The following is a 51,324-nucleotide window of genomic DNA, read 5'->3' on the forward strand; positions in this document are numbered from 1 at the left end:
TTATTTGAAGGAAGAGAGGAAGGAGAAAATGCTTCGTTCATGCTCTTTCAGTGACAGAACATGCGCATGTCAAATTCCTTTAAATCTCCATGCTGATTATGTTCACAAAGAGAGATCATTGTGATGAATTATATTAGCTTCCTAAATCGACAATCTTTGCTCTAAAATGACCTGAGTTTCCCCACCATCATCACCACCACCTAAAAATAAAAATCTGTAATGGTTTCCAACCCACGTATATCATTTCTCGTTCCTTTTCTCCTCCTCTGCCCCGTCTGAAAATTAAGCCACTAGCTGACTGTCCAGACAGTTTCCCCAGTGCTTGGAGTTGTCATTCTGTGCATACAACCTCAGAATCAGGTGTTACAGGAAGAGCACTTTGGTGTCCCTTTTGTCCTGTCTCCTTCTCTTCCATTACTGGCTGCACACATTAATCCCCACAAGGATGCCATGGCAACTGAGCAGACGCCTTTCGGGTGCCCTGGTAGTGAGGCTCGGCCCGGGGTGTGCGAGATTGTTTAGGAAGTGATGGGGCCGGTGCTGCTATTTTGGGTGACAGGGTCAGCCGGGGCCTCGCCTAGCTCAGCAGCAGAACAATGCTGACTGACAAAGCAGCCATTAATCTGCTTGATGGCTTGCTCTGCCCAGCTAGACTGGGGGTCGTGGCCATGGTTACCGAGACTATGGGGCTCTTATTTCTCACTGGGCTCTCGACAGTGCGGGGAAGGGGCAGACAGAAAACCCACCCCCAAATAATTCTTAAAGCAGATTGTTGAGGAAGCGATGAAATGAGGGCTTGCTTTTTGCCTCTGGCTACTATCGGACTGGGTGGTACCAGATTGTGATAAACTGGGTGGTCTTTTGAGGGAGACTGACTGAAGGACCACAGTAGGCAGGGATACAGTGGTACCTCAGGTTACAGACGCTTCAGGTTTACAGACACTTCAGGTTACAGAATCTGCTAACCCAGAAATAGTACCTCGGCTTAAGAACTTTGCTTCAGGATGAGAACAGAAATCGCGCGGCGGCAGCAGGAGGCCCCATTAGCTAAAGTGGTACCTCAGGTTAAGAACAGTTTCAGGTTATGAACGGACTTCCAGAACGAATTAAGTTCTTAACCCGAGGTACCACTGTATAGCCATGGGTTCGGGGTCTTGGTCCCCTTCCTGGACTTTTCTGTTTCTGGATTTTAAAATTTATTCTTAATCATTCTCATAAAAAAATAATATCTCCCAGCATCTCATCTCACTGGATTGTGAAATGCCAAACTAAATGCCTCATACTTTGACAACCTTGAACACTTAATGCAGGAACACAGAGCCCTGAGTGATGCCATATTGCTCCTGTTTTGGGTAAGAAGTCAAAGACGAAGAGTATATGATCAGTAAATCGCCAATATTATGACATTTTTAGCCTGCCATATCAAGGAGCGCACAATTCCATGGGATGACCAACAGACCACCTTTCATCTTGTGCAAGCGCTCTGAAGGTGGTTGCTGTAGGAAAACAGAGCACTTGACTAGATTTACAGCAAATTATTTTCTGTCTCCTTATTATGCCTTGTGCATTGCTCAAGGAGCTGCAGGAGAGAAAACTGAATGGACAAGGAAGTGGCAAAATGCCCAGGACATAAGCGGCATATGAGTCACTTCCATTGCACCCATATTTTGCTACAGCATAGCATGCCAATGTTAGCAGAGTGCTATTAACAAAGGCAGAAGCCAAGCTCATGGGGAGGGGGGCGAGGATGCAGTGGAAAATATACATCTGGCCTGTGTTTGGAAATGCCTTTGGAAATGCCTCCAAATTTCTCGAATCTCATTGTACTGATGGAGCACCAGTTGGCACTGCTTTCAAATAAACTACTATAGCTGTACCACAATAATAATAATAATAATAATAATAATAATAATAATAATAATAATATATATATATATATATATATATATATATATATATATATACCCCGCCCATCTGGCTGGGCCTCCCCAGCCACTCTGGGCGGCTTCCATAGAAACCAAAAATACAGTAAAATATCACACGTTAAAAACTTCCCTGAACAGGGCTGCCTTAAGATGTCTTCTGAATGTCAAGTAGTTGTAGCTTTGACATCTGCTGGAAGGGCGTTCCACAGGGTGGGCGCCACTACCGAGAAGGCCCTCTGCCTGGTTCCCTGTAGCTTTGCTTCTCGCAATGAGGGAACCGCCAGAAGGCCCTCAGCGCTGAACCTCAGCGTCCGGGCAGAATGATGGAGGTGGAGACGCTCCTTCAGGTATACTGGACCGAGGCCGAGCACAACCTAAGGAACGTCCTTTGATGTTTTGGGAAGAGGAGGCACAAACCACCAAAGCAGGATGTGTGCTTATGTGTGTGCATTTATGACACTGCTCACTCAGAATTTTGATACTGTGGATCGGGCCATGGCTATCCCAAAAGAACAGTGTTTTGCAGTTGCTTCTTGCGCTGAGTAAGGAAATACATTTGCTCTTGCCCTACAGCAAGCAAGCACCAAAGTGATGGAGGGAGAAAGAGAGCGCATCTGTGGAAAAATGAAGGCCAGAAGGTCAGTTCAGTGCCTGCCTATAAGATTGATTCAGTTGGCAGGCAATAGAGACTGTACCTTTTATGTGGTGGCCCCCAGAGAATGGAACGCCTGCTCCACAGAAGGGTAGATGGACCTCAACTCTTAATTTATTTTTATTTAGCTATTACATTTATATACTACCTTTATCTTCCAAGGATTTCAGGATGATGTACATGGTTCTCCTCTTTCTCATTTCATCCTAACAACCCTATGAGGTAGGACATGCTAAGAGGTGATGACTGGCCCAAGGATTCCCCAGGGATCTTCATGACCCAGTGGGGATTTGAATCCTGGTCTCCAAAGTCCCAGTATGACACTCTAACCACAATGCCGTGACCTCGCTTCATTTATATGAATAAAACAACAAAAAAAGAAAACCAACACGTTATGGAAGTCTCCGTCCTAACTAACAGGTAGCCTCTCTCTTTAAATACTGTACTTCTGTTGCTGTTTAAATCTATCAGTTTTGTTTTGAATTATACTGCATTTTTATATGACAGCTAAAAAAAGAGGGACGTGGGTGGCGCTGTGGGTTAAACCACAGAGCCTAGGACTTGCTGATCAGAAGGTCGGCGGTTCAAATCCCCGCAACGGGGTGAGCTCCCGTTGCTCAGTCCCTGCTCCTGCCAACCTAGCAGTTCGAAAGCACATCAAAGTGCAAGTAGATGAATAGGTACCGCTCCGGCGGGAAGGTTGTTTCCATGCGCTGCTCTGGTTCACCAGAAGCGGCTTAGTCATGCTGGCCACATGATCCGGAAGCTGTACGCCAGCTCCCTCGGCCAATAAAGCAAGATGAGCGCCGCAACCCCAGAGCCGGCCACGACTGGAACTTATGGTCAGGGGTCCCTTTACCTTTATACCTAAAAAAAGAAATCAATGGTGCATAAACACCGGACATTGAAGGCACGTGACTCCCCACCCCAAAGAATTCTGGGAAGTAGATTTTGCTAAGGATGCTGGGAATTGCAGCTTGGTGAGGGGTAAACTACAGTTCCCAGGATTCTTCAGAGGAAGCCATGTGCTTTAAATATATAGTATGTACAGTTCAAGAAAGAGGCAGCCGGAGAAGGATTGTGTGGTCACAGCTGCCGGCATAGAAATCACAGATGGGATGGCAGCAAGAGTCACAGAAGAGAAAATTAGGCACCCAGAGAAGCGTTTCTCTGAACACTGGCCTCAAATAGGCAAGGTTGTGACCATTCAGAATACAAAAGGTGGTTCACTAAATATATATAATTTCCGGGGTGGGGGGGCAGGTTATCTCACAGAGAAAAGGGAAATAAGGCAGCCTAGATTCAAGCCCAGAGTTCATCCCGGGACAGGAGATTTGGGTATCCAAATCACTTGCTTGTGGTTGAAGGGGTGAGCAAAGAATAAATGAGAGGGGGAAGGATAGACTAAAAACAGGAAAGGCCACAGGAGGGATGTGAAAACTGGTGTATCTGATGTAGATGGCATTCTGGATTTCCACTCAAACCAGCCCAACAGGTAAGTAACGCAATCAATGAAGCAATGGTAGCACCTTTGAGACATACCATCTTCTCGCAGAGGGCCTGACGGAGACTGAGGCTTCTCTTGACGGACAGCTCAGAAAGACTTAATGCAAAAAGGTGCCCCCTTCTGCCCCCACTAATAAAAATAGCCCGGACTGTGTGACTCACAACTACAATTTCATCCCAGATGTTTGAGCCCCCACAATTGAGGAGCACCGCCCTCCCTCTCCACCCCCGCCGGATTATGCCATTTCATCCCTTTAAGAGGATTGCTGCAGAGCCGGTGTCAGGAAGCCTCGCAACATACATGATTTCACGGCCGCCTCCTGCAAAGGCTCATTAGGCCCTGGCCCCAGCTGAGCGGGAGGGCGGAAGCCTCCTGTGGGGATGTGTCACTCATTGACCAATGCATCTTTAAACTGGGGGTGGGATGGGGAGAGACAGCATAGCCCAGAGCATGTATTTTGCAAGAGAAGGTTTCCAGGTTCGTTCTGCAAGAGCTCCAGCTACAAAGGAACAGGTTGTCGCAAGTGATTTATTATGTTATTTATAAATCCTCAATGCAAAATTTCAGGGTGGCTACAAGTCAAGAGCAGATGAAAACAGTAATCTTAAAGCAGAAGATTCCAGTATACCTGAAGGAGCGTCTCCACCCCATCGTCCAGCCCGGACACTGAGGTCCAGCTCTGAGGGCCTTCTGGTGGTTCCCTCACTGTGAGAGAAGCCAAGTTACAGGGAACCAGGCAGAGGGCCTTCTCGGTAGTGGCACCTGCCCTGTGGAACGCCCTCCCATCGGATGTCAAGGAAATAAACCATTTGACTTTTAGAAGACATCCCTGTTTAGGGAAATTTTTAATGTTTGATGTTCTATCATGTTTTTCATATTCTGTTGGGAGCCGCCAAGTGGCTGGGGGAAACCCAGCCAGATAGGCACGGTATGAATAAATACATAAACAAAAACAACAACAACGATGATGATGATGATTAAAGTGTGCCATTAAGTTACCAGAAAGCTAGGCACAGTGGCTATGTTCCACCTCTGCAGCATGCCCGTTTCTGGATATCACAAGCAGGGAAGAGGGCTGCTGTGCTCAGGTCCTGCCTTGAAGATTTCCCATAGGCATATGGATGACCTCTGTGAGAGTAGGATGCTTGGCCAGATGATCCAGTAGGTTCTTCTTATGCCATTTAAGATACCTACAAGGTGGGTTCAACAGACACTCATACAGATGACCTTTTGACTAGCAAGCCCAAGAGGCTCAGTAGTTGAGACCACAGCACCACCCACGGTTCAAATCCCCACAACAGAGTGAGCTCCTGTTGCTCTGTCCCAGCTTCTGTCAATCTTAGCGGTTCAAAAGCACACCAGTGCAAGTAGATAAATAGGTACCGCTGTGGCGAGGAAGTTAACAGCGTTTCCGTCCCCTCTGGCTTCCGTCACGGTATTCCGTTGTGCCAGAAGTGGTTTAGTCATACTGGCCACATGATCTGGAAAGTTGTCTGTGGACAAATGCCAGCTCCCTCAGCCTGAAAGCAAGATGAGTGTTGCAACTCCATAGTCGTCTTTGATGGACTTAACGTTCAAGGGGTCCTTTACCTTTTATACAGATGAATGCTGGGTGCAATGGGCTTGCCGAGTCAGTAGAAGTATAACATGGTTGTTAATGTAGGAGAAAGACCAGGGAGATTCAGGGTCAAAGCTCCACTCATCTACAGAACTCATCACGTGACCATAGACTAATCACTACTTTTCAGGGTTGCGTGAGGACAAAATGAGATGGGGACCATGTAAATCACCTTGAATTTTTGGAGGAAAGGTGGGATAAATAAACAAACTAACAGAAATGCAAAAATAAATAAAATACCGAGGCACCTAAAAATAAAGTATGCTTTTCAGGTTCATAACTGGTTTTTACTCCTACAGTATGCAATGATGGACTACCGTTAATTAAGTTTGCAATCCTATTCTGGGAGTGAGTCCCCAATGTACTCAGCAGGAGTTACTTCTGAAGAGACATGGTTAGAATTGCACTGTAGTTACCGTATTTTTTGCTCTATAAGATGCGCCAGACCACAAGGCGCACCTAGTTTTTGGAGGAGGAAAACAAGGAAAAAAATATTCTGAATCTCAGAAGCCAGAACAGCAAGAGGGATCGCTGCACAGCGAAAGCAGTGGTCCCTCTTGCTGTTCTGGCTTCTGGGATAGCTGCGCAGCCTGCATTCACTCCATAGGACACACACATATTTTCCCTTACTTTTTAGGAGGGGAACTGTGAGTCTTATAGAGCAAAAAATACGGTAAGTCCTTCATTGGTCAACAGCCCTCAAAATAAGCCCACGTTTCCAGGTCAGAAGACATCCACTGTAAATGCAGGCTAGATACTACAGTGCAAGGAAAACAATGGGCAGTTGTCAGGATTGGGCCATGCAGTGTAATGCCTACTTGCCCCTGAGCTGCCTCCACTCTAGGGGACCTGGAACAAGTAAGAGATTACTGCTCTCCCTCGGGGAAACATTACTAAATCTTTCCAAATAGCATTAAATATGCTTCAGAAGCAAGGGGGAAAAGCTTGTATGGAGATGCACATCCCAAACCAGCTATATTTTAAGACAAATGATTCCTCAGCTGGTGGCAGAGGGTCCCAGGGGAGACAAGCTAAAGGAATGGGGTAGAGTGGAAATGAATTTGAGGTCCAGACTGCAATCCGATTATCCATCTCGTGTCTCTGCCACTGTTCCCACTGTGACTGCCTGACCCGGTTAACTCGATCCTGCATCACAGCTGCTACCATCCCCATGCACAACCTTTTTTCTTTGTAACCAACTGGTCCACTCTCTGAAGGAAAAAATATTGTATTCCGGCTATCAGCAAGAGGTCTTGTGTATGATCAACATGCCAGAAGGCAAACAGCTTCCCCAATTCTATGTTATGAGGTTGAGGGAAGTCCAGGCAGTCTTTGGGGGCAAAGAATAAGAGGAACATATAAGCAGACAACACTCACAGAGGATTTGCTTTAGGCAACTTGGTACAGTGGACCCTCGGGTTACAGACGCTTCAGGTTACAGACTCCGCTAACCCAGAAATAGTACCTCGGGTTAAGAACTTTGCTTCAGGATGAGAACAGAAATCGTGTTGCAGTGGCACAACAGCAGCGGGAGGCCCCATTAGCTAAAGTGGTACCTCAGGTCAAGAACGGATCTCCAGAACAAATTAAGTTCTTATCCCAAGGTACCACTGTACTCTGGACTGCAACTTCTGTCAGCCCCATCATGCCATAGCTAATGGTCAGCAGTGATGGAAGCTGTAGTCCAAATATCTGAAGGGACAGCAGGTTGCGGAAGGATGCTTTTGAACTATCGCCTAGTGAAATGATTTTTCCAGCCAACCTGGCTGTTAGTATTGAAAATATATCCAATTTTCATTTGGATTCGGGACCACCTTACAATAAGCGAATTTAATTTCATTTGTTTATTGGGGAGGGGGGGAGAAAAGTATCTAAATGCAAGCAAAGTTACTTTGTGATAAGTACGTTTTGCAAGGTGGGTTAGGAATCCAATGCATGGCAGACCCATTCACAAGATGAGATTCTTTGGGAATTTTATCACAAGGAGAATGCTTACACACAATGCTATGTTTAGGGTATGTAAAAATGGGGAGAATCAATGGTTTGATTTGCCTGTCCTTACACAAAGTAACCCCACTGTTTGTTATACGGTGGCTTGATTTTGAAGCAGAAAAATGTGAAGAGCCTGTTCAGAGAAGCACCTGAGAGGAATGAAGCAATTACAGGGGGACAATTCCTCTAATTGATAGAAACCAAGACTAGACTCCAGAAAGCCAAAGATAATTAATGGCGGACACACTGCACCCCAATGCATTACAGTATTAACTTGATACTACCATAATGGGTCTAATTACAGGTGGAGATGAATCAGCGTACAGGGGAAGGTTCAAAAAGTATTTACATGGTGCCTAGAGAATAAAAGGTAAAGGTAAAGGGACCCCTGACCATTAGGTCCAGTCACAGATAACTCTGGGGTTGCGGCGCTCATCTCGCTTTACTGGCTGAGGGAGCCAGTGTACAGCTTCCGGGTCATGTGGCCAGCAGGACTAAGCCACTTCTGGAGAACCAGAGCAGCGCATGGAAACGCCGTTTACCTTCCCGCCGGAGCAGTAGCTATTTATCTACTTGCACTTTGACATGCTTTCAAACTGCTAGGTTGGCAGGAGCAGGGACCAAGCAACGGGAGCTCACCCCGTCGCGGGGATTCAAACTGCCGACCTTCTGATCAGCAAGTCCTCGGCTCTGTGGTTTAACCCACAGCGCCACCCGCGTCTCTTGCCTAGAGAATAACTTGCACCTAAATATTAGCAAGACAAAGGAGATGGTGTTGGACTTTCGGAGGAAGAGAGGGGAACTAGCCCTGTTGTATATCAGCCCTGTTGTATATCGGGGAGGGGGTTGTGTGAAGAGTCTCTTCCTTTAAATTCCTGGGAGTTTACCTTAGTGAAGACCTCACTTGGAAAAACAATATAACTCAGGTGGTTAGGAAGGCTCAACAGAGACTCCATTTCCTCAGGGTCTTGCGAAAGAACAATGTTAAACAACAATTGATGACCTCCGTCTACCAGTCCACAACAGAAAGTGTCCTCTCATATTGTATCACAGTGTGGTATGTTGGCTTGACAGCCACAGAACAGAAAGTCTTTACAGAGGGTGATGAACACAGCACATGATATCACGGGCTGTCCCCTGAGTCCACTAGATGACATCGCAAGGGACTGATGCCTTAGGAGAGTGAGAAAAATTCTCAGGGATGATTCACACCCCGGCCAGCACCTCTTAAATTTTCTACCCTCAGGCAGAAGATACAGAAGTATAGTCAGTCGCACCAACAGGCTAAAAAACACTTTCTATCCGTGGGCTGTTAGGCTGCTGAACAGAAAATAATATAGCGCAACTGACTTTTGGGGTTTGTGTGTTGTGCGATAAGCACACAGAGTGCAATGAGACTAAGTGTTTGGGGGGGAGGCTTGGTTAATTTCATTGTACACAGTTTGTACATTGACAATAAAGGAATTATTATTAGATACTCAGTTGAGGACATGGATAACTCAAGACCAAAGCCATTCTTTGACCTTGAAAGGGCAGGGAGCAAACCGCACATGAAACAAACACACACCATTCACTGGAGTAATTTAAATCACTTCATTTTATTATTATTATTATTATTCAGATCATCCTGATACAAGTCACAAGCTTTTCCCCACTCCCAAATCTTCATGCACGGCAGAAGGCTGGCAAAAAGGAGGATATGAACAGGAGATGCAGTGAACAGCAGAAACCGAAATAGCAATGATCCTCCAGCAGATGATTAGCAATTCTAATAAGAATCAACTCTAAAGAATTCCCTGTGAAGCCATGGCTCGCCTGCCGCAAACATCCCAAAGGGAACATGTCTTAATCGTTCCTGAATGGGAAAGATGGAATTAAGGGGGGGGGGGATTAAAGCATGGTCCATTCAAAATATTCCCCAAAGCTGTCAGGGCAAAAGAGGCCCCATATTCATTTGTAATGGGGAGTTACCATGGGGAGCGCTTCTGAAAAGATTTCCACTACATCTCAAGCCAATATGGTGCCCTCGAGGCGCTGCTAGACTACAACTCCCATCAACTCTGGCCAGGGGCTGGTGGGAGTTGCAGTCCAACAGCATCTGGAAAACACCATTTTGACTACCTGGAGTGGGGGCATAAGACAGAAATGCTGAATTAAAATGGATGGATAGTTTAGCTTTAGCTTCTGCAGATCCAGAATGAAGAAGCATGTGGAAATTAAACAGCCACTTTCTGGAAGCTGCTCCCTATCTTTTTTTAAATAAAAAACCTGTCACTTTCTAAAATGCCACTGATTACAACTTAGTTGGGAGATCAGCAGAGAACTCCCTTAGAATCTCTTAGTTCCATAATCACCACCACATCATGCATAAAAGCAGGGGAGACAGGACTTGAACCTTGCAAGGCCATTTCTTTTACACCCTAAGCAAACAGATTAACCTTTATAATACTCATTCTCGACCTCAGGTGCATGTTTGAAGTTCCTTGAGAATCCTATCCAGGCTGCCTTGAGCAAGACAAATAACAGGAATGTTAAAAATGGCTAATTTTTTTTAAAAAACAACAACATACACCTGTAGCTAGTACGTCATAAAGAGGTGATGCTCAGTAGGAGTTGGATGAAAGCCACTTAAAATTCAGCACCTGAACCCAGGCATGAGTCACAAACACCCTTACTAGTTTAGTACTATTAGCTGGTGTCAGTCAGTGATGCACAGTGTCACGCAATTACACAGCACAAATCTGGGACACTCCTGAGAGCTCAGTTGTGTCTGAGGTTTCTTTTAGGTTCTGTTTTATTTGAATATTCAAGGGGAGGGGAGGAATTAAACCAAATATTATGTATATGCAACATAAGGCTTTTTTAAAAAACAACAACCAGAAAAGGTAATGCAGAAATCAAGTCCCTCACATATGAACCAAACCACACAAACATGTACAGACAGAGCATTGTATTTAAAGCAATGTGCAGCACAGCTGAAAGCTAGCATTGCTTGCAGGGCATTTGTCTATTACCTGCTTTAATGGTGTTTTGTCTCTGAAGCCATGTCTCAAGAAACATGGCAAGCTTTTACTTTAAAAGCAAGGGGGGAATTTTCCACACAGACTTAACAACCTAAAAGCCAGGCAACTTGGTCCTTGCACAAAGGTTAGAGTAGTTCGAGGGCACAATCTCCCATTCAGGAATGACTCCACTGAAATGGAAGGCAAGTTGCACAAGAACACTGGGGAGTGATTGCACAAAACCATTCATTTCGACAGGGGTTGCCCTGAAGCAGCTCCTAGTGGATTGGCATCTCAAAGAAAAGGGAGCGGAGAAGCCTGCAACTCGCAATCCATTTTCTCCAAACCAGTGCTCTGGAATAACTGTGGACTGCAGGCCCGAATCACACAGACAAGTTACACAGGCTATTAAGTAAACGCAGTAGATGTTTCTTAAGATACCTCCTTATGCTATCTTAGAAAGTTGCAACACACGGAATGAAAAAAATCAGTTTGCATTGGGGAGAAGGGAAGGTTAGGAATCTATTTCTGCTAAGCACTATCTTCTAAATACTCCACACTGGTGTTCAGAGCGTCTCTCTGTGTGATTGAAGAGGGTGTGCTAAAGGGAAATTTTTCCATTAAAAAAAAGTGAAGGAAAGCGTTATGCAATGTCAAGACTGATTCCCTACCTTCACTTGAAAAGTACCCATTAAGGAAAATTAAAAGGAGGGAAAGGAAGAGGTCTGCTTCACTGGGCAGGGACAGATACTGCTCCAGCAACAGGGGTACAGAGCAACGAGCACTTCACTCTTAAAAAGCCACACAATTCCACCTTGAAGAATTGGATTTGATGAGGGTTGTTCTTTCAGGTATTGCTTGCATTCTTCCTCCGGCAAAGGCCCATTATTCAATGAGTTCTACATAGTTGGCAGGGAACATCCCAAAGTGACCATCGGGACCATAACCACGCCACCAGCCCTCATCGATCATCTCAATGCTGGTGATAATGTTCTCAGGGTCAAAAGAGATCTCCGTGTCATCAGCTGAAAGGTGGGAACAGACAAGATTTCAGGGGAAAAACAATTACTTGTTTAAGGAGCATATATAGCCCAGCAAGAGTGAATACTCAGGGCCGCTTTGACACAGTTTAGTTATGCGTTAAGTCAGGGTAGGCAACCTAAGGCCTGGGAGCCAGATGCGGCCCAATCGCCTTCTCAATCCGGCCCGCGGACAGTCCGTGAATCAGTGAGTTTTACATAAGTAGAACGTGTCCTTTTATTTAAAATACATCTCTAGGTTATTTGTGGGGCCTGCCTGGTGTTTTTACATGAGTAGAATGTGTCCTTTTATTTAAAATGCATCTCTGGGTTATTTGTGGGGCATAGGAATTCATTCATATATTTTTTTCAAAATACAGTCCGGCCTACCACATGGTTTGAGGGACAGTGGACCGGCCCACGGCTGAAAAAGATTGCTGACCCCGCCTTAACAGCCAAGAGATCCTGGCTATGTCACCTTGCTTGGCAACATTAATGCATATCTGTCTTTGCAGGGATTCTAGTGGGGGGCAGAGATGACATAGAATGGAACTTAACCCACCCAAACAGGAAAAGGCCTTATACGATGACAGACAACTTGTATATCTAAGCCTGGTAGTGACTGCGTCAATGGCCAGCAATTCTCCAGGGTCTCCTGTGAAGACCTTTCATATCACCTGCAACTGATCCATTTTTAACTGGAGATGCCAGAGACTGAACCTGGGAACTTCCGCCTGCAGAGCTCTACCACAGAGGTACGTTCCTTTGGCCTATCTACATCTTGAACTAGGAATGTCCATCATCCTTTAGAAAGGGGGCTGATGTCTTGGTACCAGGTTCTGTTAGAACGTTCAATACCAAAGTAAGTGCAGGCTGAGGCTTCATTTGCGAAGTAGCCCTGCAGTTAGAAAATTTATGATGCTGAAGCTAAACTGCTGTAATACTGTCAGGGAACTGCCATTGGCTCAGAGGCAATAAATAGAAGGGCAGTTGTGTTACAGGGAGCCTCCGAAAATCTTGCGAAGCAGTTCCTCTTCCGGGGAGGAGGAAAGCCTCACCTCCAGTGGGAAAGAGGTGCAAGGACCAGAGGATGCTGGTGGGAGCCTTAACACCGCTCCTGGGCAAGCCAGACAAGAGGGAAACACGCCCTTGTCATCGCCCATCCTACGCAGTAGCCTAAGGCGCAAAGAGGGAAGGAGAACGTTGGGGGTAACGAAACTCTTACGTTGGGGGAGGTCCAAAAAAAAGACCACTCCCAAATTCTGCTAGCGATTGAGCCAGACATGAGCTCTGGGGCTCTTTACTGTAAATAAATACAGTACCAAAATAAGGTTGGAGTCCTGCCTGGTTACTCTCAAGCAACCGCAACAGCCATCTGACAAATACGTTGCATAAGGGACTGCTGTTGACAACCATCAAAGATTTCTAGATGTCATATTGCACAGCGGTCATGACTCCCGGGGGATAGTATGAAACATTACTTCAGTGCACCAGTGTCTGTGCTACCTTTCAGGGCTGGTTTTACTTATGGAACCCTCTTTTGAAAAAGGTTTCATCCCAACATATGAATGAGGTTGCATTCCCCCCCCCCATACACTGCCATGCACTTTGAGATCAGCTGCAAATACCAGCCATGAATCAAGTAGAGACAGCAAGTGTTCATAGAGAAGTGCTCCTTGACCCTTTCCTACAACACATGCTTTGTGCTGTGACTAAAACCTATTGCTCCCAGTTACCATCTCTGTGGCTGTCACTGTGCAGCACAGGAAGGGAATCTTCCTGTTGTAGAATAAATGCACATATCAGAATTCCTAAGAATCTCCCCAACGTTTTTATTTTTTAAAAAGGGAGATTAGACAACAGATGATAACAACTATAGGAAAGAGTGTGTTTCAAGTACGGCTTCTGATAGCCAGAATAAAGGATACTTATGCTTCACTCTTTTTGGTTCCTTCTTCCCTGGCCATCACACCAGCCACCTATTGTCCTGTCCCTCCTTTAACTACTAAATTGGGACAGGACCTACTCTATATGGGGCACAATGTGAGAAAACTATGCCCAGAGGCAAGCATTTTGGTTAATGGAAGAAAACAAACGACACAGAACATACCAGCTTGATAATCATAGAGAGCTCGAGCGCATAAGCCTTTTCCCTCCAAGTTAAGATTTTGTTGGTAGTTCTCAACATAGTCATATTTAGTATCTTCGGGCTGTTCCTGCAGAGGAAGAGTTAACGGAATGAAGCAGGATATTTCAAATGGTACTGACAGCTACCAAGGGTCATTAGTTTTTAAAAAAATCTTCCATCTAAACTCCAACAAACAAAACCCATGCATCAAATATACGCCAGTTTATACATGTTAAAGGTGCTTGCTTGGGGGGTGGAGAATTCAGAGCAAGAAGATGGAAGGGTGAAAGAAGCAGATAGAACAACAGTGGCTGCATTCATGTGCCACAGTAAACGATGGGTTTCGGCTTATCATGGTTTCTTAGGCATGGGCAGTGCACTAGCCTGAACTCCAGACAGCTCCTGCTTCATCTCTCCCTTTGTGTGAGTGGAGAAATGAACCAGGAAGTCATATTTAAACCTCTGAACCCAAGGTGTTAGGGTGGTTTAAGGGTGGCCAGAGATCCCGGCTTGTTGGGGAGAAACAAACCACAACCCTGGGTTCAGATGTAATGTGAATACAATCTTTATTCATTTATATAGGTCTGGAGCAAACATTCTCCCTCTGCTACTGCAAGGCTCCTTGTGCTAGCAGACAGGTAATCTACAGCAACAGCTGTTCTAGAAGAAACTTGTCATGCAACAGATTGAGCAAACTATTGCACAAATACAAAATCCGCAGTCTGTTTCTACGCTCCCTTGCACAACAATGTTATGCTGGAGCAAAACAGATTAGTGGCTATTTTTCCCTATTATTGAGTTTATTAGGGCTTCCTCAAACTATGAGGGTCAACCATCATTATCTCGGAGGAGGTTGACTAAAGGCTATGGCATACTAAGTGTATCACATTTAAATTTATTGATGTTTTAAAGGAAAACAAATTTTAAAAACCCAAGCAGCAAAGTCAACCTTCCATCAAGATACAGGTAACATATGGTCTACTCAAAACTGAAACAGAAAAATTGAGTATAGGATACAAAAGGCAAGTGGTGTAAAGGTATCCCAATAACGCATCCCAGGACTGATGAATGTGTGATGGGTGGGTCTTTAGAGACACCATCACTGACATAGTGAATAAAAGAATTCAGTCTGTTCTTCTGAGCATATGAGCTGAAGCACTATCTTGAGGATAACCAATGGGGTGCCTTCTGGCTGCTATAGACTTCCACTCTCATCATCCCTGACCACTGACAATTCCAGCAAATTACCCATGCCGTCTTCCACAATCTTCCCTTCCCTCTCTCGGTTTTTTGTTATGCACATGCACAGTAACATGAACTGAGCACAGCAACACACCTACCGATCCCTTCCCCTTGCGCATGAGTAGCACCACTCTGGGTACATAATCAACAGCACTTGCAAGCAGAATGTAAGAGGCACATTGGCATAAATAAGGCAGGAAATGATCTCATGTGCATGGAGACTAACCTCAGGGGGTTCATCATAGATAACTCGTTCACTAGGGGGTTCTTCGTACACAGCTTCGTGTTTCTCTTCTGGTTCGTAGGTCGGAGCGCATGATCTGTAGTTGTTCTGCCTGACAGAATCACCTGGAAGAACAACACACTCTTCTGTTTCAGCCATTAGGTTTGCTATCAGTTTCATCTTTTCTGAACGGGTCTTCAATCAGAGAAGCCACAAATACTGCACACAATCTCAAAGGCAGCAGGCAAGAGGAATGCAGGAGAAAGTTTGCTACTCAAATGGAATGATTGGATCCATTAATGAATGGCTTGATGATGGCACCCCAATGTTATTAGATATTAGATATGAATATAAAGTCTTCCCATGCTTAGAGCAGCAGTCCAGACATGGTTTTTTTAAAAGCATTTTTGCTGGATCTCTTTGCAGTTCTGATCACCCTATAGGTATATGGATTCACCTCTGCCACACCTCACTTCTTCCTATCAACTAAAGTCATGCTGTGACCTTTGACTGTCACCTGTCCTATATTTGACTAAGTATTTAAATTGCAAGCCTGCCACCAAGGAACTGTCTTTTTCAAAATGTACTGTATAGCAACTCTTCATTTTTATTAATTAATGAAGAATTACCCTTTGCAAAAAAAAATATTTCTTTTATGATGAGAGTATCCTTCAACTTTTTTTTTTTAAAAAAAATTCTAATACCACTATATGGTGAATCTAATTCTTATGCTTACAGATATTTATAGCAAAATGTAAGACAATTGTAGATAATGTTCAGCCTCAATTATGAGTCCAATGATTCAATGGGAACCACCAGGTTTCCGTTTTAACTTGCAGTGCCTCCCTCACAGTCTTTGAGCATATGAGCTTTCTCAGATGATTTAGCAGAACAGCCTAAGCAGTTATATCCCTCCCTTTCTGGGCAGGTTAGTACCTTTTTACTTGCCTTCCCATTCTCTCATCTTTAGCCATCCACTAAAACTCTTACAAATGTCGGGAATTCCCTGAATAAACTGAAAAATAATCAGCTTTTTTTTTAAGCTTGCTCGTTACAAAAGCTACTGTCTTTCCTAGAGCAAAATATAAAGATCTACATATAGTGGTATAGGGACATTTTATACAAGCAGTGTGTGTATGCGCTCGCTCGCTCGCATGCGTGCGTGTGCAAGAAGGATTTGGAAACCCACCTAGTTTTTCAAAATGTAGCTATGTAGCCCAAGGAATATTTAGGGGGGAAATATTTTGTTTTAATGGAATGGAAACAAAAAGAGTTTTAAGTACATATACACCTCCCCATGAAACTAGATTTCAAGTTGTGTTTGTTATACACGCCTCCTTCACTATGCTTGGGACAAACAGATCATGGGTGACTACCTGAACATCTTCAGCTATTAAAAACCTGCCATAATCAAGGAACTGAATCCATAAGCTCTCTTATATTAGCTTTACCAAGTTCAGGAACGGGAGAGACTGGAGGTGTATCGTGTACAGACGAACGGACAACAGGAGGAGGGTGAACATCTTGCACGGCAGGGTGGACAGGGGATACGGGAGCCTCTGCTTGACTGTTCTGCTGGAGAAAGGGGCTCCGCAACTTCCCTGGGAAAGGGGGCACATCAAGACAACACACAAAATGGTGAGATAGACGCATCTTTCCGTGACCATTCACTAAGTAGCCCTTAGACAACCCATGTGATTTAGTTCATTATTGCCTTCTACAATAATCATTTTAGTATACACCGTACTACTTTTTTATTGTGATGTTATCATTTTATAGCTGTTAGTTGTCTCGGTCAGCTATTACAGAGATAGACATAATCAACATTTTTATAATGAACAGACAGACAGAAAAATAGAATGGTTTAGAATGCTGCTCTTTTAATTAGTATCTGCACTCTGGTCCCATAACTACGGCTTGCCAGTTCAGACACTATGTTTAAAAAGAAATACCATTTTTTTGGTTTTGTTTTTAAATACTTGTTTAACCATTCAGGGATAAGGAACGTACAATGCTCTGAATTTTGTTGCACACCACCTCCTATCAGCCCCAGCCAGCATGCCCGATGGGAGATGATGGGAGCTGCAGCCCAACAACATCTGTGCCATAGTTAACCATAGTTAAATTTCCTTAGCTTTTATACAGAATGATCAGAGTATAACTGCATGTAGCATGGCATATTGGAAAGCATCTGTCCTGGAAAATAACCGCCTCCAGGTTCTTCTGATCCTGTTTAAGGGTGCAATCCTATACTGAGGAACTACAGGATTTGGAGAAAGGATCTGGAGTAAACCCCTGTTATACCAGTTATACCATGCTAGTATAACAGTCTACCAGGGAAAACATTCTATTGGCAAAGAGAACAGCTGAAATGAAACGGTTGTAGGTAAGGCTTGGATGTTACAGGGGTGAAGGACACATATGTCAAATTGTAAGGTAAAAGTAAAGGGACCCCTGACCATTAGGTCCAGTCGTGACTGACTCTGGGGTTGCGGCGCTCATCTCGCTTTATTGGCCAAGGGAGCCGGTGTACAGCTTCCAAGTCATGTGGCCAGCATGACTACGCCGCTTCTGGCAAACCAGAGCAGCACACGGAAACGCCATTTACCTTCCCGCCAGAGTGGTACCTATTTATCTACTTGCACTTTGATGTGCTTTTGAACTGCTAGGTTGGCAGGAGCAGGGACCGAGCAGCAGGAACTCACCCCATCACGGGGATTTGAACCGCCGATCTTCTGATCAGCAAGTCCTAGGCTCTGTGGTTTAACCCACATCGCCACCCGCATCCCTTGTCAAAATGTCAAATTGTATACCCCTTTAGTACAGTGTCATACCTTCCTAAATGTTGTGACTTTGCATCAGCCCAATTCCCTAGTGCCTAGAAAATTCTCTCCCATCAACTTCAATGGAAGGATGAGAAAAAGGCAGCTGTCCCAGCAGCAGGGACTGCCGCATGCACATCACCCAGAGGAATATAGAATACTCTGTAACTCAACACCCAATCAAAAGACACCACCACCACTATATAAATCCCATGAACAGAGAGGTCATAGCTCAGATTTGATATAGCCGGGTGCCCTCTTTCTGTCCCCATGTTGTGCACACTTTGAGATCACAAGGGAGAGAATGAAAGGGAGAACACTTGCACAAAACATACTAGTCTCCGGAATGTGCCTAGAGAGCTGAGCACATTGAAACCACACCTCTTCCTAGAACCTTAACGTGTAAAAGGTAAAAAAAAAGAGAGAAAAAGGTAAAGGACCCCTGGACGGTTAAATCCAATCAAAGGTGACTATGGAGTTGCGATGCTCCTCTCGCTTTCAGGCTGAGGGAGCCGGCGTTTGTCCACAGACTGCTTTCCGGGCCAGCATGACTAAACTGCTTCTGGTGCAACGGAACACCGTGACGGAAACCAGAGTACACGGAAACACCGTTTACCTTCCCGCCACAGTGGTACCTATTTATCTACTTGAACTAGTGTGCTTTCAAACTGCTAGGCTGGCAGGAGCTGGGACAGAGCAACAGGAGCTCACTCCGTGGCAGGGATTCAAACCGCCAACCTTCTGACTGGCAAGCCCAGTGGTTTAGATCACAGCGCCACCCACGTCCTCACCTCAACATGTACCTTGCCTTGGGACTCCAGACCCAAACACCCAGTGCTGAGCCCCACTCTAGCAGATAGGATGGGGGCAGGATAGAGCATTCCCCAAAGGAAGGAGAGAGGATGGCTTTCTATGCAAAGCAGCAGGGGACTGAACTGGTCCCGAGAGGCAACAATGAGAGGGGAGAGCAAAAGGGGCTTGTTGACTCATGTAGGGGCTCCTGCTCACTGTCTGTGGGGGTGGGCAAGACAAGTATTGCACAATGTGCTGAAGGGACTAAGCATGTTTCAGATACAAAGGCCATTCCACTGGCGTATCTGCAATTACGCTCCAGTCCCAGCGTAATACCAGTACAGAACTGCTCTGTCAGATACCTGGCTGGGAACTGACGACTGCACCATCAGTGGACATGGACCTCTCCTTTTGTTTGAAGATGTCACGAGGATTCACTGATCTTTGTCCTATTATTGATGCTGCTTCCTGCACAGAAAGAAAGATTTACTGACTTCCGAGGAAACACAGCAATTGGGGGGGGGGTTAGAAATAGCATCAATGCTTCCACCTGACTTCAACATGCAAGGGGAAGTGCTGTCATTGGCTGCCAATATATTACAGTTCATTCATCATCGCTAACCAATTTACTGGCAAAATCCAGGGATACAGGAATGCGTTAGAAAAGTCTTCATGGTTTCTTTTAGGGCTAGAAGACTCTGCACATCATAGGAAAAAAGGAGGAAACACTTTCACGGGTTGATTTGCTAAAATTTCCTGGACATTTTTATCAGGTTAAATCGGTTACCCTGATGAAAAGCAAACTTCTATGCATCACAGTTCTAGCTTTGTTTTTACAGTGTTACACACTTATCCTGGTCCTACAAATACATTTCACTATTTCAAGGTCAGATAGTAAGGCTGCTCAGAAATGCGAGATTCTCATGCAAAACACAACCACTGTGTGTATATCCTTTAACTATGCTCATTATTGAGGATTGACCTGGAGTTTAATGCAGCAAGCTGGATTTTGAATTAGTTCCACTATGAGGAAGATTCCGAAGCAACCTTGTCAAAAAAGAGAAGGACCCTCACAAATTTTCTGAGTGTTAGCAAGAAGGCATAACTTATGCTGTTCAAGAAGCTCAAAGGGAGTACAGGTGCCCATGAGAAAACCAGCCATCTTGCATTAAAAAGAGATTTCTCAAGAAACAGTCCATGCTCCTCGGAAAGGGAAAGAGGAAACAGGAAGTTATCAGGAGCCCACATGCAACTGGGCAAGTCTTAAGAGAGTCCAAGTAAGAGATCCAAAAAGGTGAAGAAGAGATCCAAGAGACGCGAGAGAGGATCCAGCTAAGAGATATCATCCAGGACCACCACCAGAGGAGAAGACCCAGCTTATGTCATTCTAACGGAACAGCAGTGCAGGCAGTAATCCTTGCAGGGAGTTCAGCTGACAAGTTTGCAAGAGCCATTTGACTGGAGGACAGCTTTAATAATAGATTCTGGACCTTCATGCTAACGAGAATCCAAAAGCACGTATGCGCAAGAGCACATGTGTGTGCATAGCTACTGCATTATAACTTCTTGTGGAATATCCCCAAACTTGAGGTTATGGTTTATAAAATATTATGCTGCCATCCCAGCAGTTATACAGTGTCTTGTATTTCACTACTTGCCTGGCCGCCAGTGAGTTGCAGGATGAGGAGGTAACAGTGTGCTCCATTCCTCCCTTTGGCACCACATTTCTTACTGGACGTGAAGAAAGCAAAGCGCTCTCTTCTTCCTGCACACTCAGTGCGGAAACTAACCTTGCAAAAGTTCAAGGCGGGCTTGCAGAGAAGGGACCGAGAGCTCTGCTAGCCAGATCCTCAGTAAAAGCAGGCTGGCAAGAATTCTGGAAGCTGGTAACTTTGGTGGGTTTATTTACAAGTAATGCATGGGGTGAGAAATAGTTGCGCTCAATAGTTGTGCTCACTCTTAAGAACAGAACCAAGGTTTCATAATCTTGGTGAAGGTCTGGCCAACAGCTCTCTGCAACACCAGCCGAAAATTCAAATGCAAGTTTTTTTGGAAGGCACAAAGGCCAAGAAGTGTATGGTGGAAATTGCATGTGTGTGTCATGATTTGAGCACTCAAAGACTACTAGTACCTTGCTTCTCCAGAAGCGCAATTGCAAAACTGAGCTGAGGCCACAGAAGTGAATCAAGAAAAAGTAGTGATTGGTTGTATACAAGGCATATACACTCATAAGTGGTCAGGAAAATACACTGGAAGCTACCACCTCCATAGAAATCCCACCACCACCACCACAGGTTTGATTGTGGAACTTATTGCCTCAAGATGTGCTGAAGACCAAGAAATAAGAAAGAATGGAAGATTCTCTATGAATGATCAGGCTTTCCAAACCAATAAGAGGTTTCGAAAAGGTATGCAGGTTCTTTCTGATTCATATAGAAAGCATTTTATTTATTTAGACAGAAGCATGCAGTGTAGAAAACAGTGAGTGTACTGGGACAGATAGATTATAGTCCTTTCAACAAAGCAGTTGCTATTGCTGCTTTGACCCAATATTGAGAAGCAATGTAAAAAGAAAAAATTTGGAGATGCAGATCACTCTGAATGCTAAGGAGTTACAAAGCCTGTGTAAGAAAGAAGTAGGACTGTCAAGGATCTTTCTCCCATGTACCTGAGCTTTCTCCACAGACTCACTCCTCCTTCGGAAACCCTTCTGCATCTTGCTGAGGTCTTCTTCCTGCTCCTTCTGTAATATAAGATGACTCCCTTACACCCATGGTAAGGTCAAGCAGAGGCAGTTCTCAAGTCTAGACGTCTGCACTCTGGAAGATGGAACCAACTCAAGAGAAATGAGACTTGGGTATATGATGAACATGAAGATCAGCCTTTGCTCTGAACTGCTTTGCCCAGTCATGCAGCCTGCCTAAGAAAATGATGACCAACAGACACCACCAAATCCAGCTCTCTGTACCACACTTAAAAATGAAATGGACCTTTAAGCCGTGAATGATGAACAGCATAAGAAGCATTTAGAGATTCACAGTTAGAACCCAGTGGTTGCCTGCAAATATCAAGACGGGACTTGGGGCTGTTCTGTGTGATCTTCACAGGCAACACAGCTCCCTCTGTATTCATAAGTCTTTTAAAAAGAACACTTGGAACAACAGGAAAAGTGACAATTTCAGACCTTACCCATTGTTGTTTTTCTTTATTGACTGACTCCGTTTCCTGCTGTTGCTGGAATTTCCTGCAAATTAAAACAAAAACAAAAACCTCCACAGTTAAACAAAGTTATGTCAATGATGGTTCAAATATTCAACATAAAAGTGCTCCTTTGTATTCAGACTCAACCTGGCGTTCAACTGGGATAGAAACCCAAGAGTTTGCACCCATTCCTATTACCCAACATAACCAATTTTGTCCCCAGGCCCCATTGCAGAAGCTAGTGTTAAGCTTTAAAGACTTAAATGATCTGGGGCCAAGATAACTGGAGGACTACCTCATCTCTGCATATGTATACACTGGTGCACAACTCATTGCTCCCCTCTTACAAGGGGATTACAAAGGAACATCAGGAGAAACTTCCTGATGGTGTGCGTTGTCTGAAGATGGGAGACTCTCCTTCAGCAGAGGACTCTAAAACAGAGGCTGGATGACCAGCCATCATGGGTGCCGTAACAGTAGATGGGGACAGACTGCAGCTGAGCACAACGCAGACTGTAGAGAGTGATTTTTAGAGCGTCAGACTAGGACTTGGGAGACGAGGATTCAACTCAATTCCAACTCGGCCATGAAATTCACTGGGTGGCCCTGGAGTAGTCACTCTCTCCCAGCCTAACCTACCCCTCACAAGTTGCCGTGAGTATAAAATGGAGGGGTGCGGAAAGAAGAACACTATTGTGAGCTCCTTGGGGGAAAAGGAGAAATGCTTCGCATGTAGGAAAAACCCAGGTTTAATTTGTTAGCACGTCCCAGTGCTGCTGGGGTAGAAAGACAATCCTGGACTAGACAGGCCCAAAATATGACTCACTGTTAATGGAGCTTCCTACATTCCAGATTTCCCGCATTAGCAGAGTATTGGACTAGATTACACATGGGGTCCCTTCCAACTGATTCAGAAATGAAGTGAGTGGGCACAAAAGACTTTTCAGTTAGAGAGTACCATGGTTATAGAATTCATTCCCAAGGAAAACCAGCCTCCTACCCAGAACTGGATCTTTAAGAAGGCTTTTAAATTGCTAGTGCTGCTTTTTTTAACCAAGATGCTTCAGACTTTTTATTTTCATAATATACCAATTCCAAGAAGACAAACCACATATATACACACAAGACACACACACACACACACCAGTAATAAGAGAATGCTATCCTGAAAACTAGCATTTAAAATGGTTTGTGAATAAAATCTAACACACTGCAAATGTCATGGCAATTTTTTCCTTCTTTCTTTCCTAATAGATCCATGTCATCCATAAAACATTACCCTACACTTGCAGCTGTGCACATTTAGCTGAAGTTAACACACACAGTAATAATCCCATATCCCATTCTGCACTTAACTCCAATGCTAACCTATGATTATAACCCCAGAATACATTTTTATGGTTATATGGAATATTATACCAAGCTATACTCTGCCTTTTCCAGATACTTCAGTTTTTATGTATTCTGCTATTTTTATGTAGTGCACACGTATTTTGTGGTCTATGTTGTTTTTATTTTACACTTTTTGCTTTCTCAAAGCTAAGCTTAAAACAGTGAAACAGGAAAACCATCAGCAAGTTCAAATTCAATTTTTAGCGCATTATGCCGAAGAACAGTTTCCTCAACCTTTGCAGCAGAAATACTTTTGAAAAGAACTACAAGGAAGTCCCCCCTAAAGATCTGTCTCTATGGAGCAAGGATAATTTTGGCTGCGCACTTCAGGGGTATTTCCCCTGGACTCACTGAAGTCTGGTGACAGGAACACCACAGGACTTTTAACATCATACCCCCCACCCCAAATCTCTTTGATGCCACATCACTGAGACGTAAGCCAGGAACAACATACCATCTGACCTAAGCCCTGCTCTCAAGAGACAATTACTTCTGGTGTCGGCAGGGCACGGCAGGAGAGGGGGACATTATTTCATCTGGGATTGTCACAGGGTGTCCTCAAGGGGGCTACTCTTTTGAAAGTGCAGTAGTGCTCCATTTTCTAAAGAATGTGCGATTCTCTCTTTTTTGCTGCTTACTGTTATAGCAGATGCTATTCTGCTGCCTCTTTAAAGTACAGTGGTACCTCGGTTTTCGAATGTAATCCGTTCCGGAAGACTGTTCGGCTTCCAAAACGTTTGAACGTTTGAAAACGTTCCAAAACGTTTGAAAACTGAGGCACAAAGGGCGGCCTGCAATTTCAGTGGAGAAAATTGGGGGAAAATAAATCAACTTCTGAGGCACGTTCAAAAACAGAAGCATTTACTTCTGGGTTTTGTTGTTCGAAAACCGAAATGTTCAGCTTCCAAGATGCTCGAAAACTGAGGTACCACTGTACAGTGGTACCTCGGGTTAAGAACTTAATTCGTTCTAGAGGTCCGTTCTTAACCTGAAACTGTTCTTAACCTAAGGTACCACTTTAGCTAATGGGGCCTCCCGCTGCCACCATGCCACCGCCACGCAATTTCTGTTCTCATCCTGAAGCAAAGTTATTAACCCGAGGTACAATTTCTGGGTTAGCAGAGTCTGTAACCTGAAGCATCTGTAACCTGAAGCATCTGTAACCTGAAGCATCTGTAACCCGAGGTACCACTGTATCTTAATTTATCTGTACTGGAGATAATTTGATTTAAAAACAAAACAAAACCAGGGCTATACTGTATATCTTTTAAATATTTAACACTCACTCCTATTCCAAAGAGAAAAGAAATATTTCTGCAGTGTTGTGAAAGTTCAAATCACCTCCCCAACTATGAAATTTACTGTGTGGGAAGGTCACACTCTCAGCCCAACTAGTCTCATCATTCTTGAGATGCTAAAGCACTGCTCTGAGCTCCCGGGACAACACTGGGAGGACTTTTATGGTCACAGGAAAGCAGTGTATCAGAAAGACTGGCATAGGCCATTGCATTGACGACTTCCTCCGGATCTGTAACAACAGAACTCACAGGAAACACGCTTAGGCAAGTAAATGAAAAAACTCAATGTGTTTGCTTGGGTTCACAAACTGCATTGCTTGCCTCATTATTTGGGGCTTCCTGTGTGGTTTTGGGTGGGTTGAGGGAAAAGGAGCAATGATATGAATGAGCAAGGTCAGCACCCCAGAGAAGATAAGCCACGTATATCCCGGATAGAGTTTGACTCCAATCTTGCAAGACAAAAATCATTAGACTGAAGCCGTAAATTCTCAGGCTGGATTCACAGAGGCGTAAGTGGTACTTCTCCCCAGCAATTTTCTCTTCGCAGAAATTAGAGTGCCAATATATCTTTGCTCAGCTGAGGTAGCAATTAATGTGGCTTTTGTTAAAATTAAACAGACTCACTTCTGCGCATCTATCTCACTGGCTCGCTCCTTATATCTTCGCTCGCGCAAAGTTGCTTCCTGCAATTCCCGCTCTCGGCGCTCTTTCTCCAGGCGCTGACGCTCCTCCTCTGCTTTCCTCTTCTCTTCTAGTCGGCGGTTCTCCTCATCTTTCTGAAAGGGTGAGCGCAACAAGTCCAAATTAAAAGCAGCCACCTTTGAAGAATAGGTTACTTCCTCCCCTTCCACCAGTCCACTCACACTCTATGTTAAAACATTCACCCAGCCCCTCAAAATTACTAGCTTTGCCTCTGTCATGTCTAATGTAGAAGCACAATGGAGGAGGAATGGAGGAAGGGATCTGGGCCTCTGCCACCGGCCCACTGAGTTTCTGTGCCGTTTATGTGGGAGTGGGCTTCACCTTCTTGTGCATCCAGCATAGGAACAAAGAAAAGGATTGATCTATCCTTCCTCCACTAGCCTGCCCTGTTTCTATGGCAGCTGCGCATGAGGTGAAGTCGCATCCTGCTTGTCCAGCACAGGAACATGGAAATTTGCCCTATACCAAGTCAGACCATTGGTGCATCCAGCTCAGTATTGTCTACACCAGGGTTTCCCAAACTTGGGTCTCCATCAAGGGTTTTTTTGGACTACAATTCCCATCATTCCTGACCACTGGTCCTGCTAGCTAAGGATGATGGGAGTTGTAGTCCAAAAACTGACGCGAGACCCAAGTTTGGGAAAGACTGGCCTACACTAACTAGCAGCAGTGGGCTAGTCATAAAGGAACAGACTGTTCTGTCTCTTTGGCACAAGCCCAGTATGTTTCGATATATGATGTGCAAGAGGTTCGCCTGCTGGGTGTCTAGCGTAGTAACAGAGCAGGCTGATGGCAGCCCTCTTGGTTTCGGTGCTTGATTTGGAGGAGAGAGCTTCACCCCCTCTGTGTCTTGCTGGAGAAAGGATGGGGTGATTTCTGTCTCCGCTGTTAGCCTGCTTCCTTCTTCACTACCCAGCACAGAAATGCAATGGATTGCAGAAGAAAGTGCAAGGCTTTTCCATACCTCTTCTGGCAGCCTGGCCACTTGCCTGGGCGAAACATCTAATTTGCCTATGGTGGCCAAGTTAAAGGTTCAAAATTATGTTGTATTCAATGGTTGCACCTTAGTTCTTTTCCATTTTTAATGCCGACAAGTCGACTTACCACCTTGTACTCCTTATTCTAACACACTTTACAAATAACACATGCACAGCTCTATGAGGTCAGCACAATACAGAACTCCACCATGAATGGTAATTTCTTTATTTCCAGGGCCCTCCCCTAGAAGGTGCTTCAACGTGCCTCTTTCACAGTAGGACAAATAATTCATATTTTTTAAATATTCCATCACATTCTGAAGGTGCAGGACATATAAAAAGAACAATGCTCCATCCTCACCCACCACTGAAATAATCTATCTGCACAACATTTTGATTTCTCTCTCCATGCCCAAGTTAAAACCTGGCTCCCAAAACTAGTCCGTCTACTGGGCTCAGTAGACTGCTCTGAAAATCAGTGCTCCGAAAATTGTCCAGGGCTTGGACTTGGAAAATTTGCATTGAGAAGGGAGTTCTGTCAGTAGTGAACAGCCGACTGCTGTTCTCACCTTTTCGATCTGAACCAGACAAAGAGTTGCTGTCATTAAGAGGGGAGGCTTGAGTGGATCTCAGAGATTTTAATGGAGTCTAAGTCATTCAGGGCTCCACGGGTCATACCCAGCTGCTTGAATTGTGCCTGAAAGTGAACAGAAAGCCAGTGCAAAGGGACTGCTGGCACAACACCCTTTCTGCGGATGCCAGGAAATACTTTGGGCAGGAAGCACCAATATAAATGAAAATGTAACCAAAATGCTTTACAGCGTCTCTGATACAGATTAGTTTACAAACACAGACTCTGCTCCACTGGTTTGAAACTAATTGCTTTTGCTTTGCAAGGAAGGAGATAATGCATGCAGTGAAAACATGAAGGAACTGCAAGACCAGCCCAGCAAAAACAGGCACACGGAAGTTGTTCGGATTAAGTACATACCTCTGCTTTGGCCCAGAAGCTATCTTTGCTGACTCTTTTGATCTCGGACATGGCATTAGTTTTCTGGTAGACCGAGCCCTGTTGTGTAAGAGGATCACAGAGTTTAAAAAACATCCTTAGTTGCTATTAGTTGTTAAATAAAATGCATGGAAGCTGCTAAGTCTACACTTCTTAGAGCCGCATTATACTGAATTTGGGAAGTGTTAACATAATACTTTGTATATTCTACTCAAACCATTACAGAGGACATTCAAACTGAGACTATTCCCTGGCTGCAAAGGTCTTGGGGAAGGAGGTAGTAAGAATGCATTAAGCCACATTTTAATTCACATCTGTGAGCTCAGGTACGCAGAAAAGTGCAAGCATTACAGGGCCAAGTAATTTTACTAGCCAGTCTGCCCATCTACATAGGAAAAGTAAAAGTAGTAATAATAATATTATTTATATGCCACCCATCTGACTGGTTAGAGATTGCAAACAAGTACAATTCAAGAGTATGCATTAGCACAATGCTCATTCATAGTAAACGATGGTTAGTGGCTTGCTAGGATGTGAAAATGTGGCTGCTAAAGAGGAAAAGAACAGAGATAAGATTTTTCAAGGGGAAGAGGCAACAGAACTTCAAAAGAGAAAGAAAAGGAAGAAGGAAATATTTGCAGCGGGGAGTGCTTCACTGATCAACGATCAAGAAAAAGTATCTTTGCTTTCTGCAAACCTTCCAGTACAAATAAGGTTTTAAAAAATGCAATCAGTCATATCAGCGGCCGATTCAGAGCACACATGTGGGGCAATGGCAGTTGTGAACTCCAAACAGGATCGGCAGCATTATCCAGATCCATTCAGAAGTCACAAAGCAAAAGGATAAACTCCCTCTCTCTCTCTAGGATGCAGGTACTGAAATTTGTAAACGTCCATTTCCTTTTTGCAAATTTCTACTTAATTTCCACATTCTTCCACCTACAATCACTTTCATCTTCCAAAAAAGTTTGTTGGAAGGCCAAATTTAACTCCTATAAACACAATCTCAAAAATAACTCGTCCAGATATTAAATAAATTAATCTGAGAGCATGTGAGAAGTTGAGTAAAACAGACAATTAATTTTAAAACCTAAAATCTTCCAAAAAAAAGGAAGAAAAGGCAATTTACTATTGACCAAGCACTTCCTAAACCTGGTGTCTTAATTTTTGCAGAGCTAAATGCTCCCAACATCTAGTGAGTGATGTCGATATGTAGGGTAATCCTACTCAACGAAATGCAAGGACAGACCTTTCAGGAATGTATTGCATTTGACATTTTAAAGCTTCCTCATGAATTTTTCCAACCAGAATGCAAGAATTATGGGGCACTTACGCCTGCCTCCCCCCCCCCCCCAAAAAAAAAGGTGGAAGGAAAGGTCTCTAGGTGCATACTGTTTCCTGCAGAGAGGATTTTATGACTAATCAATTAAGACTTGCTTTGCTGGTGTAAACATGCCAGCAGCTATCTAGAAGCATGTCAGAGGGAGAGAAAGGCAGATTTCCAGTTTAAGAATACTAACACACTGAATTCCAGGGGCTTCCCATGTGTCCTCTTTTGTGTCTTTTCTAAGTCCACTTCCTACAGTTTTGCAACAAAAATATACCAATAATGAACTAATGTGTTACTGCAATATTAACTATTTGCACTATTATTTATTCAGTTTGATAATTCAGTGAGAAAAGTCAGATTGTGCTGCAGCAGGTAGGTTGCCCAAGTGGTAGCCTTGAGATAACAGGAGTATCTGAACTGAAGATACTGGTCCAGAGGCATCCCATATTCTGCTGCATCTTTCTACACCTGTTCTCGATAGCACATTCACCTGCATCTTCAGAAGAGGATAGGAGCCCTTATTCCACCTGTCTAAAGTAACAGCCTTGGATTTTAATGAAAACATAATCTCTGACAGAGGTGATTTTCACAACCAATTCTATACAGTAAATAAGGTTATGCTACCCATCAGATTCCAACGTATTCTTGTAGAGTTTGTCATGTCATTCTATATTTCTCAGGAGCTCTGAAAACCACCTGTTTCCCTTAAAACCAGGAATGGTGAGTCCCCACCCCCACTGAAGGCATCATCTCCTTTGTGGTTGTCAGCGGTTGCATGTGGGTAGGAAGTGAGACAAACACACATTCTATCTTGCACAATTTCTCTTTTTAAGATTCGTAAAAAATTCTTAAGAAAATGAGAGAGCATAGAGGGTGTTCTCAAATTAAGGTGATACTTTACTTCACAACCCCCCCCCCATTTATTTTATTTTTTATTACTTGTATGTATGGCCTGCTCTGCACCAAAGAGTGGGTTGCAAAAATGTGACAGTTAAAACAAATTCAGTTTGCATTATTATTACTATTATTATTAACAACTGAATTTCTATACCGCCTTATCCATAGAAGGCAACGTTTCCCTTTTTTTAAGGGAAATTCCCTTATTCCGAATAGGATGTTAGGATATTTCCGTTTCACCTTAAGAGGGAGCAGGCTGTATGAGTCAGAGTCTGCGTGTTTCCTGTTTCTCAGGATGTTTAAGTTTGCTATTGCTTTCGTTTTCTCTCTCTGCGCCAGAACACGCTAGCAGTCGGTCATGTTTTCTTTGTTCTGACCAACGCTGAATAAACATTCTAAATGATACTCTCCTGAGTGCAACTTTTGCTGTGTGAACTCTGCTGAAAGAGTGTGCACCAGCCCAGGAATGTGGCAGGAATGTTTCTGAGGCTTGGTGCCGCTAATTCCAGATACTGCGTGACTACAGAGATCAACAGATCGTCCGGAGACGACGTGAAGGCAGTGATGGCCTTTGTCTCCCTGGCAGTATCCCAACAACAGGTTATGGGCCCAGATTCACGGCACTTACAGGAGAGTAAGAATGCAACAGACTGCTGCTGAGGTATGTGAAAAGCGAAAACGGAGAGGCTTTTCTGAATGCCGCGGAAGGGAGCTTTTGATGTCCGGCAAAACTAATTGGTCTGGGAGCAGCGCCAGAGAATTCGTGATTAATGGGAGCCGAGATAAGGAGTCTTTGAAGTAAAGAAAGAGACTCGGGCTCACGTAAAGACCTGGAATGGAGTTTTTCCAAGTGTCTGAAGCTGCTGAATGCCCTAAGTTAAATGGGGGAAATTATCAGACCTGGGCAAAATGGTGTGAGAGTTTGCTGCGTCAGTACGGGGTGTGGCAAACCGTGTCTCAAGCCCCCCCAGTTCCTCTGACAGAGAAATGGGAGGCCCAGAATTCAAGGGCCATTGACATAATCGTCTTGTCCGTCTCTCTGGAGGAACTAAAAACGCTTGCTGGCAACGTGACTGCACGTAAGATGTGGAATGCTTTGAAAGCTGCCCATCTGCCAATCATCCCAGCCCAGAGTGTGAATGCATCGGAAGTCCTGGCTGTTTCCCAGAATGCGAATGAATGCAGGGATGCTGAGGGCACCGATTGCAAGCTGCAGGGGGAGCAGACTCTGATGTCAGCCCAGGCAGAATTCCAGCCTCCAGGGGGAGCCAAGGAGTCGGCAGCTGAGAGCTCTGTTTCTCGTGGGAGCCAAGGTCATCGTCTTTGCAGAGGCCGGAAGGCCAGAGGTAAACAAAGACAGATGTCTGCAGATGGCCCGAAGCAGAGGGAGGGTGAAGAGCCCACGCCAGTGGAAAACAAAGCGTTGTTAGCTGGCACAGCTTCACCAAAGGCTAAAGGCAAGCCTCATGGCCAGGAGCAGGGGGGCAAGCTGCAAAAGCCCACGCTGGTGGAAAACAAGGTTTTGCTTGCTGCAAAGACTACTCCAAGGGCTAAAGCCAAGTTTGTTGTGGACTCAGGGTGCACGCGCCATTTAACAAAGGATAGGCACCTGTTTATCTCCTTTACACCTCAAGAAGGAGAGATCCACCTGGCTGATGGAAGGACGTTGCAAATTGCAGGAGAAGGGACTGTTAAACTTGCAAGTTTGCATACAACCATAAGTAATGTGCTTTATGTACCTGGAGCCAAGGACAATCTACTGAGCGTCCCACAGCTGACTGGGCGTGGTTTTGAGATTTCCTTCAAGAGGAGCGTCTGTGTCATCAGGAAAGGCAAAGAGGACTTTTTGCATGCAAAGTTTATGGATGGTTTATTCTGTATAACTTATGATGACAATGCTGTTGTTAATGCTGATTCTTGTTGTGTTGCCCAAACTAACAAGGTTCTTCATGCAGGTTGTATTCATGAAGCACATCGAAGATTTTGTCACATGTCTTGGCAAGCGCTAGCCAAGATGCCAGGGTTGGTTGAAGGTTTGAGCATCAAACCTTGTAAGTACCACATGAAATGTATATCTTGTGCAGAGAACAAGGTGAAGGTTGCTCCAAAAGGCAAGGAGTCTAGCAGGCAGGCTTCCAAACCCTACCAGCTAGTGCATGCAGACCTGGTAGGGCCACTTGCGCCCTCTTTGGGAGGAGCAAGGTACTTCATGGTTCTAATTGATTCTTTTTCTAGGTACATTCATGTGTTTATGCTTGAGCAGAAATCGCAAGCATTCCCTAAGTTCAAGGCATTCTGTGCTTGGTTGCAGAATGTTCATGGTGAAAGTATCGGTTGTCTTTTTACCGATCGGGGCGGGGAGTTCACTTCTCAGCAGTTTGAAGCTTTCCTGACTGAGAAGGGAATCCAGCATGATTTGTCAACGCCTAGATCGCCATGGATGAATGGACTTGCGGAGCGAGCAAATCAAACCTTGCTTCAAGGCCTAAAAACCTTGTTGCACGATGCCAAACTCCCTGAGAAGTTTTGGGGGGAAGCTCTGTCGACGGTAGTTTATACCGTTAATCGCAGACTGTCATCACCCATAGGTTGCACTCCGTACGAAAAGATGTTTGGTAAGAAACCGAACGTCAAGCACATGAGAATCTTCGGTTCTGACATGTGGGTACACTCCCCACAAAACAACAAGCTTGGGAAGCGTGGGGCACATGGTTTGTTCATGGGGTACGAGAAAGGTGCATACAGGGTGTGGATGACTAACTCTAAGTCCATTAAGTTCACCAAGAGTGTTGAGTACAATCCTAAGTGGGGGGAAAATGTGGGAATTTTCCAGAGTTACCCAGAGGAGGATGAAGGTGATGGGAAAAAGACAGATGATGTTGAGAAAGCTGAGGATGAGGATGATGATGATGATGATCAGAGTTCGGATTCCAGTTCAGTTGGTGGCGCTGCTGCTGCTGTCAGTGACAGTGATGACACAGCAGACTACAAGAGCGCAAAGGCCTCAGTCAGACCATCTGATGCGTCTGACAATGAACTGGAAGAACCACTGTTCACCATTGGTCACTTTTCTCCTAAGAAGGAGGAGATGAGTCCAGAAGACTTACGTCTGGTTCGCAGATCTGAGAGGGCCACCAAAGGCAGACCTCCAAAGAGATTTGCTGATGAGTTTGTTAAGATGGCAACTGCTGTTCTTAGTAGCTCAGAGAAGGTGTGGGAACCTTCAAGCTTCAAAGAGGTTCAGGAGTTAACCTCTAAAGATGCTGAGCCTTGGCTTAATGCCATGAAGGCTGAAGTTGATTCCTTGAACAGGAACCAAACTTGGGAATTGGTACCGGTAGTCCCAGGAATGAGACTGGTTGGCAGCAAATGGGTCTTCAAGGCCAAGACAGACCCGAATGGCAAGGTTGTCAGACACAAAGCCAAGTTGGTTGCCAGAGGTTTTTCACAGGTACCAGGACAGGATTACCACGAGACCTACTCACCCACCGTCAAATATGAGAGCATTCGGCTGATGCTCAAGATAGCTGCAGAGGAGAAACTGCATGTTTCTCACCATGATATTAATACAGCTTTTTTGTACGGGATTCTGGGGGAGGAGCTGTATATGCTTCCACCTGATGGAATGCAGATACAGAAGGGAATGGTCTGTAAACTGCGGAAATCCTTATATGGTCTCAAGCAGAGTGCCAGGTGTTGGAACACAAAACTCACTGAGACATTGTTTTCACTAGGTTTTCACCAGGGTAAAGCTGATCCATGTGTGTTTGTCAAGGAGGAGGGGCAAAACAAACTGTATTGTTTATGTTTTGTTGATGATCTTCTGATGTTTTGGAAGAATCAGGCTTTTTACCAAAGCACCCTAGCTCAGCTGAAGGAGCACTTTGACATGAAGGATCTTGGTGAGGTATCCAACTATCTTTCTCTGCAGGTGGAGAGGGACCAAGCAGGTAATTTTCTGGTACACCAAACACAGAAAATTGCTGATGTATTAACCAGGTTGAATTTGGTTGATGCAAACCCAGCAGACACGCCGATGGTGACGGGATACCAGGTAGATAGTACTGCTGAAGAGTTCTCTGACACTACGCTGTACAGATGCATTCTAGGCAAGTTGAATTTCATTGCTAGATGCTCAAGACCTGACATTGCTGTAAGCACTAACCTGCTTAGCAGACATGCTAACAATCCTACTGTTCAGGATTGGAAAGCTCTGAAGCGCATAGCCCGCTATTTGAAAGGGACTATGCACTACAGGCTGAGGTTCACCAGTCAGAAGACTGGAGGTCTTGAAATCTTTGCAGATGCAAGTTTTGGAAGTGACACCATGGATGGTACAAGCACTTCTGGAGTCTGCTATATGTACAACCACTGTCTGTTTGACTGGTTGTGCAAAAAGCAGACAACAGTGAGCCTAAGTTCCTGTGAAGCAGAACTCAATGCTCTGTCATTTTCACTCATGGATTGTGAATGGTTGATGCAACTGTTTAAGGACATTGGGGTTTCTGTGAAATATCCTATACAGGTATACCAAGACAATAGATCCTGTTTGGCTTTGCTGAACTCAGAGAGTTGCAAGCAAAGAACCAAGTACTTGCAGATTAAGCTACATCGTGCAAGGGAGTGCATCCAGAAAGGACTGATTCAGGTGTCCTACATGCCAGGAAATGAAATTCCTGCTGATCTGTTGTCTAAGGTTGTTAACAGAGAACAACTTAAGGTTTACGTACAGAAGTTGCAATTGGGTGAACCACAGGCACTACAGGTTACACGGAAAGGGGGAGGATGTTAGGATATTTCCGTTCCACCTTAAGAGGGAGCAGGCTGTATGAGTCAGAGTCTGCGTGTTTCCTGTTTCTCAGGATGTTTAAGTTTGCTATTGCTTTCGTTTTCTCTCTCTGCGCCAGAACACGCTAGCAGTCGGTCATGTTTTCTTTGTTCTGACCAACGCTGAATAAACATTCTAAATGATACTCTCCTGAGTGCAACTTTTGCTGTGTGAACTCTGCTGAAAGAGTGTGCACCAGCCCAGGAATGTGGCAGGAATGTTTCTGAGGCTTGGTGCCGCTAATTCCAGATACTGCGTGACTACAGAGATCAACAGATCGTCCGGAGACGACGTGAAGGCAGTGATGGCCTTTGTCTCCCTGGCAGTATCCCAACATAGGATTCCTCACAAGAAAAGGGAAAAGTTGACAGCTATGCCTTATACCCACAAGTCTCAGGATGGTTCACAGAATAAAATCAGAATATAAAACCACAAAATACATAATAATAAAAACAACCCAATACCCCCCCCCCAAAAAACCCACATCTTAAAAGGGCATAGGATGTCAATCAAATCAACCAAAGGCCTGGTTAAAAAGGAACGTTTTTAAATGAAATGCAAACCCACCCGTAAAAACACAAAACCCATCAATGACAAAACAGCAGCAGCATCGCAGGAGGTTGGACACATCGCCAAAAGGCCTGGGTAAAGAAGTGCACCCTGACCAATGGCGAAAAACCAAACAATGGCGGAGGGCACACATCAGAGGCAAAGGCATTCCGCACAAAAAGCCCTCCTCAAACCAATGGCCCTAACGACAGGGCCTCCCTGCTGATCTTAACACCTAGGCAGGTCGATGTGGGAGGAGGCATTCCTTCAAGTTGTTCATGTATACCCCATCCAGACCCCTCATTCAACCTAGACTCACACACATACGATTCATAGACACCAAACTAGATCCAACCTTTCAAACCACTCTGCCCTCTTGATCCAGCAGGGCGAGGGCTGCCTTCCCTCCTCTAGCACAGATACCTTTTGAAAGCATGAATCCTGGTGGCTTTTTTTTAATCAGTTGAGATTTCCAACCACGCAGCAGCTAAGTGGAAAACAGGAGCTGGCTTTACAATGAGTTATCAAGAGGCTGGGAAATAGCACTGTGAGGTGTCTCGCTTTAAAAAAGTACAATTGGATACTATATGGTTCTTTTTTTGTCACTTACATTAATAAATCAGTTGCCTCATTTAAACCTCCTGCAACAAATGCTACCTTAGGGATTTCTTTATGTACTGGCTTTATGGTGGAATGGCTATTCTTCAGTTTCAGTTTGTTGTTTTTGCATGCTTGTTGTTGTTGTTGTTTAGTCATTTAGTCGTGTCCTTCCGCCGTTTGGTCACTCATGTTGGTAGCTTCGAAAACACTGTCCAACCATCTCATCCTCTGTCGTCCCCTTCTCCTTGTGCCCTCCATCTTTCCCAGCATCAGGGTCTTTTCCAGGGAGTCTTCTCTTCTCATGAGGTGGCCAAAGTATTGGAGCCTCAGCTTCAGGATCTGTCCTTCCAGTGAGCACTCAGGGCTGATTTCCTTAAGAATGGATACGTTTGATCTTCTTGCAGTCCATGGGACTCTCAAGAGTCTCCTCCAGCACCATAATTCAAAAGCATCAATTCTTCGGCGATCAGCCTTTTTTATGGTCCAGCTCTCACTTCCATACATCACTACTGGGAAAACCATGGCTTTAACTATATGGACCTTTGTTGGTAAGGTGATGTCTCTGCATGCTTACTGAAACCAATTTTAAAAAATAATAAAGCATTGTTTTTGAAGACTCCATCCTTGCAAAGAGCTCTTCCCTACGCCTGCTCTCCCTGGGACACCTTCCTTGGAACTTGGAACAGAAGAGGTGGGCCTTCCAGAGGCACTGTGAAGCCCCAGATTCCCCAATTATTATTTTTTAAACAGACAAAATCTAATCCCTTGTCTCTTCACAACACAAGCTCCTAAGTTAAAGCTCCAAGACAAGCTGCTTCTGTGAAGCAACACACGCCATACAAACTATTAGCCTTCGGTGTAGGGTATTTATTTTAGCTCGAGTGGCAACAAAAAGTTCTCAGCAGCCCAGCCAGTCCATTCACCACAATGTTCCTCCTCCTGTATGCCACAACCAATGCTACCAAGAGCTCAGAGCAACTCACCACTGGAGTCTGAGGACCTGCCTCCTGGAACTTGCTGCTCTCTTTATGAAAGTTGTAGTTTGCTCCCGAAGCCTTGGCCACTTTCTCTGTGATGGTTTCTGGCTCCACATCCTCATCAGCCCGAGCATTTATTGTCACATGAGCACCCTGAAATGAGATGCAGAGAAGGGAGAGCTAGAGGGCAGGAGAGCATCATCAGTCAATGCAAGACTAAATCCTGCTCTAGTGAAGGGCAATCTGGAATCTCTCTCTTTCTGCCACAAAAGGACTCCCCCCCCCCAAGGTGGCCTGCATAAAAACCATTTCACTAAGGTCGTTTCCATGCTCCCTCTCCCTCCAAATGTATCTGAATGCTCTGAAGTGGTATTTCCTTCCCCATAAGCTCCAAGTTTTTGCAGCTTTTCCGCTACTTTAATCTCATCTTGCATTCCTGACTTCTGGCAATAAGCAGTAGCTCAGCTGCGCTGCAAATTTCATAGTCTCCGCCACCCATATCCCCTAGGACTGCACTGTGCAGAGACTGGAGATGAGAAATCAGAAGGTTCCAGTTGCGCTTTAGGTGAGCTGCTGGGTGATGAAAGTAGGGCTGGGTGATATATTACCATATCGTCCAAAACTGTTTGAAGTCTGTATCGTGATAACCGTTTCATAATTTCTGACATGGCAATTTATGTGTGTGCTGTGCAAAAATCACAATGTTTGAAAAAACACAAAGCCAGCCAGTGCTTCTCTCGACTCATGTAACCCCTGTTAACTCTACCGCCTCAGCTCACCCCTGCCTCCTGCAGGGGTAAGTGAATCACAAGAGCAGGAACTGGCAAAAATCACGATGCAGGAAAAACCGCGAAGCCAGCCAATGCAAATTGCGAGTTGTCTGTACGTAATGGTCCGAGAACCTCACTACATTCGAACCTATTTCCTACAAATGTCAATCTTGTGCACATACGTATTTGGAGGTATTGTGGTCCTGAGCTGTTTAAGGCTTTATAGGTCAAAACCAGCACTTTGAATTGGGTCTGGAAACTAATTGAAGCCAGTGCAGACAGGCCAGGATTGGTGTCAAATGCTCAAACCATCTTGCCCCACCTGGCCACCGAATTCTGCACTGGCTGAAGTTTCTGAATAATCTTTGGAGCCAGCCCCATGCAGTAATCTAACCTAGAGGTTACCAGAGCATAAGACAATGGGAGTTAGGGGCACAACTGGGCTCAGACATATAAATTACTAAAACCATTAGTCTAATCCACTCCTGCTGCGAGGAGAAAAATCCGTAGGATAAATCCTGCCCTACCCCAAGTGCTTTGTATGTGGGTCCAGGAAATAAAAACAGATGAATACAAGAAAAGGTTCAAGGAGCCCAAACTGTGTGGATGTGATAATGAGGAAATATGAAGGATTGCTGTCCTGCAGGAAGGCTGTTCACTTTGGTATGGCTTGATATTGCTCACTGCTTACTGAATGGCTTCTGATTGGTTAGTGGCTATTTCAAGTTGCAAGAGCAGTGCTGCCAGGTCAGATTAAAGTTCCATCTAGTTTTGTTGCTGGGGGCCAATTAGGTTTCAAGACTAGCACCGTCTGTCTGGTAGCTGCCTATTCCCTACTGCTTGATTTCTAATAGGGAATTACAGAGCAGCATTAAGTCTCCAGTGTTCTCCCCCACCCCAAAAGCGACTCATAGGAGATCACCCCACAAAACCTCCTACCACTCGGGGAGCACAGAGGTCGACACACCCCAAACTCCTGATACAACTTGACCACAGAGCCATTTATATGGGAGGGCATTCAGCTGAAAGGAAAGACGACGATGGAAAATAAAATGGAAGATTAAATACCTTTAGGAAGTTTGCTACAGAGCTGACATGGTTGGCGCAGGCTCCCTTTCTCACATCATTAACGCCTTCACCAAACTATGAAAAGAAAACATGAGGAGCTTAAGTGGGGAGTAGGGACACACACCACATATCAAGGGTTATTTACTTTACTCCAACAGAGTTGCCAACTGGCAACTGAAGATGGGAGGAAAGAAACACTTTGAACACACATGGAGACAGACCTGGGTAACAGCTGGATTTTATATTTCCAGAGAGCTTTTTTTGGGTGGGGGGAGCTGCTGATAAATCATTTTATGTTCCTTCTTCTCTGCAGGTCTTGGTGTAAACCGAAACCAGAATATCATCTAACAGAGCCTCCTTTCCATGACTCTTGTGCCTCTTGTGCATTCCATCTTGAGTCCATGACCGGATGCAAATGCCATGGCTTCAACAGCAGGCATGGTTTTTTTCACTCCATCTGCTTGGTTTATCATCTAGCACTATGTTTCCCCAAGTACTGCAGCTGAGATTGACACCCTGGAGTCTATGGGACTGCGAATAAAGACCATGGGGTCAAAAAGGGCCTGGGGTAGAAAGGAAGTCTGCAAGATACAGTGCAAAAAATTAATGAGAAACACGAGCCTCAGAAATAAAGAATATGCTCATGTACAAAGACCTCCCCTCTTGCCAATGAGGAACCTCTGTACTTAGTGATTCCATAATACAACAGTTTTCTCAGACCATGCTGCTTTACTGGAAAAAAATGTATACAGGTGCACTTTTACTTTTTTATTTTAGCTGTACTTTATTTTTTTCAAGTTATGACTCTTAGCAATGGTGATTTATGATTAATAAATGTTGATTATAGATTGATATTTCTTGGCACCATTTCATCTATGCTCCTAAGAATTAGGTTTGGGGTTGATAACTTTATAAACTGATCAAGGGGTCCATGAACTGAGAAGCTTGGGAAACTGTGAACTAGGAAGTTTGAAAACTCTTTTGCGACCTTTTGGCTGGCCTAATAAAGCCGTTGTCCTAGTATAGACATTGAAGTTTGACCAAAATAGAATTACTGAAGGGACTGGACTCCAATGGCACTTCTCTACAAACTGTTTATGTTAACTATTCTAAGAGAGCCATTTATCATTACAAGATCCAGCTCCTTGACTGTAGACCAAGAAGAATGGGGTGAAAAGGATGCACAGCAGTCTGAACTAGGAGGCAAAAAAGGTGGAAAGTTTGCAGGGCCTGAATTCTAAATATCACTAAATTCTCAGATTAAAACGTTAATGGAACAGTTTTAGTTAATAATTTCTGCCATTGTAAATGTTAACCTAAACACCCCAATTATCAATATAAGTAAACTGGAAAAAAAACCTAGTTTATGACATCATCTACACATTTCATATTAATGTGTTTTTTCCAGAGAAGTCTTAGTGGTAGTGGCTGGCGGTTTCCATCAGGCTGATCATACTTCCTACAACTTTTGCCCCACTTTCTGCTATCTTGTTTTCCTTCTAGTCAGCTGTTTGCTCTTTCACTTTAGTTTCCTTAACATTTGTGCAGAGAATTTGCAGCAGCTTTGCAAGGCCCCGCTTGGCAATATAAAATGAATGCTTATATTTTAAATTCTCTCTCTCTCTCTATATATAGTGACTGCGATTAAAACATTTGATTTCATACATCTTTGTTAAGAAAGTTAAAATAGGACTGACATCACAGATAATTTTGCACAGGATTGCAGCCCCAGTATTGGTGGCCTTTTCATCATCGAGGCAAATGCTGGGGGCTCTCTCTTCCCCTTGCACACGGAGATTAGCCATTTCCAGTTCCCTATTTGTGGCAAGCCATAGAACCATGTTTCACACAAGCAAGCACACTTGCCTGCAAAGGAGGACCAAACATTCATTTGCAGGCAGGCACAAAAAAAGAGAGTCTGTTTGGACAATCTGCAAACAACTGTCACAAACTAGGATTGGTACTGATCTCTCTGCATGAGGGAAAAGAGGAAAGACCCTGAATTAGGGTTGCACTTGAACAGCTGCATTGGTATGTGTGATACAGCTGGGATCTAGGTGTTGGATTTTCCAACACTGGTGCTTTACTGTGAAAGGGCTTCATCTTTTTCATAACGAAGGATACATCCCCTAACTTCCATAGCCAAACGGAACCATATTCTACATACCCAATTGATGAGCACATATTTAGGCAAGCCGGAGTTCGGATCTTTCACTCTGCAGAAAGCATACATCACTTTCCCACTATTGAGCTCTTCCACCATCTCCTCCAGGCCACCATCTGTATAGTATTGTTTGACAAGAAGAATAACAGGTAGAAGTCAAAGCAACCGATTAACTTTGTCAACAAAATCCGGTATGCAAGGACAGGACAAAGATTAAACCACACTGCACAAGAGGTAACATCCATTAACTCAAAGTGTTTATAAAGGTAGAGGCTGAAATACAACGTCACGCATTAAGATTGCTCATAACAGTACTTGCATTAGTGCAGTGAAATGCGTGGCTTCTTTTTTTGCTGTGAAAAGCTGGTCCCCATGCAGCTCACAAAACTGCCCTCACTGAAGCTTTCGACACTCCATTCAGTTTCAAAACGCTTGATATGCAGCATTTAGAGCGTCTTCTATTCAAGAAAGCCCAAGTCTAAAGCCCACTGGATACACAGAACTAGTTCCATGGTTATTTGGAGCCTAGCCTTTGTTTATATAAACCTACTAACACAATTGGCCTTCTACAACACGCAGAGGTAATGTAGCAGACAAAATGCTGGGATTTGGACATGGGAAACTCTGCTCCAAATCCCTGTTCAATTACAAACCTCACTGGAAGATACCAAAAATAAACCAGTCTCTCTCAGCCTAATCTACCTCACACGGCTGAGAATGTAAGGCTCATTCTTTTGCAGCAGAAAGGGCAATCAACACCGGACATTGCTGCAGCAACGCAGAAACAATGCAAATGACCACAGATGATTGACAGGGGGTGTAGGTGATGTCACCATATTGACAAGCGGGCATGGCTAAGCAAAAAACTGCCTTATGGGTCACAATGGACTCCCTGCCAGGCCAGACTGTCACATAAATTTGATCGAACAATGGTATTAGGAATCGTAAATTATGTTGTTTTTTAAGCTCTTTTCAGCATACAATTAAAACAAAAGATAACAGAGTCATTATCTCCTATGAATTTCTACCAGAATAATAAGCCAATATGAAAGCTGCTGTCGGAAGAGCAAATACAAATTCCAAGCTAACCAAAGGAACATTGTTGGTAAATTGAACAACCGAGGAAGGACGGAACATCCATCTAGAAATATTACTCCGCCATAAAATATTCAGGAAGCACATTAGCTGAAAGCATGAAGACATTTAGGATCCTGCTGTTTTCCCAGAATTCTTGCAGAGAATGCTTGAGAAACTCAGTTCAGAAGCAGAATCTAACAGTTATAGATACTTTGGAGGTTGGGCAAAACACTACAATCCAGAACATAGTCAAGGACATGCTTCAGGAGGTGCAGGATCTTAACTCTTTTACTACCAACACCGCCCTGTTCAGCACTAAGCCTGTCAGTTCTCACCACTAACAAAAAGTTTACAGCAAGAAAGCACACCTTCTACCTATTTGGATGGTTTCTATTATTTGTGCATTCACTTTTTCTCAGAACCTGGAGTGTGTGCATTTTTAAGGACTTTGGGCAGAGCTCGGCAGAAGCAAGTCTCACCATATTCAATAGGACTTAATGCCAGTTTAAGTGATCTCAGGAGTTGAACCCTTGGGGAAGCACAGGGTGAAGGCAGACATCTTTAAATATGGCAGAAACACACATTCTGTGCCCTGAACAGCAACTACACTGAACAAAGCAAACACATGTTCTGTTGACATACCCCACACTTCAGAATCCAAGTCTATCCACTCACAATTTGCCCCTGCAATTTTGCTGCTGCAACAATTTCAAAGGCAAAGTTCACTTTTCCACGAAGTGCTACTCCTTAAGACCTCATCATCAGATATGCTACCTTTTATTTGAGAAACTTTTTAATTTTACAGTAACAGGTTCCTTTTAAAGCTGTTTTCTTCTGACAGTCACATATTTTAATTCCCTTCTGTAGGAACCAGTCATCTCAAAACACAGGTCAAATTTGAAGAAGCTAACTTCTTCTCAGGCCCAGACCACAGCTGAACTTTAATTCTTTCTCAGCCATCAAATCCCCCCCCCCCCAAATAAAGCTGCTTCCCTTTTTCTACAGCTGAAGGAGAAGAGGTTTTAGATGAGCTGCCTTCAAAATGGAGCTTCTCCTTTTCTACTCCCTTCCTATTAAGATTTCCAGGAACTGTGGTCTCTGCCCTTCATAGCAACAGAAGGAAAATTGCTTGTCCTTGAAGCTTTGTGATAAATAAAACAGTCACTAATGAAGAAATTGCACCTTCCATCATTCTATTTCCCACACACCTATTAAAAGCGCAAGAAAGACCGGTCTCAGGCAAATTAAACTTTTTATTATTGGAACCATCAAGAATTATTGACTTGAAAGCATTACTCTGACTTGGTTCAGAAATAACCAAAACATGGCTTAGCCCTAACCATAGTTTAGAATCCACATCATGGCTTGAAAACACTGCGCAAATTGTGATTTAGAAATGTGTTTGCTTTTGGTTTCCCTGTCTACTCAGAAGTAAGTCCCACTAAAAACAATGGGGCTTACTAAGTATGGATAGGTTTGCAGCCTTACTCTCTTCTAAACTTGTATTTTAACCAATTGAAAGGCAGCTAACTTTTAACTTTAACCAGTTGTATATAGCATTAATTCTCCCATGACTATAATATTTACAATAAATGAAATAAACTACATTAATAAATAAGGGGGGACTGAATGCTTGTAAGTATGCCACAGCTTGCAAACCCAGGCTGAACCAACTGGATTTGCTAGCTCATCACAAACCATGGATTACCAATTCATAAATCATGGCAAAGCAGATAGGCTTCCTTAACCTTCACTACTGTATGTAATTCCTGCCATGAGGCATAAGTATTGGGAAGAAAAGTATTGGGAAGAAATTTCACCAGTAACAGAAATGTTTTGCCTTTTAACATCTACACCATTTTTACAATAGATCCCATCATGGTGAGATCCTAGCCTGCCTCACTTTTACTTTAAGGTTTCTTTGCAGGCATTGCTGAAAAATGAGTGAGCTTGCCAAGGAGTTAAGTTGTTCGAAATTGCCATTTTACACAGAATTCCTCACATACTGCATTTAATCTTAAGTCAGGCATTCTGCCTAGTAGTTAACTTTCTTCCTCTGGAGTTTCTGTTTCAGACACTGAAGCACACACAAAAGGTTTAATTTATTTTCAAAATGGCCATGTAAACTATTAACCTCACCGCTTCACTTCCACATTGCATTGAAAACAGGCTCGAGATATAATGTCTTGCTTCCTTTCCCTTGAGAGAGTGGAGGTGTCGCTCACTTTGCCTCCCACGCTTCATTTTAATGAACACTTCTCAAAATCCTGCTTGTTTCTGAATGAGCAAAAACAGGCAAAACACTCAAGAAACTGGTCTTTTCATGGTGCATGCAGAAAAGGGAGATGCTTTTAGAACAATGTCAAGAGAGATAAGACTAACTGGGCCACAGGGAAAGTTGTATTTGAGTAACAGAAAGCAGCTTGTCAAGCAGACACTCCTCTAGAAATAAATGCAATCTTCTCTATAAACACGGGAACACAGACAAACACAAAAATAAAATCCCCAGGCCACTTATATAGTAAAAAGGACACTTCTCAAAATGCACTCACCTCCTGTCCCAGCCACTCTCAGGTCATTGCTGTTACCCTCATAGGTAAACAGAGCCCTGAAAACAACAAGGCAAAGGATGAGATTAAAGGGAACGGCTTAACTCAGGATAACATTTCATGCATCTGATGAAGAGGATTCCACTCCATGAAAGCTCATGAAAATAAATAAATTTATTTTGTCTTTAAGGTTCTGGAAAAGCACTGCATTCAATCACATACTCATTATCACCCCATCTCAAGTTGATCCCTGGTTTCAGACCTATTCCAGTTGTGGATCTGCAACTCCTCGCATCATTTCTACTACTCCATCACCTCTCTGCCTCATAATTTCTTACCTCCTCCTGACAGACACCCACTTCTCCAGTACTGCCCCAGCCACAGAGTTACCTTGAGCACCATTTGATAGAAAGATGGCGTGCAAATTAAATACATGATGAAGATGATGATAAATAATTTCATGTCCAGTACAGTGTGTTCCTCGGGTTACATATGCTTCAGGTTACATACACTTCAGGTTACAGACTCCACTAACCCAGAAATAGTACCTTGGGTTAAGAACTTTGCTTCAGGATGAGAAAAGAAATTGTGCGGCGGCAGCAGGAGGCCCCATTTGCTAAAGTGGTCTTCAGGTTAAGAACAGTTTCAGGTTAAGAACGGACCTCCGCAACGAATTAAGTACTTAACCTGAGGTACCACTGTATTATTACTGCATCTCCTCACCATGTGTAATTCCCAACAAAACTTTTATGCCACCCATCCCATGTAGTTACTGGGGTGGGGGAGGTTCTGAACTGCCTGTCACAGCAGCTTTGGACATCTAAAGGCCAGTGTATAACCTGTTGCCAATTTTCACTTGAAGGCTTACTCCTGCACCCCAACACACGGATTACATGGTCAGGGAAACATCCCACTCTATAGCTACAAGATGCTCCCATGTAGAACTTGCACATTTTCTCACAGGATTCGTGTGCTCTCAATAGCTGCATTGCAGGCAAAAGTTCAAAGGGTAAAGCGCCACACACTTCATTTCTTGCTGCTGTGCAGCTCTTAAAGGCACTCATACCCTAATGGAAGAGAAGTAACAGCTACCTTCCGATGAGGCTCAAGCGATCTGGCCTTTCCCAATCCTGCATCCTGTGTTACTGAACACATTACACCAGACAATCTACCTCAGAAGTTACTTAGTTTGTCAGCCGGTCCCTCCCCACCACAAATAAACATTTAAAAATGTGCAGAGCACGTGCTTTTGTTTGCGTGTGGTTTTTTTTTCTTCTTAGATTTATATTGTTTGCAAATAATTCTCAGACAGCAACGGACTGTATGCTTATATGCACATGACGTTATCAATTCTCAGCCATAATTCAACGGCAACTGTGCTGCATTGCAATTTATATTAAAGCACAGAGCAAGTCCCTTTAGAAACCCAACTGCGCATGACAGAAGCCTCGAGAAGGGCTAGAAAAAGATGGAATTCTAATCTTGAACAACAGAAATCCTCTGCATTGCTGACTTGGAACAGCCTCAAGGGGTTTGCTTCCATACCTCATACTGTTCTGCAACCACAAGTAAAATAGAATTGCCTTTTGTCCAGTCACATCACATTGTGGCACAGCCTCAACCCAAGTCTTCACCTGCTTCATAGGCAAGGTAGCTTAGGTAAAGGTAAATGGACCCCTGACCATTAGGTCCAGTCGTGGACGACTCTGGGGTTGCGGCGCTCATCTTGTTTTGTTAGCCAAGGGAGCCAGCGTACAGCTTCCGGGTCATGTGGCCAGCATGACTAAGCCATTTCTGGCAAACCAGAGCAGAGCACGGAAACGCCGTTTACCTTCCCGCCAGAGTGGTACCTATTTATCTACTTGCACTTTGACGTGCTTTCAAACTGCTAGGTTGGCAGGAGCAGGGGTCAAGCAACGGGAGCTCATCTAGTTGCGGGGTTTCGAACCACCGACCTTCTGATCAGCAAGTCCTAGGCTCTGTGGTTTAACCCACAGCGCTTAGTTTCACTGGTCCATCCAGTCCGGCATCCTGCTCTCACAGTGGCCAACAAGATCCTGCTAGAAAATCTGCAAACAGGACCTGAGTACAAGATTACTCTGCCTCTCTGTGGTTTCCATCAACTGGCATTAGTGGCTCTAGCCATGGATGCTGCTAGCCTTCATGGCTAGTAGCCACAGATAGCCTTACCCTCCATGAATTTACCCAACCATCTTTGAAAGCCATTCAAGTTGGAGGTCATCACTGCCTCCTGCACCTTAACTATGCACTATTAAAAAGTACTTTTAAAAAAAAAGCTGTCGTGAATCTTTCAACATTCAGCTTCATTGCATGCCCATGAGTTCTAATGCTATTTGACAAAAACTTTTCTCTATCCACTTTCTCAGTGCCATCCATAGTTTTAAAGACTTCCATCATGTCAGTTCTTGCTAGCCTTTTCTCTAATCTAAAATGTCCCAGATGCTGCAACCTTTCCTCATAGGGGAGTTGCTCCACCCCCTTGAACATTTGGGTTGCCCTTTTCTGAACCCTTTTCCAACTATCCACTCTGAGGTGAGGCGATCAGAACAGAACACAGAACTGTATTGTATTCCAAATGCAGTCATACCATAGATTTGCACTGTATCAGCAGTTTTATTTCCAATTCCTTTCCTAGTGATCCCTAGCATAGAATTTGCCTTTTTTCATTAGGGCAACATTTTCACAGAGCTCTCCACAATATCCCCAAGGTCTCATTCCTGGTCAGTCATCACCAGCTGAGAGCCCATAAACATATATGTGAAATTAAGATTTTCTTTTTCCGTTCACTAACTCAGTGTTAGAAACTCAAGATACATAAGCTAGGCCTCAAATACGTCCTTAAACCAGGGGTTCAGTTGCCAAAACAATTGTCTAGTTGCCATTTGGGGGCCAGATGGCTCAAAAGTCATATTTTTAACTTGGTCACATCTTCACTTGGTCACAAGTGGCCGATTTTGGACACTGCTCAGCTTGGAGAAACCCTTTTGAAGATCTTCACAATCTCTTTAGTATCATCAACAAACTTGGCCGCCTCACTGCTCACCCCACTTTCTACATCTCTCCATTCAGAGAAGTGTCCATTTATTCCTACTCTCTGGTTCTGGCTACTTAACCAATTCTTGATCCACAAACCAGTGTGGAGAGCCAGTGTGGTGTAGTGGTTAAGAGCGGTAGTCTGGGGAACCGGGTTCGAGTCTCTGCTCCTCCACATGCAGCTGCTGGGTGACCTTGGGCCAGTCACACTTCTTTGAAGTCTCTCAGCCCCACTCACCTCACAGAGTGTTTGTTGTGGGGGAGGAAGGGAAAGGAGAATGTTAGCCGCTTTGAGACTCCTGAAGGGGAGTGAAAGGCGGGATATCAAATCTAAACTCTTCTTCTTCTTCAAACAGACCTCTCTTCTTATTCCACGACTTCTAAGCTTACTCAGTAGCCTTTGGGGAAGTACGTTGTCGAAAGCTGTTGGAAAGTCCAAATACACTATTCTCAAACCTATCAACTCTTTCTATATGCTTGGTAACATTCAAAAATACCTCTAGTAAGTTGAAGAGACAGGACTTGCTCTTACCAAAGCCATGCTGGTTCTGCTTCAGTAAACCTTGTTCTTCTATATGCTTGCTTATTTTATCTTGAGCAAAACTTTTTGCTAGTTTCCCCAGGACAGATGTTAAGCTAACTGGCCTGTAATTTCCAGGGTCCCCCGGTTCGTAGTTGTTAACTCGAGTTTCACTGGCCACTTTCCAGCCCTCAGGTATAAAGGCTGACCCGAGGAGCAAGTTACTTTGTTAGAAGATCAGCAATTGCATAATGCACCCTAAGAATAGGGTCAACTGCAGATTTTGAGGGGTGGGGCATCAGTGGGCACCTATAATGTACTTGAATGTCGCTCTCCTTTGTCACTCTCACCACTGCTTTGGCATTTGCTCGCCATCTCCCTCTAGGCCTAATCCTCTAAATACTCCAAAGAGTAGAGTAAGGCAAATGGACTTGTGCTGCCTGCGTAACTGGAAAGGACTGATTAAACGGCAGGGATAATTAAGGAGGAGAAACAGGTGCAGACAGCTATGGACTTTGTAGATGCAAAGCAAGGCACCCTCTGGATATGCGAGCCACATGCTCCTCACTCTCTCTCCCCTATTTCTGTGCAAATCTGCATCTCCCCACAGCCTCAGGCAACATCTGCCCCATCTTCTAGCCTATCACCACATGCTACAGCATCTCTTGGGCTTGCCGACCAGAAGGTTGGCAATTCGAATCCCCGTGATGCTCCCGTTGCTTTGTCCCAACTCCTGCCAACCTAGCAGTTCAAAAGCACACCAGTGCAAACTGATAAATAGGTACTGCTGCAGAAGGAAGGTGAACAGCGTTTCCATGCACTCTGGTTTCATTCACAGTGTTCTGTTGTGCCAGAAGCGGTTTAGTCATGCTGGCCACATGACCTGGAAAGCTGTCTGTGGACAAACATTGGCTCCCCTCAGCCTGATAGTGAGATGAGCGTCACAACCCCATAGTCGCCTTTAACCAGACATAACTGTCCAGGGGTCCTTTACCTTTAGCATCTCTGGAGTTTTCACACAGGTCAAGCCCTGGCCAGCTCCTCACCCATTCTAGGAAGGACAACCATCCACAAACCAATCCCTGTGAAGGCTAAACCCTTCCCCACTGCCCCACCCCACTCCAAAGGCACAAGCCCTTGTGTCTCTCTTGCCTCACCCCACACCCTGCAACCCATAGCTGTCAACGTTTCCCTTTTTATTTAAAGGGAAATTCCCTTAGTCCGAATAGGATTCCTCACAAGAAAAGGGAAAAGTTGACAGCTATGCTGCAACCTTCCTGCAGCACCCACAATGCCATGCCACACTAGAGTATTGTTCCATCTTCTCTTTGAGGGGTGTTGTTGTGTGTGTCCCCCCCCAATTGAGCGGTGTATAAATTTCACAAAATAAGTAACAGATATGTCAGCTCCCTTCTGTGCATAACTGCTTGTTGTTTAGTCGTGTCCGACTCTTCGTGACCCCCTGGACCAGAGCACGCCAGGCACTCCTGTCTTCCACTGCCTCCCGCAGTTTGGTCAGACTCATGTTTGTAGCTTCGAAAACACTATCCAACCATCTCGTCCTCTGTCGTCCCCTTCTCCTTGTGCCCTCCATCTTTCCCAGCATCAGGGTCTTTTCCAGGGAGTCTTCTCTTCTCATGTGGTGGCCAAAGTATTGGAGCCTCAGCTTCAGGATCTGTCCTTCCAGTGAGCACTCAGGGCTGATTTCCTTCAGAATGGAGAGGTTTGATCTTCTTGCAGTCCATGGGACTCTCAAGAGTCTCCTCCAACACCATAATTCAAAAGCATCAATTCTTCGGCGATCAGACTTCTTTATGCATAATTGCACACACACCCAAAAAAACCCGAAACGAAAAACCACCACGATCTTGCACGATCTTACCTTCCTCTCTCCTTCTCCCACCACGCCCTTCCTGGCGTGCAGAGTTGCACCCAACTCCTTCCCGCACCCACAGCCCGAGGCTCGCGTCGCCCGGCCCCACGCCGTGGGTGCCACAGCTTGGAACGGCGATCGTGGGTGCCAGGGGGCGTCGGGTGCCGTGCAGCGCCGGAATGTGTGGGTGCTCGGCCCCCCAGAGCCCCAAACCTAGTCAGCCCCACGTGTATGGCCCCTTGTGTGGGTGCAGCGCCCCCGGGAGCCGCAACCTGGGCAGCCCCACGTGCATGGCGCCGAAAAGTGTGGGTGCCCGGCCCTTTGTGTGGGTGCAGCGCTGCAAGGAGCCGCAACCTGGGCAGCCCCACCTGAGCCCCACACTTGCCTCCCTGTGCCCCAGACACCCCCCCCGAAGACAACAACAGCCACCCCGTTTCCCGTGCGCCCCATCCTCCCGCTCCCCCCCCCCCACAGGGCCGCCATCCCCCTTCCTCCCAGCCCCACGCCGCCTCGCAGGCCCGGCGCCAAGGAGCGAGCCAGCCCTGCCGCCAGCCCAGCGCCGGGCGGGGTGCAGCCGGCGAGGGTCCCCGGCGAAGGGAAGGGGCGACTCACCAGTCCGTGGGGCTGGCCGACGCCACCACCTGCCCGTAGGCCTCCTGCAGCGCCGGCCCGTTCCGGCTCAGGTTCAGCGCCATGAGGAAAGAGGAGCCGCCGCCGCCGCCGCCGCCGCCTCCCTTCGCTCTCCTCAGCCGCTGCTGGCTCAGCCTCGGCCGGCTTCCGGCTCCGCCTGGCCTGGCGCTCGGAAAAGGGAGACCTGCCGCCGTCGCCGCCGCCGCCTCAGTGGGGCGGGGATGGCCCAGGAGGCGGGCGGGCGGGTCGGCGCCGCCTGGTTGCCGGCTTCAGCGCGCCGCCTGGAGCTCCCGGGTGAGGAGACCTACGTTATTCCAATTTGAGGGCTTTTATTTAATTTTTAAAAATATTAATATATTAAAATTTATTGAATTTTCTGCTCTACCATTTAGAACACCTATTTAAACATCCTTAAAATAGATTCTTCTTTTGCTTTTGAGTGCTTTATTGATTGAAAACTTTATAACAGAAGGGCACAATAGATATTGTAGGCAAAATGTGAAATAAAAAATAAACGGTTATTCATTCTTTACCTAATGCTTGCTTTGTACATCCATTTGCGATTAAATGTGTTAAATGTGTTCAGACCTCTGCTCTTCCCCTTGCAAATTCCTTAAATATGCGCTTAAACTTTACTTTCTTCATATTATTTGACTTACTATAAATTTTGTTTTATACAATTACCCTATTTGTACACTGAAGCTCAATGAAAACCTGCCAATGGGTTGATCTTCTGACAGTGTTATTTTACATAAACTTTGTATACATCCCACTCTCTGGAAAAAAAAAACATCCTTAAGATATCAACTTCCCTTCTTCTCTTTCCATGGTTCAGTCTGCATAACATAAATCCCTGCATATTTTACATAAACTAAACCATTCAGTATCCATTATCGCATCCATCAAAACTTATTTACGCTGTTGAAGTTATCTTAAT

At 44.6% G+C, this 51,324-nt stretch overlaps 1 protein-coding gene across 4 annotated transcripts; it reads right to left on the reverse strand.

Annotated features, from left to right (window-relative positions):
* Positions 1 to 9,273: 9,273 nt before the first annotated feature.
* DBNL (drebrin like) lies at positions 9,274 to 50,578 on the reverse strand. 4 transcript variants are annotated; one of them, XM_081891012.1, is made up of 14 exons: positions 50,370 to 50,571; positions 44,314 to 44,369; positions 40,688 to 40,800; positions 38,521 to 38,595; positions 36,689 to 36,835; positions 27,484 to 27,561; positions 25,438 to 25,589; positions 22,112 to 22,166; positions 21,591 to 21,665; positions 19,285 to 19,390; positions 16,760 to 16,909; positions 15,312 to 15,433; positions 13,826 to 13,931; positions 9,274 to 11,721 (listed from the first exon to the last, which is right to left on the reverse strand). In XM_081891012.1, the coding sequence occupies exons 1-14, from the start codon at positions 50,450 to 50,452 to the stop codon at positions 11,582 to 11,584; spliced, it is 1,458 nt and encodes a 485-aa protein (XP_081747138.1). In that variant the 5' UTR covers positions 50,453 to 50,571; the 3' UTR covers positions 9,274 to 11,581. The 4 variants fall into 4 exon arrangements, with proteins under 4 accessions (XP_081747138.1, XP_081747140.1, XP_081747139.1 ...); XM_081891014.1 differs by lacking the exon at positions 16,760 to 16,909 and having other exon boundaries at positions 50,370 to 50,578; XM_081891013.1 differs by lacking the exon at positions 21,591 to 21,665 and having other exon boundaries at positions 50,370 to 50,570.
* Positions 50,579 to 51,324: the final 746 nt, after the last annotated feature.

This window comes from Podarcis melisellensis (assembly GCF_964234715.1).
Source record: "Podarcis melisellensis genome assembly, chromosome: 15".
Classification (NCBI taxonomy): Eukaryota; Metazoa; Chordata; class Lepidosauria; order Squamata; family Lacertidae; genus Podarcis; species Podarcis melisellensis.

Coding starts and splice junctions, on each gene's coding strand:
- DBNL (XM_081891012.1), bottom strand. CDS start 50,452: ATGGCGCTGAACCTGAGCCGGAACGGGCCGGCGCTGCAGGAGGCCTAC. Junction 38,596..40,687: donor AATATGTGCTCATCAATTGG/GTATGTAGAATA, acceptor TTCTTTTCATAG/TTTGGTGAAGGCGTTAATGA. Junction 25,590..27,483: donor GCTTCTGGGCCAAAGCAGAG/GTATGTACTTAA, acceptor TCACCCTTTCAG/AAAGATGAGGAGAACCGCCG.